This window comes from Camellia sinensis, chromosome 13 (genome assembly GCF_055761805.1).
Source record: "Camellia sinensis isolate YWXY chromosome 13, ASM5576180v1, whole genome shotgun sequence".
NCBI lineage: Eukaryota > Viridiplantae > Streptophyta > Magnoliopsida > Ericales > Theaceae > Camellia > Camellia sinensis.
Window position 1 is genome coordinate 33,187,157 of NC_138973.1, and position 51,907 is coordinate 33,239,063.

The 51,907-nt window shown below is 36.9% G+C and overlaps 4 protein-coding genes and 1 pseudogene across 8 annotated transcripts; 2 read left to right on the top strand and 3 right to left on the bottom strand.

The window, feature by feature from the left end:
• Positions 1-3,324: 3,324 nt before the first annotated feature.
• On the bottom strand, positions 3,325-6,102 carry LOC145805287 (disease resistance protein RPM1 pseudogene; annotated as a pseudogene).
• Positions 6,103-24,235: 18,133 nt separating this feature from the next.
• On the top strand, positions 24,236-24,592 carry LOC145805288 (uncharacterized). The gene has a single exon (XM_082900405.1). The coding sequence runs from the start codon at positions 24,236-24,238 to the stop codon at positions 24,590-24,592; it is 357 nt and encodes a 118-aa protein (XP_082756531.1).
• A 5-nt stretch (positions 24,593-24,597) lies between these two features.
• On the top strand, positions 24,598-25,290 carry LOC145805289 (uncharacterized). Its single transcript, XM_082900406.1, has one exon. The coding sequence runs from the start codon at positions 24,598-24,600 to the stop codon at positions 25,288-25,290; it is 693 nt and encodes a 230-aa protein (XP_082756532.1).
• Positions 25,291-25,431: 141 nt separating this feature from the next.
• Positions 25,432-27,014, bottom strand: LOC145806567 (uncharacterized). The gene is made up of 2 exons (XM_082903883.1): positions 26,378-27,014; positions 25,432-26,282 (listed from the first exon to the last, which is right to left on the bottom strand). The coding sequence occupies exons 1-2, from the start codon at positions 26,672-26,674 to the stop codon at positions 25,656-25,658; spliced, it is 924 nt and encodes a 307-aa protein (XP_082760009.1). The 5' UTR covers positions 26,675-27,014; the 3' UTR covers positions 25,432-25,655.
• An 8,187-nt stretch (positions 27,015-35,201) lies between these two features.
• LOC114318391 (growth-regulating factor 3) lies at positions 35,202-40,515 on the bottom strand. Of its 5 annotated transcripts, XM_028265286.2 has the most exons (6): positions 40,338-40,515; positions 39,944-40,223; positions 38,972-39,326; positions 35,931-36,060; positions 35,591-35,858; positions 35,202-35,477 (listed from the first exon to the last, which is right to left on the bottom strand). In XM_028265286.2, exons 2-6 carry the CDS (start codon positions 40,143-40,145, stop codon positions 35,470-35,472), a joined length of 963 nt encoding a protein of 320 aa, XP_028121087.2. In that variant the 5' UTR covers positions 40,146-40,223; positions 40,338-40,515; the 3' UTR covers positions 35,202-35,469. The 5 variants fall into 5 exon arrangements, with proteins under 5 accessions (XP_028121087.2, XP_028121085.2, XP_028121086.2 ...); XM_028265284.2 differs by having other exon boundaries at positions 35,591-36,060; XM_028265285.2 differs by having other exon boundaries at positions 35,591-36,060; positions 38,972-39,323; positions 40,338-40,481.
• Between the last annotated feature and the right edge of the window lie 11,392 nt (positions 40,516-51,907).

A 51,907-nucleotide genomic window follows, 5' to 3' on the forward strand; every position in this document is an offset into this window, starting at 1 on the left:
AGATTCTGTAACATGAAAATATGCTGGACATCCAAAGATACGTAACTGATCATAATCAGTAACTGGGACTCCTGACCATACCTCCATGGGAGTCTTCCCATCTAATGCTGCAGTAGGTAGTCTGTTGACAAGATGACGAGCATAGTTCAATGCCTCGCCCCAAAATGCCTTGCTCAATCCAGACTGTGACAGCATACACCGGACTTTCTCCACCAAAGTGCGGTTCATGCGTTCTGCAACTCTATTCTGCTGCGGTGTTCCAGGAACTGTGAAATGTCTCACTATCCCTGCATTCTGGCAAACCTCAAAGAAGGGATCTGATGTATATTCTCCACCATTGTTAGATCTGAGCTTCTTGATCCGTCTGCCTGTCTGGGTCTCAATCATCTTCTTCCAGGTAAGAAAGATGTCTAAGACTTCATCTTTGTGTTTCATTGTATAAATCCAAACTCTTCTAGAGAAATCATCAATGAACGACACAAAGTAGTGTTTACCTCCCAACGAAGCAGTCTTGGAAGGACCCCATACGTCGGTATCCATGGAGACCCAACCCAAATACATGGGTTTTCCCCTCTTTTTCTTATCCATTGGGTAGGGTAGGTGATATTCTTTAAATATCCACAGGGGATGGGTTGGGGATGGGTACCCACTAATTTCCCCATATGTTTTTTTTTTTTTTTTTTTTTTTTTTTTTTTTTTTTTTTAAGATTCACAACTAAAACTAAATATACATTCAATCTTTTTTCTTTTTTTTATTTATTTATTTTTTCAGGTTCACAACCAATTTTTTTTTTTTTTTTTTTTTTTAAGATCCACAACCAAAGCTAAATATACCTCCAATCTTTTTTTATTTTATTTTTAAGGTTCACAACCATTTTTTTTTTAATTTTTAAGATTCACAACAAAAGCTAAATATACATTTAATTTTTTTTCCTTTTTTTAATTTTTTTTAAGGTTCACAACCATTTTTTTTTTTTTTTAAGATTCATAACCAAAGCTAAATATATATATATTTTTTTTCTTTTTTTTTTAAGGTTCACAACCATTTTTTTTTTTTTTTTTAAGATTCACAACCAAAGCTATACATTCAATCTTATTTTATTTTATTTGGCTCAACAATAAAATGAAATACACATTAATTAACATTGTCACATTATTCTTGTCAAATTTTATGCATATCTAGAATTTTTTAAATTTATTTAAAAAAAATTAAGGACATTGTCTAGTGTAGGTTTCGGTTTGCTTTTCTATGTTATTTTATTTTGTTGTGTATTGTAATTTTCAGAATGGTTTGCTTGTTCTGAAATTTCAATTAACGAGTATGAATCTATTTGTTTTATGTTATCACACAATTTATACAATATATATATATATATATATATATATATATATGAATGTATTTGAAAATAAGGAAATTGTAGAGAATCAAAACAAGCATGAGTTGTGGTTGGTTAGAAATGATGGGTACATAGATTTATTTGCTAGAAAAACAAAAAGGGGATACAAAGTCATACTAAATAATTTTTTTTAAATTAAAAGAATTTTTCTTAGTTATGAACAGATTTAACTGAAATCAACTTGTTTCCCAATGTTATGCTTCATTTATTTAGATAGAAAATATTTTTTAATGAAAAATATTTTTTATAAAAAAAATTCAAAATATATTTTTTTTATATTTGGTGGTGGTGGTGATGGAACGAAGGTGAAAGTAGAAATTGTTACATAGTGGTGGGGTGATGGCGGCAGTGATGATGGTAGTGGCTATGGTGATGGTAGTGTGACAGTGAAAGTGAGAATAGTGGTGATGGTGTTGTGAAATTAGTAAAAATTTAATTGAAAAAATATTTTTTGTTTTTTAAAAGTAACAAACAACAAAATTCGTGGGGGACTAAAGGAAGAAGATGGAGGATGGATTGGGTGTGGTAATGCATAGATATCTTAAAATGAGTGGTTCAGATTTGTTAAAGGTATAATTAGATTTTGGATAAATTAAAATGAATTGTTTAAATTTGCTAAGAGAAAGATGGTTTAATGTCTAAATTGTCCGTGGCTAACAATTCCTTGTTTATGCCCTGATGCAATTTAATATGAGTCTTATAACACTTTCTTCAAACAAACTTTTTGATTTTCTCAAAATTATATATTTGATTATTATAAAACAAACTTTTTAATTAATTAATTAATTTGTATTTGATTTTGTTGTTGAATCAAATAAAATAAAATAAGATTGAATGTATATTTAGCTTTTGTTGTGAACCTTAAAAAAATAAAAAATAAAATAAAAAAATAAGTTGTTAACATTAAATATATTAAAAAAGAAAGAAAAAAGATTGAAGGTATATTTAGCTAAAACCTTTATAAAAAAAAAAAGACAAAAGAAAAACAAGAAGGTTGTTAACATTAAATATATTAAAAAAGAAAGAAAAAAGATTGAAGTTATATTTAACTTTTGTTGTGAACCTTAAAAAAATAAATAAATAAATAAATAAATAAATAAAAATTGTTAACATTAAATATATTAAAAAAGAAAGAAAAAAGATTGAAGGTATATTTAACTTTTGTTGTGAACCTTAAAAATAAATAAAAAATAAAAAATAAATAAAAAAAAAATTGTTAACATTAAATATATTTAAAAAGAAAGAAAAAAGATTGAAGGCATATTTAGTTTTTGTTGTGAACCTTAAAAAAAAAAAAAAAAAAAAAAAAAAAAAAAAAAAAAAAAGTGATTGTTAACATTAAATATAAAAAATAAAAATGGGGATTAAAGTGGGTTGGGGAAAATCCATACCCATTAAAAAATGGGGAGGGTGGTACCCATGGGGAATGGGGAATGGAGAATGGGGAAAATTTATTATAGGGGAATGGGGATGGGGAATTAATATCCACCCCATTGGCCCCCATTGCCATTCCTAACATTTATGTTACAACTCAGGTATGGATATCAGGTGCAGATATAGTATATGAGTATCTGATTCATCTGATTCTCATTTCCAAAGATACAAGGATACAACAAATTAATATTTCTTACTACAATTTTGTTTTCTAAGTAAAATAATGTTCACAAGGTGTGATAGAGCAGCTATTCATGCATAGTATGGGGGGTTTTATGCACAGTTTTATAGTTAACTCGAACTACTATATATGTTTGTTAGGTAAATGTCAAACTACACGTCTGACACAGGTACTTCATACATTTAGAATTATAAGAGTCTATGTAATATAGCACCATATTTCCAATACCTTGCACAAATGTAAAGACAAAACAGAAAAGGAAAACTATAGCAGTACCTGTGATGACTCATGATGATGGTCCCCCACAAAAACCTAAGATAGGCTTTCAAATTTGCAGAATGATGTTGTCTGCTGGTAGTGGTTGATCACTGGGATGTGGCGAACTCTTGGATGATCAAAGCCTTCTTCTCCTCGTATGCTATTGACAAGTTCATCTGAAACATCTTTCAGTTCCAGTTCTTGGAGGTTGGTGAGGTACTCAATGCCAAGGGGCACCTTCTTCAATTTGGTACATACACACAGACTTATGCGTGAGAGGCTTGGCATCGCACCCTTCTCAATTATTATTTCAACTAATTCAGGGGAAACAAGTACAGACAAGTGCTGAAGCTTAGGAAAGCCTTCATGGAAGCACAATTTCTTTATGCCATGATCATATGCATTGACAAAAGCAAGGCGCTCCAACTTGGGCAATGCATTTATGTACGGAATGGGATCCTCCGTCAGCCGGCTCCAATGCAAATGCAAATGGACAATACTGCTAAGTGAACTAAACCAAGGAGGCGCACTATTTAATCTCCCAATCAGAGTGAGCTTCCTAAGAAGTGGAGGAGGGGATGATAAAGCATCCATCCGAAGGGTTTCCTCTTCATTGGAAACCATTACCAGTAGATGGCGAAGGAGTTTAAGCTTTTGGAGTGAGGCACACAATGCTAATTGATCTTCTTCTTTCACCTTTGTAAGCCCTATCCTTTTGAGTTGAGTCATGTTCCCAATTCCCCTAATTATGTCGCCATTTGCTTCAACAGAGGTTAGGACTTGCAAGTTCTTTAACTTCAAGACGTCTGCTGGAACTTGCACCCCTATCATATAGGTAAATACTTCCTTTCCAGTATCACCATCATAAGCAAGTAAATGGCGCAAATTGTGCAACTTACCTAGCCCCTCTGGAAGTGCCTTCACCATTGTCCTCCGAAGATCCAGGGTTTGCAGATTCATAAGCCTTCCCAAGGATTTCGGGAGCTCCCTTATACGAGTTCCTTTTAGATTCAAGTACCTCAAATTGAATAATTTACCTATTGTTTTGGGTACACTGTCAATTGGCACACCTCTCAGCTCTAATACCCTTAACAGTCTAAAACCAGATAGAAATGGATCTAATGGAAAGGTATGGCACTTGTCAAAATGAAAAGCAAAGAAAGAACGAACCCGTGACATATCAGTACTGCACAGCTGAAGTATTGCATGATCAAACGTGTGAATGGAGAAGCGGCGAGCAATTCTTTCATCTTTTATTCCCTGTGGATCATATATAGAACAGAAATGATCTTGTTCAGATACAGAAAGTGCAAGCTCTCGCATTAGATCATGCAGTTTGCATAATTTGGGCCTCAAAAAAGTGTTGTTCTTCCTTGTAACTTGGAGCAGGCTTCGGGAGATGAGTTCTTTAAGATAGCCTTTTGCAACCTCCTCTGGTGTGAGACCTTTCCTTTCTTCTACAAACCCTTCAGCCATCCATAGTCTTACAAGTTTATGTGCTGAAATCCAATGATTGCTAGGAAAAAGACAGCAATACAGAAAGCAATTCTTAAGGTAGTATGGTAAGCCATTGAAGCTGAGCAACAAAATGGCTTTCACCACTTCGAGCTTGGAATCTTTGCACAGATGCCAATTGAAACTGTCATAGACTGCCCCCCATTTCAGTTCTGACTTGTCTTTTGAAGCCATGAGACCACCCATTGCCTCAACAGCAAGTGGTAGACCCTCACATTTTTTCACAAGGGCCCAAGCAAGGTTTTTTAAATATGGAGGACAGTGATTATTAGGTTCACTGGCAAAAGCCTTCTTGCAAAAAAGGATCCAAGCATCACAATCCTCAAGAGGATTACGCTGGATAACATGGTGTGCAACTCCATAAGGGTAAGATGCTATGTCTTTGTTTCGGGTTGTTAGAATGATTCGGCTTCCATTTCTACCATCTAGAAGTACAAGTTTAATTTGACTCCAAAAATTAACATCCCATACATCATCTAGAACAATGACATACCTTTTCTGTTGCAGGAACTCCACTAGAGTTTCCATCAACTGTTTGTAACCCATGGAGCTTAAGCTTGATGGTACTAATTCTTTCCTTCCGCAAAAAAGTTCTTTAATCATCTTTCTAAGCAGGTCCTCAATCACATAGTGCTGGGAGACAGTAACCCACGCGTAGCAGTCAAAACACCGCTTCACTGCTTCATTGTTGTAGGCTTTAGCAACCAGAGTTGTCTTACCAGAACCCCCCATGCCCCAAACTGAAATGACAGTTCGTTGCATTTCTCCTTCAATCAACAACTTCAATAATGAGTTTATTTCCTTCTGAATCCCCACAACATCGTCATCATTAATAAACAATGCAGACTCTGCAAGGTTCTGTACCGATGTTGGAGCAGCATGTGAGCTTTGACCTTCTTCTATTCTACCAAATTCATATCTTTTGCTCCTTTTTGCAATGGCCTTGATCTCGGCACTGATCTCCTGCAACTTGATGGCAGTTCGATGCTTCACCAGGAGTTCCTTGGGGAGGTGAACAACTCTTCCAAGGAAACTTCTGAAACCACCACCTCTGTTTAGTTGGCCACCCATATGATACATGAACTCATCAATTATGTTTTCAGCCTTGTATGCTATGTCCCTTACTTGTGTCACCCATAGTCTCAACCCTTCACTATCATCTTTGAACTCATCTGCATCCTTCAAGAATGATCTCGTGCTTTCTAGTTCAAGCTTAAGCTCATTGATTTCACCACGGACTGCTCCTAACGAGGCTGCTTCTTTCTGAAGAAGGGATCCAATGCTCCCAACCAAGAATTGTACAGCAGCGTCAGCCATATTTGTTATCTTAAAGGATCTCTCAGGAAAGAAGTTATACCTTCCTCCTCTCTCCTTTGTTCTCTCTGTATATAAGATTGTTGAAGAACTGTGCGATGTCTAAGTGACGTAAATTAATATAACCATGAAACCCACTAACCAAATAATTATGCCAAAAGCTTTTGTCATGTTGTGGACGAATAAATTCCATTCTTATCAGAGCATATTAGAAAGCTTTCCACCTAAATCTACAGGAAGATCTCCTAGTGTGCCTCAAGAAAAAAATGATTCCATGTCGTCTGTGCAAAACTTCAATGGCAAATAGGTACATAAAATTATCAAATATTTTCAGACGTCTTGATAGAATTAAAATATATATATATATATATATATATATGTAACGGTAGATGGGTCAATTAAAACAAATATATTTCTTCAACAATATAGATTGATCCAGCAACTTTTGAGTTCTCTATATTTGACTTAATGAATAACTTGAAACTACACCCAACAGACAAACATATAATGGAATGAATAAAATCATCTCACTGCACTAATCTTCTCGGTAAGTCACTGAGTCACCATATCAAATGAATCACATCTTAGCTTCCCATCTTTCAAGGAGAAATACTACACGACCAAAACTGGCCAATGGTATCTGCTTGCATGCCATCATAATAAGAGGAAATCAATCCCGAGTGAGGAGGGTTCCATTAGAAATAATTTCAACCAACATTAACGCCCCATTTGTTTCAGCTAAAAACATTTTCTAGAATATGTTTTCTGCATTATTTTATGTCTGGTACGACAGTAAATGTAAGTAAATGGAAAACATTTTTCATGATTAACCAAATATGAACTGATTCTGTTGGAAAACATTTTCTCCTTTTCAAAGGTGGAAAACATTTTTCGAACTATAGTCTTGCACTATGCTACTTGAATTGTGAATCGTTCCAATACGAGGAAGGAGAACGGGAACAGGAACATGGACGTGGTATGCCACATGCTCTATATGATAAGAGTAGGCTTGTATAGACCACACTATTGGGATTTAAGGATCTTTTAACTGCAAGAGCAATTTTCTTCCACTAATTAGACGTCTAATAAGATGTAGTTTATTATTCTTCAAATGATCATGTACAATAATATTTTAGGAGCATTTATGACCCATTGTTTTTGCTTTATTTCTTGCCAAAACTCCACTGTCTCTAGATTTTTAGTTCAAAACATAATTGAATTTTTCCTCTTAATACGTGGAAAAAATATTGGGATCCCATTAGATCACTAAATTCACCGTTTCGGAACAAAAATGTACACATATTTGAAAACATGTGTTCTAAAATGTAAATCACTCGGGTATTACTATTTTCTGGTAACACTACTACTATCACACTACCATTGTCATTGTCATCATCTGCCATTGCCACGGCCGCCACCACCACTACACAACAAACTAACACATCATGTTCAAGGTTGCAACCAAACACAAGAAAAAGTTTTCTGTGGAAGTCATTCTCTGAATTGGTTCCGGGAAAATATTTTTCACCGAAAGAAATGGAAATATCAAAAACATCTTTGGCTTTGTTTTCCTAAATGCGATTTCAGTTGTGTCCACTTGACCCAAAATCTTTCAAGGAATGAAGGCAGATTTTTATAGTGATATGGTATGTTTATTATCTTGTTGATAGAATAAGTTGAGTGCCCATTCTTAGGACTTAAGGTACACGTGCTTCAAGAGTAAAATACTTTCCTTTAATCCTTATAATGGAGTATTCCCTAAACTGACGTGAAATGAGGAATATGAAGAAGAAAAAGTAAAAAGTAAAACCAAAAAAAAAAGGGATCATCATCAAATATTTTCTAAATAGAATCAAATTCAAAGGTGATGGACTTGTCAAGAATCACAATGTAGTAAAGGAGGGTAGAATGTATTATTGAATTTGTGGGGGCTTACAGATTAAGGAGCATATTTAAGAGAATACATGAATAAATTTCTGTAACATCTCTTTCTGCAAAAGATTCCAAGTTCTGCAAAGATTACAAGCAATCTAAGGATGAGCATGGGAAATGGGTCCATCCATGGGAAAATGCCCATTCATGGGATGGATTCGGTGGTGGTGCACCGAATCCGGATCCTCCGTCGCACTTTCCTGTAGCCCTTCCCTGTCGCCCTCCAAAACGACGTCGTTTTGGAGGGTTTTTTTTTTTTTTTCCTTTTCTTTTCTTCTTCTTCTTTCTTTGTTTCTTTCTCTCTCTCTCTCTCTCTCTCTTTCTGCTGATGGGTTTCTTCTTCTTTCAACAGACAGACGCGAGACAAAGAGAGAGGCACCGATACATCACATACCCAACAACACCACAACTCACTACTCTTTCTCTCTCTCTCTCTCTTCACAAAACCCATTTTCTGGGTCTCTTTCAATTCTATTTAAATTCTTTCATTTCTTGATTATTTTTATTTTTTGGGAATTTTTGCCATCTCTGTTTTTGAAGTTTATTGTGAAGTTTGTGATTAAATTGATATTTTCAATACAGATCTGTGAGTAAATCTGTAAAAAAAAAATCAGATTTCAAATCTGAACCCAAAAAAAAAAAAAAACAAAAAACACAGCATCAAATCTGAACCAAAGCTTTTGGAGCTTCCTATTTTTTTTCTTCTTCTTCTTCTCACTGTGATGAAGCCGAAAGCATTTCATCTGAACCAAAAACTTCTTCTTCTTCTCACTGATAACTCTCTCTCTCTCTCTCTCTCTCTCTCTCTCTCCCTCAAAACACTTCATTCAAGCGGTGGAGGATCTTCCCATTTTATTTTTTTTTTTGCACAGCTTGGATTGCTCACAAAATTTTTGGAGTTTCAGACATGAGCTTAATGGATGACTTTGTTGAGATGAAGAAATTAGCGATAGTTACTGTTGATACGCCCATGGGAAATTCTTACTCTTCTTTAGATGCAAGTAATGTGTTAGCAATTTCCTCAGACGAGCCTGGTGGATATCATTTAGATCCAAGAGGTAAGGAACTTGTTCCAGTGGTACAAGGTCAGTCCAGTGACATCAAACAGGAAATCCAAACAAAAGACGAATCAACTCGAAAAGGGTATGATTGATGAAATTTGATTTTAGTTCTTGGGTTTGTGGGTAAAAAAAGATGAAGCAGAGAGGCAGATCTGGAGACCCAGAAACCAGAGGGGAAAATCAAAATAAGAAAGAAGAAGAAGAAGAGGGGTGGAGTCAGAAAGAATTAATAATGGTAATATAATTAATAATAGTAAATCAAAATAAGAAGAAGAAGAAGAAAGAGGGGTGGAGTCAGAAACAATTAATAATAGTAAATCAAAATAAGAAAGAAGAAGAAGAAGAGGGGTGGAGTCAGAGACAATGGGTATGTTGTGGGAGTCAGGAGCCTCTCCTTGCAAGCTTGTGCTTGCGTCCGTCCTTGCAGATCTTCGGGTCTACTTTTAGGCCCAATTTTGATAATCCGAACCGTTTATATTTTATGATTTATTCAGTATATCATACCTGTAAAAAATCAAGTTGATCGGATATCAGAAAGTATGTGTTTGAAAAATTGAACTAAACACTATTTTTTAAAGAATTTAATAAACAGTTTTCCGAACATATGCTTTCTGATATCCGATCAACTTGATTTTTTACAGGTATGATATACTGAATAAATTATAAAATATGAACGGTTCGGATTATCAAAATTGGGCCTAAAAGTAGACCCAAAGGCCTGCAAGGACGGGCGCAAGCACCGAAGCTGCAAGAAGAGGATCCTCACTCATGTTGTGGAGTCAGAAACAAAGAAAGAAGAAGAAGAAGAAAAAAAAAAAAAAACCCTCCAAAACAACGTCGTTTTGGAGGGCGACAGGGAAGCGCTACAGGGAAGTGCGACGGAGGATCCGGATTCGTGGTGCACCGGGCACTAGGTGTTAAATGGCCTGTTCTTGTATGATGCGCATGACTGATAGAAACCAAAGAGACACTGGCATAATAGCTGGTGTCTTGAAACAGCTAGGTATCATGAAAAGTTTTTTATGAAAATAATCATGAAAGATTTGTGGCTTTTAGATTACACTTAGAATAAAACACCACACACTAATCAAAATAATCTAAAGGTCATAAATCTTTCCTGATCATTTTCATGAAAAATTTTTCTTGATCGCTAACATTTCTCGTCTTGAAATACCAGCATGATAACATCATGTCCCGAAGAATATAAAGTCTATACTACTATTGTTGAGGATCGGGGGCACACCAGGGAACTCAAACAAGCAATAACACACAAGATTTAACGTAGTTCGGCAAGTCGCCTACGTCCACGGGCAGCGGATTCACTATATTGAACAAAATGGTAAGAATTACAACACTCTCTGTAATTCTCTCTCTCTTTGCTTTCTAAGCTCACACCCCTCAGCTGTACATCTCAACTCTCCTTAGCTTCTCTATATATAGATGTACGGGGAGCAAATATTCCGGCGTGCCCGTATTCCTTTCTTCCGAGCTCCGTCGATATCCGATCACCTGCGAGCAAATAACGGTGAGCTACCCGGCGGTGTGTGGCCGGAAACACCCTCCGACGGTCAAATTAGCACACACCTTAGAGGGAATAGAGAGAAGGGAGAGAGTGTTTGAGTGTAAGAAATTCCTTACAGAGTGTTCGTCTGTCGCGTATGGGGGGCGCAGACATGCCTATATACCTTCTGAGCCCCTTACCCACTCCCAGTCATCTCCTGACACGTGGCTCTGCTATTCCATCTGTCAGCATAGACCTTGCTGAACATCACCTAATCTCAACTGCCTGGCTTCACAGCTGGAGCTCGGCAGCCGAGCTGCTCTACCACGGCCATGCCATGCTTCATACCCATGCGCCTAACCGGACAAACACATGGAGGACCGGGCTAGGCGGCATCCCGGCAAAGCCTAGCCCGGGTACCTCCTTTGGTCGGCCTTCCTGCCGGTCAATCAACTACCTCGGCTGACCACGCCTTTCCGGGCGCCGGTCACTCGGTCTGTCTGGCATCGACCATCCTCGGACCGAGCATCCTGGTCCGACCGGTCACTTCCTGGCTGAGCAGTTTCTGTTCGGTCCGGGGTGGCACACACTCAGTCCAAACTCTGCCCGGCCCAAATCTGTCCGGCACAACTCTGTCCGGCCCAAATCTGTCCGGCACAACTCTGCCCGGCCCAAATCTGTCCGGCACAACTCTGTCCGGCCCAAATCTGTCTGGCACAACTCTGCCCGGCCCAAATCTGTCTGGCACAAAGTCCATATCATTAATCTCCCTCTCAATTGCCCCTTAATTCCGTCCGCTGAAGCGTGACTGGGATTACTTATCCCGATCGGGGTAATACTTCCTCGGTCCTCAATATGCAAGATGGTGACCGTACTAAGAAAGCGAGCAAGGTCCGCTCCACGACTTCCTTCTTGGCGAGCAACATCAGCTCGGTCAAGGAACTTCCAAGGTCAGCGAGCAAGGTCCGCTCCGCGACTTGCTTCTTGGCGAGCAACAACAGCTCGGCAAAGAACTTCCAAGGTCGGCGAGCAAGGTCCGCTCCGCGACGTGCTTCTTGGCGAGCAACATCAGCTCGGTCAAGGAACTTCCAAGGTCGGCGAGCAAGGTCCGCTCCGCGACTTGCTTCTTGGCGAGCAACAACAGCTCGGTCAAGGAACTTCCAAGTTCGGCGAGCAAGGTCCGCTCCGCGACTTCCTTCTTGGCGGACAAGATCAGCTCGGCCAAGGAACTCCAAAGAAGGGGAGCAAGGTCCGCTCCGCGACTTCCTTCTTGGCGGACAAGATCAGCTCGGCCAAGAAACTCCAAAGAAGGGGAGCAAGGTCCGCTCCGCCCCTTCTTTCTTGGCGGACAAGATCAGCTCGGCCAAGGAACTCCAAAGAAGGCGAGCAAGGTCCGCTCCGCCACTTCTTTCTTGGCGGACAAGATCAGCTCGGCCAAGGAACTCCAAAGAGGGGGAGCAAGGTCCGCTCCGCGACTTCTTTCCTGGCGGACAAGAACAGCTCGGCCAAGGAACTCCAAAGAAGGCGAGCAAGGTCCGCTCCGCCACTTCTTTCTTGGCAGACAAGAGCAGCTTGGCCAAGGAACTCCAAAGAAGGCGAGCAAGGTCCGCTCCGCCACTTCTTTCTTGGCAGACAAGAGCAGCTTGGCCAAGGAACTCCAAAGAAGGCGAGCAACATCCGCTCCGCGACTTTCTTCTTGGCGAGCAACATTAGCTCGGCTGAAACTTCGGAGTTAAACAAATCATCAACTTTTCAGCCGGAGTAAGACATCTCGGCTGGAGCCTCGCAGTTGAGCAAATCATCAACTCTTCAGCCGGAGTAAAACATCTCGGCTGGAACCTCGCAGTTGAGCAAATCATCAACTCTTCAGCCGGAGTAAAACATCTCGGCTGGAACCTCGCAGTTGAGCAAATCATCAACTCTTCAGCCGGAGTAAATCATCTCGGCTGGAACCTCGCAGTTGAGCAAGTCATCAACTCTTCAACCGGAGTAAATCATCTCGGCTGGAACCTCGCAGTTGAGCAAATCATCAACTCTTCAGTCGGAGTAAAACATCTCGGCTGGAACCTCGCAGTTGAGCAAATCATCAACTCTTCAGTCGGAGTAAAACATCTCGGCTAGAACCTCGCAGTTGAGCAAATCATCAACTCTTCAGCCGGAGTAAAACATCTCGGCTGGAACCTCGCAGTTGAACAAATTATCAACTCTTCAGCCGGAGTAAATCATCTCGGCTGGAACCTCGCAGTTGAGCAAATCATCAACTCTTCAGCCGGAGTAAAACATCTCGGCTGGAACCTCGCAGTTGAACAAATCATCAACTCTTCAGCCGGAGTAAATCATCTCGGCTGGAACCTCGCAGTTGAGCAAATCATCAACTCTTCAGCTGGAGTAAGACATCTCGGCTGGAACCTCGCAGTTGAGCAAATCATCAACTCTTCAGCCGGAGTAAATCATCTCGGCTGGAACCTCGCAGTTGAGCAAATCATCAACTCTTCAGCCGGAGTAAGACATCTCAGCTGGAACCTCGCAGTTGAGCAAATCATCAACTCTTCAGCCGGAGTAAAACATCTCGGCTGGAACCTCGCAGTTGAGCAAATCATCAACTCTTCAGTCGGAGTAAAACATCTCGGCTGGAACAGAAGAGTAGGCCCCTTATCCACTATTATTTCGGACACAACAAAGCTCTTTAGCAAAAGTAATTCACTTCTATTACATTGACAAAAAGAGTATTTGCATTCAGAAGTGTAGGGGAAACAAGTCCCTCAAAAAATTACATAAGGCCGCATTCCATGGCCGGGGTACGCCTTTGCCATCCAAATCTTCTAAGTTGTATGCCCCCTTGCCCGGTTATCTTGTAAGGCTCCTCCTAGTTTGCCCCTAGCTTGCCTTCACCCGGCACTAGTGCGTTACCCATGACCTTCCTTAAAACCCAGTCGCCCACTTGCTCGTTGCCATCGAGGTTGTCTCCGCGGTGGACGTCGCCGCATCATCCTCTACTCGGATGTGCTCATTGATGCGCTGCATTAGGTGCCACATGGATGTCTGCTGGTTCATTGTAAGCGAATCCCTCAGCCTATGTCCGAGCGGGAGACCGCGCTTGTATTGCGTGATCGCAAGGTTGACCGGGCAATCCAAGATCTCGTTGAAGGTTTCCCAATACCTCGAGTTGTATGCCTTCAGTGTGTCGCTTGGTTCCATCTTGACACTAAGTAAATGATCGACTTCCTTTGGTGTTTTTGTGTTGGTTTTGAAGCGCGTCACAAACGCTTCTGCCAACTGATGCCATCATTGTATGCTCCCTTCCGGCAACCTCTCGAACCACTTCAAGCCCAGCTCGCCTAAACTTGACGGGAAAATTAGGCACATAAGTCCGTCATTTCGCCTATGTCCGGCCATAACCTGTCGGAAGTGGCTCACATGCAGGTAAGGATCGGTTTTCCCGTCGTAAAGCGCGAACTTTGGTTGGTGGAAGCCTGCCGGAAGCGGTGTAGTTTCTATTTCCAGGGAGAAAGGGGTGGCACTCAACCTGGCCAAATCTGAATCCACTAGGAGTGGCGCTGCTTGGCGGGGTGGAGGTATTCCGACCTCCTTGCTGGCGTGAACCCCGTAGGATAGCCGCTGGAACGCCGGTATCCTCTGAGCTTCGCGCCGACGAACCCGCTCCTTTAAGACCGCCCGCAAATCCTCTGAATGAGCGGAGTAAGAGTACCTCGAAGTCGTCACCGGACGTGAGGGCCGGTAGGTGCTGTCTTGCGCGCTAGACTTCTCTGCATGCACGTCGGAATCACCAACCTGGTAACTTCTGGTAATAGAAATGGATGGAATGCGTCGCTGACTCTGACCGCCTGAACGGCGGGATGGGGTGCGCTCACTGTGGTCGCCCACTCTAGCTTCACCTTTCCCTTTGACATGCCGCTTCAGATCCTCCATCTCCGCCGCCATTCGCCGGATGACAGCGTCTTGGTCCCTCAACTTATTTTCCAGACGTCTGGCGTGTGAGTCTCTCCTCCGCCGGTGACCGTCTGGACTCCGTGAACGACCATAACTTCTTTCGCGCTTATCCCGCGCGTCTCCTGACTGTCCGCCAGTGGGCGTTCCCAAGTCAGCCATTTGGTGGACAGCAGGAGGTCCCTCTCTCCTTCGGGTATACTCCGGGGTGGCTCCGTCGATGGCGGACAACGGAAACTCGTCGTTGTTCGCCATGGACGGCGATCAGATGAACCTGGAAGACAAGGTTTTGTCTGTCAAGTTTCCCACAGACGGCGCCAATTGTACGGGGAGCAAATATTCCGGCGTGCCCGTATTCCTTTCTTCCGAGCTCCGTCGATATCCGATCACCTGCGAGCAAATAACGGTGAGCTACCCGGCGGTGTGTGGCCGGAAACACCCTCCGACGGTCAAATTAGCACACACCTTAGAGGAAATAGAGAGAAGGGAGAGAGTGTTTGAGTGTGAGAAATTCCTTACAGAGTGTTCGTCTGTCGCGTATGGGGGGCGCAGACATGCCTATATACCTTCTGAGCCCCTTACCCACTCCCAGTCATCTCCTGACACGTGGCTCTGCTATTCCATCTGTCAGCATAGACCTTGCTGAACATCACCTAATCTCAACTGCCTGACTTCACAGCTGGAGCTCGGCAGCCGAGCTGCTCTACCACGGCCATGCCATGCTTCATACCCATGCGCCTAACCGGACAAACACATGGAGGACCGGGCTAGGCGGCATCCCGGCAAAGCCTAGCCCGGGTACCTCCTTTGGTCGGCCTTCCTGCCGGTCAATCAACTACCTCGGCTGACCACGCCTTTCCGGGCGCCGGTCACTCGGTCTGTCTGGCATCGACCATCCTCGGACCGAGCATCCTGGTCCGACCGGTCACTTCCTGGCCGAGCAGTTTCTGTTCGGTCCGGGGTGGCACACACTCAGTCCAAACTCTGCCCGGCCCAAATCTGTCCGGCACAACTCTGTCCGGCCCAAATCTGTCCGGCACAACTCTGCCCGGCCCAAATCTGTCCGGCACAACTCTGTCCGGCCCAAATCTGTCTGGCACAACTCTGCCCGGCCCAAATCTGTCTGGCACAAAGTCCATATCATTAATCTAAAGGTCATAAATCTTTCCTGATCATTTTCATGAAAAATTTTTCTTGATCGCTAACATTTCTCGTCTTGAAATACCAGCATGATAACATCATGTCCCGAAGAATATAAAGTCTATACTACTATTGTTGAGGATCGGGGGCACACCAGGGAACTCAAACAAGCAATAACACACAAGATTTAACGTAGTTCGGCAAGTCGCCTACGTCCACGGGCAGCGGATTCACTATATTGAACAAAATGGTAAGAATTACAACACTCTCTGTAATTCTCTCTCTCTTTGCTTTCTAAGCTCACACCCCTCAGCTGTACATCTCAACTCTCCTTAGCTTCTCTATATATAGAGATTACAATGCAAGAGAAATTGAGCTAGCTGCCAGCCCATTTCGGTGGCTTTCCAGATTGAGGCTTCATGGCCTCATGGCCTCATGGCCAACTCACATGGCCTCATGGCTTCCCCACCATGTAGCTGGCTGCTACTTTCCTTCACATGGCCAGAATCTGTAGCCAACTCAACAAATCTCCACCTTGGCGAGGATTCTCTTATCCAACATAGTGATCGATCAACACTGCCATGCACCCGAAGGTGCTCAGTTCCGAGAGATGTTGACCAAGTCCAAACAATGTTGGAACTTGATCCCAGAAACTACCTTTGTGAGCATATCGGCCGGATTATCTGCAGTACCAATCTTTTGAAGCAGAATATCCCCTTCATTCACAATTTCTCGGATGAAATGGAAACGGACATCAATGTGCTTGGTGCGGGCATGATGAACCTAGTTCTTTGCCAAACAAATGGCACTCTGACTGTCACAAAACACCTCAACGTGCTTCTGAACAATTCCCAAGTCTTCAATCAACCCATGTAGCCAAATAGCTTCTTTAAAGGCTTCCGTCACTGCCATGTACTCTGCCTCTGTAGTAGACAAAGCCACCGTTGACTGAAGCGTTGACCTCTAACTTACCGGCCCTTTAGCAAGCGTAAATAAATACCCTGTTGTTGACCGGCGTTTGTCTAAGTCACCAGCATAATCTGAGTCCACATATCCTTCCAAATTCTGCCCGAGTCGGTTATCTCACTCGAACTTCAATCCCAGATTGACCGTGCCATGTATGTACCTTAGGATCCATTTCACTGCCTGCCAGTGATCTTTTCCTGGATCATGCATATACCTGCTTACCATACTCACAGCATGCGAGATGTCAGGCCGTGTACAAACCATAGCATACATTAATGCACCAACTGCATTTGCATATGGAACTTGTGCCATATGCTTCCGTTCTTCTTCTGTGCGTGGAGACAACGAAGCACTAAGCTTGAAATGAGGGGCCAATGGTGTACTTACAGCTTTGGTTTTCTCATTGATGCCAAATCTGTCTAACACCTTTTTCAGATACTGGGTTTGTGTCAGACAAACCGTGCCCTTCTTCCTGTCTCTCTTGATCTCCATGCCAAGAACTTTCTTTGCTTCTCCCAAATCCTTCATTTCAAACTCCTTTGCTAACTGTGCCTTGAGTTTGTCAATCTCCACCTTGCTCGTAGATGCAATCAGCATATCATCTACATATAAGAGCAAATAGATGAAGGAACTGTCGGGAAGCTTACGGAAATATACACAATGATCAAATTGACTTCTTGTGTATTCTGTCTCCATCATGAACCGATCAAATCGCTTGTACCATTGTCTCAGGGATTGCTTCAATCCGTACAACGATTTGTTCAGCTTACAGGCCCAATTCTCTTTTCCAGCAATTTTGAAACCATCTAGTAGGGACATGTATATCTCCTCTTCAAGATCTCCATGTAAGAAGGCAGTTTTGACATCGAGTTGGGCGAGCTCGAGATCAAACTGTGCAACCAAAGCTAACAAGATGCGAATAGACGTGTGCTTCATAACAGGTGAGAATACCTCATTGTAGTCTATTCCTTCCTTCTGAGCATAGCCTTTAGCTACCAATCTAGCTTTGAATCTGATGTTGTCTCTGCCTGGAATGCCTTCCTTCTTGGTGTAAACCCACTTACACCCAATTGCTTTCTTGCCTTTTGGAAGTTGCACCAACTCCCAAGTCTGGTTCTTGTGAAGTGACCCGATCTCTTCATCCATAGCCTCCTTCCATTTGACACTTTCTGCATTATGCACAGCTTCTTTGAAAGTGCACGGAACATTGTCTTCAATGATTGGAAGTGCATAGGCTACCATATCGGTCATCCAACTGGGTTGCTTAGTAACCCTTTTTCCTTTCCTGATTGCAATGGGTTCTGATTGTTGCGGAGCCTCTGGATCTTCATTTTTATCTGAACTCTCTTCAGAGCTATCCTCTGAGACTTCTTCAGGATGGTTGATTGGCTGACTAGTCTTTGCTGGAGTCTCAAACTCCACCTGCACTGACTTCTTCAATGCTTCCTCATTCTGTTGAGGATCTGGTTGCTTCAGCATTGCAGACTCATCAAAGGTAACGTCTCTTCTGATGAGAACTTTCTTTAATTCAGGGCACCACAGTCTATATCCCTTGACACCGTCACCGAAGCCCAAGAAGATGGCTTTCTTGGCTCTTGGATCCAACTTAGATTCTGTAACATGAAAATATGCTGGACATCCAAAGATACGTAACTGATCATAATCAGTAACTGGGACTCCTGACCATACCTCCATGGGAGTCTTCCCATCTAATGCTGCAGTAGGTAGTCTGTTGACAAGATGACGAGCATAGTTCAATGCCTCGCCCCAAAATGCCTTGCTCAATCCAGACTGTGACAGCATACACCGGACTTTCTCCACCAAAGTGCGGTTCATGCGTTCTGCAACTCTATTCTGCTGCGGTGTTCCAGGAACTGTGAAATGTCTCACTATCCCTGCATTCTGGCAAACCTCAAAGAAGGGATCTGATGTATATTCTCCACCATTGTTAGATCTGAGCTTCTTGATCCGTCTGCCTGTCTGGGTCTCAATCATCTTCTTCCAGGTAAGAAAGATGTCTAAGACTTCATCTTTGTGTTTCATTGTATAAATCCAAACTCTTCTAGAGAAATCATCAATGAACGACACAAAGTAGTGTTTACCTCCCAACGAAGCAGTCTTGGAAGGACCCCATACGTCGGTGTGGACGTAGGCTAGAATCCCTTTGGTACGGTGAATTGCAGTACCAAACTTGATTCTTGTTTGCTTGCCCAATACACAATGCTCGCAGAACTCAAGCTTCCCCGTCTTGGCGCCTTTCAACAGGCCTTGCTTTACCAACCCTTGTAAAGCCTTCTCACCGACATGCCCTAGACGCATGTGCCAAAGTTTGGAAGTGTCTGATGCATCATCTTCTGAGCTGGAACTGGTGGAGACAGCCACTTTCCCTGTGACTGTAGAGCCATCTAGGAAATATAAATTTCCCTGTCGAGTACCCTTCATTGCAACCAATGCTCCTCGAACAACTTTAAGGACTCCACCTTCCATGGTTACTCTGTAACCTTTGGAGTCTAAAACTCCCACTGAGATGAGATTCTTGGTTAGATCTGGTACATACCGTACATCTTCAAGAATTCTGATTGTTCCATCATGGATCTTCAGTTTAATTGTTCCAATCCCCTTTGTCTGGCAAGCTTGGTCGTTGCCCATCAGCACAACTCCTCCATCGAACTCTCGTAAGCTCGAGAACCACTGCTTGTTAGGACACATATGGAATGAACATCCGGAATCTATTATCCATTCATCCGACTGGCCATATGATGAAACTGTGAAGGCTCCTCCTTCATCATTATCTCCATCTCGTGCAATATTCACCTTCTCTTCTGTCTTGTCTTTATTTGGACAATCTTTTGCCCAATGTCCCTTCTCGTGACAAGCTGCACACTCGTCTTTTGCAAGACGTCTTTTGTCTGAAGGTTTTCCCCTGGATTTTGAGCGAGACTTTCCTCGCCTTGTATTTCTTCTGTTATTTGTTCTGCCTCTAACTGTTAATGCCTTGGATGTTGAGTCCCTGTTTGCAAACTTATCTTTCCTTCTGAACTCATTGTTCACCAAGGCGTTTGCAACATCAATATACTTGATCTTTTCTTTACCGTACAGTAAAGTAGTAGTGAGATGATCATACGAGTCAGGCAAGGAATTTAACAATAACAGTGCTTTGTCTTCATCACCAACGTGATCATCCAAATTCTTCAAATCCGTAATAATTTTGTTGAAGTTATTTAGGTGTTCGTTCATCGAAATACCTTTAATGTAGTCGAAACGAAACAACCTCTTCCTCAAGTAGAGCCGGTTCTCAATGCTCTTTGTCATGAACTTATCTTCCAGCGCCTTCCAAAGCTTCTTCGCAATATCATATTCTGTAAAGGCATACTTCTCCTCTTTTGCAAGGCAAAGTCGGATGGAACTGCAGGCCAGGAGATTCACCCTCTCCCATTCTATCTCGTCCAGGTCATCTGGTTTGTCTCCCAGAGTGAAGTGCAGGTTCATTTGGACAAGCATATCCTTAACTTCGCATCTCCACATGCCGAAGTTGCTGCTTCCATCGAACTTCTCTACCTCGAACTTGGCATGGGACACCGGGGTCCAATGCCTAGAAGTGCTTGTACTGGCTGAATTACTTATGGACTCGGTTGATCTAGATTCTGCCATTTTTTAGAAACTTCAATTCAAAAAACTGACCATACAGATGTGTCCGGAATACTCCAAATAGTTGGGAAGCACTATTAGCTCGTCAAAAACGGACTCCGAATGGCTCCGATCTGGCAAAAACACTTTAGACGGGTCAGATCTGCAGAATCTGGTGCGCTGAGATGCACCAGATAATTTCTCCGGTCAATGGCTGGTCAACGGCTCGGTCAACGGCGTAGGCGGCGCGGTCAACGGCGGCTTGACGGCTGGTCAACACGGCGTGGTCAGCGGCTCAGGCTGACTGGGCTGACACGTGTCTGACACGTGGCCTGTCAGTCGGACACGGAGCGCTGACGTGGCGGGATGACGTGGCGCTGACGCGGTGCTGGCGTGGCGCTGACGTGGTGCCACGTGGCTCGTTTTCTACCTGGAGACGCGCGTGTGGCGCGTGGGTGCGATTGGGATCACGCGCCGGTGACTGCACGGCGCGTGTGGGCGCGTGCCGAGACTGTGGCTGACGCGCTTTGTTCAGAGAGCGCGTGAGGGCGCGTGTGGAGGCTTCTGGGCTCTGTTTTTGCTGTTCTGGACTCCTCTCGGGGAGTTCTTCCTCCTGGTATGGTCAAAAGTGGATTTTGAGCACTTTGAAATCTGGGCACTTTCGGGAAAAATTCGATTTTTCGCAACCCGAGCTCTGATACCAATTGTTGAGGATCGGGGGCACACCAGGGAACTCAAACAAGCAATAACACACAAGATTTAACGTGGTTCGGCAAGTCGCCTACGTCCACGGGCAGCGGATTCACTATATTGAACAAAATGGTAAGAATTACAACACTCTCTGTAATTCTCTCTCTTTTTGCTCTCAAAGCTCACACCCCTCAGCTGTACATCTCAACTCTCCTTAGCTTCTCTATATATAGAGATTATAATGCAAGAGAAATTGAGCTGGCTGCCAGCCCATTTCGGTGGCTTTCCAGATTGAGGCTTCATGGCCTCATGGCCTCATGGCCAACTCACATGGCCTCATGGCTTCCCCACCATGTAGCTGGCTGCTACTTTCCTTCACATGGATAGAATCTGTAGCCAACTCAACAACTATCACTCACAATATACCTCAATACAGAACCACCAGCCGTATATCAAGCCTCTATTTTCTGGCAAGCTGGCATTTTATTGCATAATAAATAAATAAATAAATAAAATGTCTAACGGGATGTGATTCTCACCAGGGAAATTTTTTTTCCCGAACATCATTAATAATTGTTTAACCTATTTCTTTCACAATCACTAGTCGCCTCGAATATCAAGCCTCTACTTTCCGGTAAGCTGCAATTTTTATGCATCAAAAAATACTTTCTTACTGGACATTATTCTCACCAAGAGGTGCAAAAAAGAAAAGAAAAGAAAAGAAATAAAGACCTGATTCCTGATCATCATTGACAATTTTTTAACCTTTTTTTTTCGGGAGATTTGGTCAAATTTTCTTTGTAATAAAATTTTTATGCACCAAGAATAAGTACAAAAAAAATTCTTAAAAAATCTACTTACCAATATTATCAAAATATTAAATTTTAAAATAATATAATTTTTAATTCCGTCGGATTTTGGATGAATGCGTAATGATGAGCGGATAGTTACAGATGATTTTTTCCAATCCATCTAGTTTTGGACGAATGGCGGATTTGAGATTTTTTTAGCCGCAATCGAACCGTCAAACCTTGAGTATCCCTAGTAATTTGTAAGATTTTGTGTTTTTAATTTGTTTAGATATTCTGTTTGTGTTTTCAATTTGAAAATCCTTTTATCAAATGGTAAGTGTTGATATTTGATATTTTTGTGTGGAAAATATAAAGCTTAATTTTGCCATTTTTTTAAAAATCAAATTAAATAGTTATTGAATAAAAAAAAGTAATGAAATAGCCTTGGTAATGCATATTTTTCTTATATGTATTTATTATTGATATTTGATAATTTACTTGATAATCTTTTGGTTATGTTGAGTTGGATTGTTATCCAAAAAAATATGTTGATAAGTTGTTGTATTATATTCAAAATTTATAAAAATTTAAACCGTTAAACCAATTCACATCCGCCAATCTACCAATCCACTTAATTTGTATCCGTCAATCCGACAGACGGATGTAGATTGATTTTTTTCAATCTGCCAATCTGACGGATAGATGACGGATTAGAGCTTCTTCGGTCACAACCGACCCGCGAACACCCCTACTGTCGAAATTGATATAAACAGTAATATGTTATTCTTTCTCACATAACATATTACTCTGATTCACGGTAATATGTTACTCTAGTAATATTATCTAAGAAAAAAAAAAATTTACTTTGTCCTTATACTCAATTATACGCGTTCTCCTTAAGAAATTTATGAAACAAAATAAATTGAATTATTATTTTTACCAAATAAGAATCTAATGAAAAGATTTTGACTACATTTTTCTTCTTTTCTTTTCTTTTTTTCACGACATAAAACTTTAAAATTTAGGTGTTCTAAAAAAGTTAACCACAGCAGAGACATCATATTCATATATGTCTATTAGCACTTCTACTCAAAATTGTCATCCAAGGTCAACACATTTTTCTACTGCCTATTCACAATGGTGGTGAACCACCATCATTCTAAGGAGCGAAATTTGCTATGATTTAAAGTATCTGAGTGATCTACTATTAAGGGAAATCTCATGATTCCTTGGGTTGGTTTGGGAAAAAAAGAAATTTAGCTTGGCTTTTTTATTTTATTTTATTTTTGACTAATTTAACATACTTAAATTAGCTTCGTTTAAAGATTTTTTTGAATTTTTTTTTAACTTTATAATTTTTTTTGGGAGAAAAAGTAAAATGATTATACTTTAAATGTGACGTTTTAACTTATTGACTTAAAACATCTCCAATGGTTATTGCTATATTGGGGTTGCTATTGCTATAATTTGGCAATGAATAGTGTTATTTTGTCAAATTATAGCAATGGTACTCCAATGGTCATTTGCTATTTTTGGCAAATCTCAACCAACTTTTCTTTCAAGTTTGTAGGTTTTGTTTGGATATAGGTTTTTTGCAATTTTATTTTTATTTATTTTTTGTCTTTTGTGACGTTTTTTTACCTGTTTGTTAAAAAAATTATATATTTATATTATTCTCATCTAGACAAATATAAAAATTTTAAAAAAAATTAAAAATTGGAAAAATATATATATATATATATATATATATTATTAATTCACCCCACCAAAAAATATATCACTACACATTTAAGAAATTTTTTTAACTACACATAAAAATAATTTTTCACCAATTACCCACCAACAACCATCCATTATTAACCCAGTATTCATTCACTCACATCCACCCACCCAACAACTATCAATTATTCATTCACCCACCCAACAACCACCCATTATTCATCCACCTACCCAACAACCATCCATTATTCATCTACCCACTCAACAACCATCCATTATTCATTCACCCACCCAACAACCACCCATTATTCATCCACCCACCCAACAACCATCCATCATTCACCCACCCACAATTTTTTCTATAAATATAACATAAGATTTTCTACAATTTTCATATTCACCTACCTATCATTTTCATATCTTCAAAACTCTCTGTACCCACCAAGAAGATTTTCTACAATTTTCATATTCACCTACTCACCCATCCACCTACAATGAACAATTTGAGTAAAGCCATATTAAATGGAGATTTTGATGAATCTTCATCATCTGATGATGATATCATCATGATGCAACTATTCACAGCGCAACAACAAAGATTACAGATGTTAAGCCTAAACCAACAAACCAGACGTGTTGGTTCCACAAGTGGTTGTCGATACATTAATCGTGAGAGGGTCAAAGGCGACGAACAAATTTATAGAGATTATTTTGCAGATAATCTTGTCTATCCAGAAGAATACTTCTGAAGACGTTTTCGAATGAGGCAGTCATTGTTTGTTAGTATCTTACACGATATTCAACAAGTGAATGAATACTTCATCCAAACCCGTGATGCCACTGGTGCTCCTGGATTATCCGGTGTACAGGAGATGACTGCAGCACTTCGGATCCTCCAATACGGCGTGCCTGCTGATGCTGTAGACGAGTACATTAGAATCAGCGAAAGTACTGCAATTGCCGCCTTAAATTTTTTTACCAGATCAATTGTTGCTACCTATGAAGCCGTTTACTTAAGATCTCCAAATGAAGCAGATGTCGTCAGATTATTGCAAGAGGGAGAGCAACGCGGGTTTCCTGGAATGTTAGGAAGTTTGGATTGTATGCACTGGCGTTAGGATAAATGTCCAAATGTCCAAATGCCCAAGCCGGTGCTTACACTGGACACTATCACAAACTAACAGTTGTACTCGAGGCAGTTGTCTCCTACGACTTGTGGATTTGGCATGCTTTCTTTGTCATGCCTGGCTCTCTGAATGATATTACTGTTCTTGATAGGTCGCCTTTATTTGATAAATTAACTAGAGAACGTGCCCCTGTTGCCAACTACACCATCAATAATCACGCATACACCATGGGGTATTATCTTACTGATGGTATCTATCCTCGTTGGGCAACGATTGTGAAAACAATATCTCAACCTCAAGGCGCAAAGAGACAACTATTGGCGAGGATGCAGGAGGCATGTCGGAAAGATGTCGAAAGGGCATTTGGAGTGCTCCAAGCACGATTTAATATTGTCAGCGTGCCAGCTAGAGGTTGGAGTGATGAGGATCTGTACTACATCATGAAGACGTGCATTATTTTGCACAACATGATCATTGAAGACGAGCGTGATATTCCAGAAAATGAACGCAGTGTAGCACAACTTGAGACTGATACCAGTAATTTGGGCTGTCAAATGTCACGCGATCTGAATGAGGAATATGCTCAATTTATGTTGAATCGACAAAGGATTAGATCTGTTGAAGCCCATAATGTAATTCGTAATGATCTAATTGAACACTTGTGGTCCCGAGCTGGAGAGTTAGATTAAGTTTGCATTTTATCTTTTTAATGACAGTTAATGTCATTTCATGTCAGTTAATGTCTTTTTGTTCTAATAAAATGTTCTTCATTTAATGTCTTTTCATTTTACAATGTCTTTTAATGTCAGTTAATGTCTTTTCATAAAATGTCTTACAAAATAAAATAAAATAAAATAAAATAACATTGCAAATAAAAATAAAAATAACATTACAAAATAAAATAAAAATAAAAATACATTGCAAATAAAACAAAAATAAAATAAAAAAACAACATGAAATTTCATTAAAAAATAAAAATTACATTGCAAATAAAGACTAACAATTACATCAAAAAAAATGATATTGCAAATTTCAAAAATACATTATCCCATAATTATTCATCAGGAGGTAGGGGGAAATAAAAATTTGGGTTGCTCACATTTGAGGACCACTTGGCGAAAATCTCATTTTTTCGCATTGTGTAATACGCTTTCATTTGAGGGTCCAAATGAGAAATGTCCGTAGTCATTATTTGGTGTTCTTCCTTTTTCATCACAAACTCATGCTTTTTCATCTCAAGTTCTTTCATCTCCTGCAGTGCTTGAATCCTTTTTTCTTCTCTTTCCTCTTTTTTCTTTTCTTTCTCAGCAAGGTGTTGGTTAAATGTGTCTAATTGTATGCTCATTTTTTGGACTTCAGTTTCAATGACTTGATTTCTCCAGAATAATTCTTTTGCAGATTTCCTACCCATCGGCCTTTTACCCTTTCCAGCGACACTGCCCTCACCAACAATTGGATTGTTACCAACACTTGGACTGTTGTCGTCTTCAAGAGAAATGCAGTTTTTCATAGGGGAATCAGGGGCTGAATTAGGGGTAAACAGTGTATGCATCCTTGACTTTACCGTATTCGTGGGAGCTACATCTTGCCACCTGATATTGTCTTGCAATATTGGCCAACAATGTTCAAAAGCGAAATGTTTGTTTTCATCTTGATGGTATAACAGTTTTGCTTGAAGCATCTGTTTCAAAAAAATTGAAACATTATTTAATTACGTAATTTTTATATGATACCGGAATAAGAAACTAAACATAATAATTGAAAATAAAAACTTACTATATCAACTTGAGAAATCCCACTTGGGTGAAGATTTTCGACTTGAGCTAAACATCCCCGAAATTTGTTAGAACATTTCATGATTATACCCCATCGAGATTGAATAGACACTTGTGTTTTGGACTGATCATTCTGAAGCAGGCAAAAATTTTCATAAATTCTCCCCCAAAAGTGAGCATACGATTGCGAATTGCCAACAATTGGGTCTTCCGAAATGTGACACCAAGATTTACAAATTGCCATATCTTCTTCAATGGTGAATGATTTTCCTCTCTTTGTTTTTGATGAACCTTCCATAGTGATTGGATGAAAAAACTAAAAAGAAAATAATTTGAGAGGTTTGTTGTGAAATCAGATTCAAAGAAGAGAAGAGAAAAGAAAAATTAAATGTAAATATTTGTGTGAAATAAAAGTGGCATGGAATGTTTCAATTTATAGAAATAAAATATATTACCGTTGGGCAAATAGCCGTTTAAAGAGCCGTTGTAAAAAATAATTTCAATTTTTTTTTTTTTTTTTGAACAAACCAAACAGAGCTGAACGACTCTTTATTTACACTGAGGCATCACTATTTTGCCATACATCTATCTACAATTTCTCACTCTCCTCACTCTCATCTCCTCCACGGCTCTTCCACTCCCTCTCATTCTTACTCTTTCTCCTCCTCCATGGCCGAAATCAAACAGAGCACAAACCAAATAGAGCACAAGATCGGAACCCGATCTCCCCTTCTCCTCCGAGATCAGAACCTCCTCCTCCATGATGTCCTCCGAGATCGGAACCCTTCTCCTCCATGATCTCCTCCATGATCGGACCCGATCTCCCTCTTCTCCTCCAAGATCGGAACCCTCTCTCTCTAGTTTGACTCTGTCTCCCTCCGATCTGTGTACTCTCCGTCTCTGGTACGATCTTCATCTATATACATATATGTTTTGATCTGTGTTGATCACTATCAAAAAAATCTGTGTTCATGTCTTTTGATCTCCATCAAAAATCTGTGCATGTGTTTTGGGTTGGATTTTGATCATATATATATATATATATATACGGTCTGCTATGGCTTCATGGGTTTGATCATATATATATATATATATATATATGTTTTGGGTTTGATTTTGATCATATATATATACGATCTGTCTTCATGGGTTTGATCATATATATATACGATTTGTTTTCATGGGTTTGATCATATATATATATATATATATATACACGATCTGTCTTCATGTGTTTTGTCAATTTCGTTCTGAAATTTGCTTGATTGTGAAAATTTGGTTTGATTTTGGTAAATAGCTTCCTTACTGGATTAATTCTGTTATTTTCTCAACCGAATTTGGTGCCAAATTCCTATTGATTTTGCTGATCTGGCAAGGTTGGCATCTGCCATTTCACTTGCCAAATTTGAGAACACATATGGCATCTGCCATCTTTGGCAAGTGAAATAGCAGACCGTTGGAGATTCATTTTTGTCATTCCTGTCATTTTTTTGCTTTGGCAACTGATATAGCAGCTCCATTGGAGATGCTCTTTGGTGTTGTTTGATAAAGTTAAAAACTAAAAACTGAAAATTGAAAATTAAGTATTAAAAACTGAATGCTGAATTTTTTAAGTTAAAAAGTTGTTTGATAAAAATTTAAGTGCTAAACTAAAAATAAGTCGTTTGATATGTATAAGATTAAATTTAAAATTTATTATTTTTGAATTGTATATTTCAATTTTTATATTGTGATGGTGGTGATAGTGGTGGTGATGGTGGTAATAGCGATGGTAATGGTAGTAAAATGATGATGGTGTTTATAGTAACAATAACAATGGTGATGAAGGTGGTGGTGGTGGCGGTAGCGGCGGCGACATGATAGTGATAGTGGTGGTGGTAGCAGTAATAGTTATAGTGATAGTGGTGGTGATGGTGTGGTGGTGGTGGTGATGGTGATAGTAGCGATGGTGGTAGTGACAGTAGCGATAATGGTAGTGATGGCGGCGGCATGATGGTGGTGGTGATTGCAATAGTGATAGTGATAGCAGTGGCGGTGGCATGATAATGGTGGTTGTGATGGTGGTGATGAGTTTGTAATAGTGTATATTGATGCTTATATTTAATATTTGTAAATTCAGTCAGAATTAAGTAAGTTTTAGTATATGATTTCAAATTTTCTTAAATTTTAGCCTACATTTTAAGAGACACTTAAATTTTTGAATGATATTAATTGTGATTATCAAACGAGCTTAATTGATTATTACTTAATGTATTCAGTTGTAAGTGTTGAATCTAATTATCAAATACCCTCTTATCTAATCTATTTTATCTTTTTATACTTTTTTTTAATTCAACCTAAACTCAACTCACTTGCCAAACAGAGACTTTGGCCTTGTTTGGTTTGATTTTGAGAGAATTTTTTTGAAAATATACTCTACAGACACTATTTTAAGAGTAAATAAACCAAAAAGATTTTTTCAAAAAACCTCTGAGAAATATGTTTGGTTATCCAATTTCCATGATTACTTTTGAAACATGTTTGCAAAAAAGGCAAACCAAACAAGTTTTTATACTTTTATCTCAAAAACTATTCTACAAAAAGATAAACCAAACAAGTTTTTGTACTTTTTATAAAAAAAACCAAAATTATTTTAGAGAGAATATTTAGAAAAAGACAAACTAAACAAGTTTTTATATTTTTTATCTCAAAAAATTACTCTACAAAACAAACCAAAATTATTTTAGAAAGAATATTTAAAAAAATACAAATCAAACAAATTTTTATACTTTTTTATCTCAAAAATTACTCTATAAACACAAATCAAACGTACCCTTTGTCACTAGATCATCTTTTGACCGGTTCGTCTGTGGCATGAAATGTCCAACACGGGCTACACTATCATCTTCCTCTTTTTAAGATGCTTCAATTGTTAACACATAAATTTTTTTATTTAAAAAAAAAAAAAAAAAAAAAAACCTGATTGTGCTCTAAACTCGAAGTGTTAGGTTTGTGCTGTTGATGGCTCGCGAATCCACTGAAAATCAAAGCAAAGCCAATACAATATTTACCAGAAAAGCGTGAATCTCTCTCTCTCTCTCTCTCTCTCTCTCTCCCCCTCTCTCTCGCGGAGACTCATAGACAATGTGGGTGCTTAAAAGTCAGCTTTCTTCCTGCTGTAATCGATGTTTTAAAAAAATAAATAAAAATAAAATAGTTTATTGAAATTTAGGAATTCATGTCAAATTAGGTTTTGATAGTGGTTCTTCAATTGTAAATATTAGACTATCTCCAATCCAAAATTTAAATTTTTTATTAAATTTAAATATGATAAAAATTTTGTAAAAACAATACTCTAATCATTTTACTAAATTTGTATCAATTGAAGGGAGTCTTACTTTTTTCATCAATTTAAGGGAATGACCGATTAGTGGACAACCAGATTGAGAAAAACTTGAATATCCTCTCGATCAACCAGTTGTTTAATAAAAAATTAAAATTTATAGCGTTGAAACGTTTGGTATCAAATGAAATTTTTAATTTAGATCTTTACTCAAATTTAATAAATAAAAAAAAAAAAGAACAAGCATTACAGATACCCTAGTACAATGTCAAAATATACTTGGAGAACAGAGCAAAGTTGTGTGTTTTGCTATTTTAATTTGTGGTTTGTGGATGATTTTTATACAATTTGGACAAGTCATTAAAAATTGTGGTTCATTTGTCAATAAGATATTTTAGTTTAAAAAAATTATTATAAATTATTAAATATCTTTTATATTTTATACATTTTTTTATAAAAAAAAATTTAAAAATTATTTAAATAGTTCATTCCCAAATAAAAAGTAAAAGCATAAATAGCATAAATTCTTGAAATCAACACAGGAGGTGTGTATGTAGTTTTGGTCAGGTTTTGGTTAGATCATCGAGTAATACCCCTTCCTTTTGGGATCCTGCTGTGACTACAGCAGCGATCTGTGGGTGGGGCCTTTTTCAAAAAATTTTGATAATTCGAATTTGTTCATATTTTAAAATTTGTCGAGTATAGCATTCATATAAAAATTAAATTAATTGAAAATCAAAAACTCCATGATCATATTCAAACTGTTTTAAAAAAATTATCAAGATAATGTTAGTCGTTTATTTTTAAAAAACAAATGTACTCTTGTTATAGAGATATAGATTTCCAATCAATTTAATTTTTTATATAAATGATTCATTCAATGAATGCAAATGGGGTGTGGCTGGAGTCTGATGAGGAGATTGACCACCATTTGCAATCTTACTATCTTGATTTATTCACTTCGGTCGGTAGTCGGGATATGGAAGAGGCCTTAGCTGGAGTGGATTCTGTTATCACTATTGAGATGAACTCTCGGTTAACCAGGGATGTAACAGACGAAGAAATTAAATCAGCGGTGTTCCAACTGGGCTCTCTCAAAGCCCCTGGACCAGATGGGTATCTGGGGTTCTTCTACCAACGGTTTTGGGCTGAAATTGGGAATGAGGTCTGTAATGCTATCCGAAATTTCTTTGTGGGTGGATTTCTGCTGAAAGAGTGGAACCAAACTAATTTGGTTTTGATTCCGAAGGTCATAGCTCCTGAATCCCTTTCACAATTTAGACCTATCAACTTATGCAACTTTAATCTTAAAATCATCACCAAGATTCTGGCTAATCGCTTGAAAGAAATCTTAGGAAAGATTGTTTCCCCTTATCAATCGGCGTTTGTTCCTGGTCGTATGATCCAAGACAATGTACTGGTCGCCCATGAAGCCTTTCACTACCTTAAATTGCTTAAGCGGGGCCGCCAATCGGCCATGGCTGCAAAGCTCGACTTTAACAAAGCTTATGATCGGGTTCAATGGGATTTTCTTGAAGCGGTTCTGCGTAAGATGGGCTTTCATGATATTTGGGTTAACTGGGTGATGCAATGTATTACAACAGTTACCTTCGCTGTGGTTGTAAATGGGGCTTGCGAACGACTTTTACACCTTCTAGGGGCATTCGCCAAGGGGACCCTCTCTCTCCTTACCTTTTCTTACTGGTGATTGAGGTGCTATCCAAACTACTTCAAAAAAGTTTGGCAGCAAGTAGGTTTTCAGGCATTAAGATCAGTCGAGGGTGCCCAGTACTTTCACATCTCTTCTTTGCCGATGATGCTCTTTTATTTCTTAAAGCGGATGTGGCTCACTGTCATGAAATCCTCCGAATTTTGGCTATTTACGGCCAAGCTTCGGGCCAACAACTTAACTTCGATAAGTCAGGCCTTCAGTTTTCTGCTAACACCAGTGAAGGATGTAAACGGCAAATTTCTGATCTTCTGCGCATTGCCCCTGCTAATCTGGGATCCAGATATTTGGGTTTGCCATCTTTCTGGGGGAGATCCAAATGGGCAACATATAATTTCATTGTGGAAAGGGTGCGCGATAAACTACAAGGTTGGAAGCTTAAACTTTTGTCCCAAGCGGGACGGGAAATTCTTCTTAAATCAGTCGCCCAAGCCATTCCCTCCTATGCAATGTCTTGCTTTTTACTCCCCAAGAATTTGTGCTCTGAATTGAATGCACTTTTGAGCAATTATTGGTGGAAAGGTGACTCCGACAACAAAGGTATTCATTGGGCAGCGTGGGACACTCTAACAATGCCTAAACCCCAAGGCGGAATGGGTTTCCGGGATTTCTGTTCTTTTAATAGAGCTCTGTTAGCTCGTCAAGGGTGAAGGCTCAGTCGGTTTCCTAATTCCTTCTGTGCCCAAATCTTCAAGGGTCGGCATTACCCTCAGTCAACTTTTTGGTCTGCCAGAAAAGGACCGTGGGCATCATGGGCGTGGACCAGTCTTCTAGCGGGTCGAGAGGTGTTACAGAAAGGGGTTCGGTGGCAAGTTTTTAATGGAAAATCCATCAATTTCTGGAATGATAAATGGGTAGCTTTCTCTCCAAACTTCAGTGTCAATTCTCAGAAACCTTTGGGTTGTCAGCTCACGAAAGTGAGTGAGGCAATCAACCACAATACCAACTGCTGGAATGTTAATGTGCTGCAGAGTGTGATCTCAAAGGATGAGGTGGATAAGATTTGTTCGATTCCAATTGCGATTGAGCCTCAAGATGACCGTCTCATTTGGCATCATGATCCGAAAGGACTCTACTCAGTTAAGTCAGGATATCGGGTGGCAGTCACGGACTCAGTACACCACTCCCACACTCGACCGTCATCCTCATTTCAGATGCCCGAGCAAGTCTGGAAATTCTTGTGGGCCCTCCCAATACCTCCAAAGCTCTGGAACTTCTGGTGGCGGGCGTGTAAAAATCTATTGGCTTCCAAAGTTAACCTTTTCCGACGTCATTGTGCTCGGGATGCGTTCTGTCCAGTCTGCAATCGGGAAACTGAAACAGTAGAGCATTTGATTTGCGGTTGCGATTGGACGCGGGCGATGTGGTTTGGGAGTAGCTTGAACATTGCGACAAATCTAAGGCCTATTGTTTCGATTCAAAGATGGACCTGTGAAGTGTATCAGAATATCTCAAATCAGTCTGAGAGGGTGGATTATTTTTGTCGGGTAATTTGGTTAGCTTGGCATATATGGAAGTGTCGGAATGACATGGTTTTCAACCAGCAGCCCATCGACCCTCACTCTATCATATTTCGAGCAGCCAAGGACTCCTGTGATCATGCTTTGGCACTACAGGCTTCTTGTCCTACTCCCTCTCGGCTGAATTCCCGTCGCACTCCGGATCGAGTGTGGATACCCCCTCGACAGGGCAGATACAAAGCCAACTGTGATGTTGCTCTCAGGCCGAGAACCTCCAGAGCTTCAGTGGCGGTGATTTTTCGTAACAGCAGTGGCTCAGTGGTGGAAGGAGCAGCTCGCTTTGAGGAGGTGGGCTCAACCTTGCAGGGTGAAGCGTTGGCAATTCGCTGGGCATGCCTTATGGCTAGGTCGCAGAATCTCTCTCAGGTGGAAATTGCTGGGGATAATAAATCTGTGATTTGTTTGTGTGTGTCTGAAGATGATCCTCCATGGGAGTGTGCTCCTATTATCAGGGATATTAGAATCATAGCTAAACAATGTAATCTCTCCTTTGTTTGGACTCCTCGTGAGGCTAATAGTGCTGGGGGATAATAAATCTGTGATTTGTTTGTGTGTGTCTGAAGATGATCCTCCATGGGAGTGTGCTCCTATTATCAGGGATATTAGAATCATAGCTAAACAATGTAATCTCTCCTTTGTTTGGACTCCTCGTGAGGCTAATAGTGCTGCTCATTGGACAGCGAGGGCCTTTTTAAATGGAGTTCTCCCCTCCAATTGGGTGAGCAATCCCCCAGTTGGCTTATGTAAGGCTTTAGCCTTGAGCTAGTAATGATATTTTCGTTCTTCCTCTCAAAAAAAAAGAATTCTATAATATAAACTGTACCACAGATCGCTGTAGCATCCCTGGTTCCTTCCTCGGTGCATGTTAAGAAGTTTATTTATAAAGTTATTTTAAAAATTAAAAAAAAAAAATTGTGGGAGTTATATGTAACTTTTACTTATAATTTATTAAGTAAAAATAATTTAAATAAATGCAAAAATTGTAATTATCTAAAAATTGGATAAATCATGCTTAAATTTCTTTTCTATTTTCTAATGATCAGCGTTTCAAATTGATACCAAATAGGCCTAGTGAAGTGGATGGAGTTTGATTACAAATATGACTTAATTCACCCAAAAGAAAGAAAGGAGTTTGACATTGTCTTTTTTAAATTCTTAAAAAACTAATGTGCTTGAGAAATATTTTTTTTTTTTTGTTTGGTGCAAAAATTGACCTTCTTTAGTTTTATTTTTATTTTTTTAAACTCTTCCCAATCAATATATATATATATATATATTGTTAAGTGGATTTCAAACTAGCTAATCCCAAACAGGGCCTTAGTTAAGTGGATTTCAAAACATATTTTTTTGCGATTGGGTTCTTTCAGCAAGCTTCTGTTTGATTGGCTTTAATTTTGCTTGTGTGATTAATGTTTACTAATCAAATCAAATCAAACAACAGCACAACATTACCCAAAGAGAAAATAAAAGGAAAATGCCTCGGCATTGTAAAAAATAAATCATTTTTGGTTACCCCATAGTGAAGGTAATATATAGGTAATTTAATTTCCCTTGACAAATCCAAGATCCAAATATAGCATAAATCACCCAATTTTCAACATAATTGAAGATCCCATTTTTACCAAAACTCATGCCCCCTTGAACAAACCTCACCATAGTCATCATTTTTTTTCTTCTTTTCTCCTCTTTTCAACCTTACAACTTTCAGCCAAAATATACCCATTCTTATCAAAATCTTACATTTGCTACAATGGCATAATTTTTACTAGAGTAGTCAAATTTTAGCCTCTGTAACTTTCTAACAATGAAAATTAAAATTTCTACTGTTATATACATTGTTTGAAAGGCATGACTAGAATCTAAAACAATCTTCATTCTGCTGCAAAAGTTGTTGCAGTGTCCTAGGGTTGGCATGACATGAATTAATGTTGTAATTGAACCTGTGATAACATGATCATCTGTAGAGTTTAAACAAGTTGCATTGTTTACATCCTTGAGGGATCACGATGATGGCTGCAAAGTTGGGGTTTGGCTAGTTCTAGGATTGTATAAGAGAAGTGATCATATGTGCTAATCTAAAACAAGTAAATCACTGTACTAAAGTTAGGGCATAAAAACAATCATGTGTCAGTATGGTACCCCACAAGGACCTAAAAGCACCAGTAGGGAAACTAGGACTTCCTTGATCATAAAGGACTCACACATGGAGATATGTTAAATCACAATTTCCCTATAAAAACCAAAATCGAGATTCCAGAAGCAAAACATGACTTATTATTTTGGATGCCTTCAAATATACTGCCTCTATCCTAGATAGAAGAATAAAAGCATGCATATGTTTTGAACACAAACAGTTCCAGCAAATATTACAGACCAACCACCGTAACTATGCTAGTCAACCCAAAGTTTAACACAAAGGATATGTAAGTTCCGAAAGAAGGCAGCAAAGTACCTTCTCAAAAGTACACAAGTAAATTCATAAGACATCCCACATCCCAGAGGGATTACTGTTGTCGGCTTCTTTAAGCATCTGCACCCAACATACAAAAAGAGAGTGATTTAGAAATTCATTCTATTTTTAGATTTTTTTTCCCCCGACTCCAAGGGGGTTGGCAAAAGCAATATGGTTGAGAGTTGACTCACCATTTGGGGAATGAGGACTCCTGTCAGAGATTTCAGACAGAGGTATTGGAACAGAGATTGATAGCTGAGTGGTGGAGAATGTACTCTTGTCATATCTCTGATCATCAGGATCGGTCCATGAATCTCTTGCTTTGGGCCAATCATCCAAGAAAGGTCTTACAGCATGGCTCTCCTGTTTCACAGGACCAGGTGAACCAAACTCGCTGCCAAAGAAGCAATATTGTTGCCGCTGTCTTGACATTGCAGCATTGCTCATCGATTCAAAATCCTGCAGCATGTGTGGTTGACAGGAGTTGCTTTGCAAATAAGCACCATAACTTGGATTTGGAGAGGGGTCTACCTGAACACATGATGGCATGGGATGCCATGTGTTGTCTACATTACGGTCTATGCCAAGGACCTGGACACTTCGTGAACCTTCTGGATGAAAATTTAGTTGATCTACTTCAGGATTCACTTCGTGGGGATACCTGCATTTTTTGAGTTTGCAGAGGGAACCCAAGTTTTAATTTCAATTTCAATTTCCATCAGCTAGACGATATGATCAGATTGTATGTCAATTCCGCTATATACACCAATGGAACATAAGCAAGAATGCTAGCCAGAAGAGATATATCTACCAAAATATGAATTTCATCCACTCCCAACACCAACCCGAGTTCCAACAATTCATGGATGGGGCAGTAGAACAATTTAACTGCTTTGAGCTGAAACGAGTCCTTTAATTCTTATTTTGTACTCGAAACAAAACTAAAAAGTGACAACCAGAGAGGAAGAAAGGGGGAATCACATCATTGAATTTAAAATCTTCAAAGCTTCACGCCAAGTAGGATTGTTTCAAGGGATGTGACGTAGACCAAGTGCCCAGAACACTCACCTACTAGTATTGAGCCCAACTTGGATGTATGCCATCAGAAAGGAGCCTTTTGTTGCTGAGTAGGATTATCTAGGTTAGATATTAATCTTAGGGCCTATTTGAGGCTGTTTTGAGTGTTGTGAACAGTAACTACATACAAAGTGCTTAAGGAAGGTATGGGAAACAAAGCAGATTAATATCTAACCTAAATAACCATAATACATGATTACACATTATTCCAATTGGTCCCAAAAGGATTCAACTTGAAACCACACAATTTCTAATTTTGTTTTTACTATTTCCTAATCTTCTTATGGACTGCAGCAGGGTATTATTTTAAATGTCATATGCAATTTCCTCCAAAACCGACCGAAACGGCATAAACTATGGAGAATTAGGGCATCGCGTGTATCAACCATAATTTTGTTTCTATAATCAAAATTTCATCGAAGTGAAGATATTTTATGGGGACAATTTATGGAAAGTGATGCAATTCACCATTCTGATTAAAAGGGGTTTCTCAAAACTAAGATGGTTCTTAGGGTAAGCCATGGCCTCCATCTCTTGTTCATTTTGCCAGTCTGGTTTATTATGCTGAATCTCCCAACGAACAAAGGATTGAACTCCCCACCTAGATTTGTAGTACCACAATCCTTTCAAATTTCTTCTTATCAACCCCTCCACTAGTGGGGTCCTGTTTATAAGGGGTCAGGCCAACACTTCGCACCTGTGCTCTACAAGGATTACACACCACTAACTCATACTTGAAACCCTACATAAGCTGGCATCTTTATCCTAAGAATTTGAATTGATCTATAGTATCAAATAGTTAGTAACAGACAACCTCATCATCTTTATCAAGAGAAAATAATCTATTCTTTTTTCCCTTAGTCAAGACTTAATTCATACTCTTGACGCTACCTATATCACCACCTCTCATGCCTTTGACAGCCACATTATTATCTTCCAATTGTTTTCTAGAACATTCATTTGACCAGATGATTGATGGTCTAAATATCTTAGTAGTGTTAGGAGGAAAAGCAACCAACTTAATATATCCTCATTCTTGTTTAGTACATGATCCTTATTCAGTTTACAACAAAGATCTTTCCCAGCCGGTCCAGTTTTGGTACTTGGAAGTGTTTACGGCCATGATTTTAGCAAAATGCAGCCCTTGCAATATTGACCATACTGATTTTTGGCTACATTTACTTTGCCCCTTTCTATGAAAAATTATACTATATGTTCCAAGGACAAGCTATTAAGTCAAGACAGTGCTTAACCATCTTTGAATCAGTAAAACTTTTAATAAGCAATTCATCCTTGTTTTTTCTATCAACTAGAGTACATACATGATTCTAATTTATTCATATTGAAAAACAATCCAGCATATTAGTCACAGATTGAGATATAAACCACAAAACAGAGTACAATAGAGAACTCAATTCAGTGGCCTTCTGAAGTTGTCTAGTCAAATAATGAGGTAAGGAAGCAGGAGTACAATTGGGAAGCAACTAGTAGTAGGCCCAGAGATTTAAAAAAATAAGCAATGAATTCATTAAAGACTTTGGAGCATGAAGCTCAATGTACAATGGGGTTCAGGAGAAGTATGCATTATTCAACATGGCATGACATAGAAGGAGCAAGAATTGTAGTGCAATGCTTTGCGACGGTAACCAAGGATGGATTCTTTGTAGCGCTGTTGTTCAGGTGAACTAAAAAAACTAGGGTAGATTTAAACTGTTAGTATCATACTAAATATATATATATAATAATCATTATTGTTTTTATTTTTTTACTTTTCGATATTTTTATATCATTTTGATGTAGTTTCAGTCTTGATGTGGGATCACCATATCCACTTAAGTTATCACATGCTAGACACTTGACAGCCTAAGTGATGAAAGTAACTTTAGGCCCTTAGATTACATGAAATGATGAGCATAAACTCAAAAGGAACGACAGCAATCGGCTTAAGATCTTTAGAGATTTTTTCTTCATGCACTTTGTCTTGCCTTTATTAATTTTGTTCATTCAAATCGAAGAAACCCTATGATTGATGCCCATCTTGTCTTCTGTTTTCCCTTTGTTGTGGTTGTTTGAACACTACGAAGTATTCTTCAAACAATTTGCTTTCCCTTGGCTAACTAAATTCCGCACTGCAACAAAGGTGAAACATATTGATTATATTTATCTATATCACGAGCTCTCTGTCTTCAAATTATTGCCTAACATTCTTCCTTGTTCAAAATTTTGGTTTCCTTATGCTTAGGGTATTTGTCCTTATTTTGTTTGCAATAAAGGTGAAATATACTGATATTTATCTATATCATAAGTTCTCCCTCTTCAAATCATTTGCTAGCATTCTTTCTCAATCAAGTCTTTGGTTTCCTTCTGCTTAGTGTGTTTGTCCTTATTTTGTTTACGCACATATATCATTTATCACATACTAAGAATGAATGAAAGGGAAGCAAATCTGAGGATGCCCATTTAACATAATCTCACAAGGGAAAGAGCAGTGGTACCTGTACTCTTTGTCATTAATCCCATAGGAGACAGGCTCCCTCTGCAACTTTGATGTATTGCTTGCAAGCAACGAGCTCTCATTATTAACAATGGAGTGCAAAGGCAGGTTTTGGAAGCTACCACGCCCACTACTACTCCCAGTAGCACTGTGTGATACCACAGTTGACAACGACTGAGAGGTAGATTGAGATTCCACAGGCTTTCTTGAACGGTTGCGGCCTCGGTTCATGTGCCGCTCACAGTATTTGGAGTCCACATATGCATCTTTAGAGCACCTCCACTTCTTTCCATCCGTCCTCCGGCACCTACCTGGCTCCGGGTCTATTTTCTTCCCATAATAGGAACAATAGCCTACTGCAAATGAAGAGCGAAGTTTAGCCCCCAGAGTTAAGCCACAACATAGAATGAATCAATCCATCAAAGAGATTCACCACTAAAATAAAATTAAAAATGAAGTAGTTGATCAGTTCCAATAATGAAACTATATTTCCAATAATAAAAGACCCTTCACATGTTAAACATACAAAATAAAGGGTTCATCATACGATTGCTAAACAGAAGGCAAAAATTGTTATTCATAATAGATGCAAGCAACAGATTACCCACCTAATGGAAAAGTAAAATTCTTGAATATTTTCATGTTCAGATTACAAAATTGATTATGTCATGGAAATGAAATCAGCATTGAACAGTCACGCATGTCAAATACCACAAATGCTGTTCAGAATTCTAAAAGATAAAGCAAGCATACCAAGAAACTTAATTTAAGAGAGAGAGAGAGAGTCAAAGCAAAAAAGCACAACCTAAAACCAAAATAAAGAGAGAATTAAAGAAGAGCACTGAGTTGTCATCTAATGAGATAACAACAAAGTAACCAAACTCACCACGATCAATGAGATTGCACATCAATTCTAAACTATGATAAATAAATATAATAGAGCGAGAAAAAGAGAGGTGTTTTGATTTCTTACAGCTGGAGTGGTGAAGGAACCTAGCAGAAATAGATTCGAGGCTACGACGAATGGGGATGAGGAGGTCTGGAGGAACAGGTAGTCCGGCGAGTAGGTATTTGTAAATCAGAGCTTGATGCTCCAGCTCCTGCCACTGCGCCGCCGTGAACGGAGGCCGTATCCCCACCCCTGCCGCCGCCACGGACGATGACGCACCACTCATTTCACAGCACTCACTCAATCTTCCTCTTCTTCTCCCAACTAAAGCCTCTAAAAAGGTTGATTCACTTCCAGTAAAAAGCTGCAATAAAGACTATAACATGAGCTCTCCCTCAGACACAGACACAATACAATCCAATATGTGAGAGAGAGAGAGAGAGAGAGAGAGAGGGAGAGAGAGAGAGAGAGAGGTTACCTTGGGGAGGACAGGTGTAGGGTTTGGCCATGGTTGTGTGCGCAGAGCAGAAGCTGCGAAAAAGTTGAAGTACAGTGGAACTGAGAGGGTTTCTGTAATCTTTAGTTATAGCATTTTGCTTATTATGTGTTTAACATTAGCAGAGAAATGGTTTTTTTTTTTTTTTTTTTTTTGAACTAGTAGAAATGGTTTGATCTGATGCCTTTGTTTTGATTACGACTTTCAAAACAGTTATTGGCAGAGTCGTTTCCACTTTTTCCACGAAATTGTGCTCTCTTTTCCACTCAAAATTTATATATCTGTGTTTTGAGGAGTTGATAAAAATTAATTTTTTTAATTTATTTTATTTTTTATGAGTAAAAAATATAAAAGGTGTTATGATTCAAAATGGATAAAAAGTTAAAAGTTGAACTCTTCAAAAGATCCCATAATTCTCTTTGTTAAGATTAAAAATACTAAATTTTCTATTAAATAAATAATTAAATATCTCGTATGACACTTTTTTGAGAGCCCAACATGATTTGTCTAAAATCTTTAATCTTAAGATTATTGTTATTATTATTTTCAAACTATAATCCAAATGCCAACGTCTATTACAATTTAGGAACAATTTTGGTATTGTAAAAAAAAGTATTCTCATTTTACCATGACTAGTTATATGCCTCCAATTTATTCTTTGGATTTTGATACACGAAAAATTTCTTATCTCCCTTTCTTCTTTATAACAATTACTAGTGGTAATTCGTGCGTAGTTAAATTAATAATACATTTTTATATTAATAAAAAAATTAATAATATATTTTTATACAATATAATATAAATAGTTAAATTTTTGTATGTAAATTATGAAATCAAAAAAGATTGAAATTTACAATTTAAGTCCCATAATTTTATCACAATTTATTTATTATTTTTAATTTGTCACAAATTTAATCATGTAACCTTTAGTCTCCCTTGCTAGAATTACAAACTTAGGTAAGTTCAACCCAAACAAGTTTAGTCGAGCTTAAAATTTTTTAAAAATTGAACAATATAGTTTTTAATTGAGGACCTATGCAGAAATTTAAAAATTCAAATTAAATTTGAGTGGACTTGAGTAGAAACACCAAATAACTTGAATAACCAAAACAAAATTATATATATAAATATATAAATTATTTGCAAATTTATTTTTTAAAATAATAAATAAAATTAATTAAAAATTTAATATTAATAAACAAAAGAAAAAACAATATACTTAAGATTTCTAATAGAATTTTTCTTTAAAATATTTAATTTATACACTTTGTAGAAAGAGATCATCGAATTAGGGTTGTTTGAGAAGTGTCGTATTAGTTTGCTTTTTTATCCTTTTATCTTTTTTGGATCATGCACATTTCTACTTTTCTACACATCTTTTCATAAAAAGTAAAAAAGTAAAAAAGTATACTTAGCCTCTGTTTGGGAAGTGGGTTGGCTTTTTGGCTTTTTGGCTTTTTTGGCTATTTTAGCATGGGCTAAAAAGTTTGGTTTTGGAAGGGCTTTTTGGCTTTTTGGCTTTTTTGATTTTTTTTGTGAGAGAAGAGTGTAATGATTATGGGTTGGATGTGATGTTTTGTTTGTTGTGGCTAAAATAGTCTGTTTTGTCTTTTGTGATTATTTTAGCCCCAACCCAACTTGCCAAACACCACCTTAATTATCTTTTTTAGGTCACATCATATTTCTATTTTTCTATACATACGTTCGTAAAAAGTAAAAAAATATACTTATTTAGCACTTTCCAAACTACCACTAAATTGATATTAAAAAAATTTACTTTTTATAATGCCATAAATAATTTAACTATGATTTTTTAAAAATTCTTTTTAATTTAAAAATTACAATAAAATATTAAATAGAATAAAAATAAATTTCTTACAAAATAAAAGTACTTGAATAAAAATAGGTAAGAAGAAAATTTTCATATGGTATTTTCATTTAATTTGAAAATAATTCTAGATGAACAATAAATTATCACCTATAACTCTTTTTTTTTTTAATAAAAAAGTTTAACAAACTATCACTTTTAATAATTAAAAAAAATAAATATTTCTTTCCAATTTATTTTAGCAAAAGTATCTTTTTAACAATTTGAGCCAAAAATATCTTTATTCTTTATTTTAATTTCTTTAATTGACAATTGAAATAAATAAATAAAAAATCTAACAAAATCCACTATGTTTGGTAAGTACTAAAAAAAGTTATGTTTTGTTCTTTTGTTAAAAAAAATATATATATTAAAAAATATTTTTATTCAAGTCCTTATAGTTTAGAAGGATATAATTTTTTTTATTAAAAAAAATAAAAAAATAATACGATTAATAATTTGAACACATGTATTCAAAACAAATTATATTTAGACCAATAATATTATTACACATCATTATGACACATGTGAATATTGATCTCCTTCTAATTGTAGTAATATAACCTGAAGAAGAATTTAAATTTGAATTTTTTTTTTATAATTTAATAAATGATGCACAATTTAAGGAATGAATATTGACCTCATTCCAATTATAGTAACATAATTTAAGTAAGAATCTAAATTTGAAATTTTATTTTAAGAATATAAAATTAATTTATAAACCAATCATATTGTAACACGTATTAACAAAAAATTAAACAAAATAAAAAAAATGAGAAAAAAGAATTACAACTTTCAACCTTAATGAAATGATAATATTTTACAATTATAATAGTATATAGATATATAGATAAATCATGGAATAGATCATTATTTAAAATTTATATATTATGGGAAAAATCATTATAATTTTAAACTTAAGTTAATGGAATGCTTTTGATATTTAGTGCCCCTCAAATTTGAATTTTGAAATGGATTAATATATGTAACGCCTTCAAAATAATACATATAAACCAATCATTCATGACATCCATAGACATAGGAGAAATAAACATGTATCCATTTATCAGAGTATCCATTACAAAAAAAATATTACATGTTGACAACAAAAGTAAATGCCCTACGGGCTTACAACTTTCCAAGTCAACACTTGGCTTCAACAAAAGAGAGTTCTAACTCTTAACATATTAAGCCCTTGGCTCGAATTACATGTAATATAAAAGATAACTACAAAAATAAGCCTTCAGCTTCTAAACCTCCCAAGGTACATCCTTGGAGGCGGCATATCACCTGTACCTGAAAATGATGTCTCATATAGGGTGAGCTAAAACTCAGTAGAGATACGCTAAACATAATATGAGAATGAACTAAAACATTAGCATTTGATAGATGTTTAACTCATATAACCCAACGTACATCTCTTCTATAACCAATCCATATTCACAACCATATTTCAATTCCTTTCCGTTTCATTATCCAAATCAATTCATAGATATGGTTCATTGTTTATCCGAATAGTTCAAAATGAGATTATAACTCAAACTATCAACACTTCAATCATAATCAATTTAAAATGAGACTACAACTCATATCATTAACTCTTCCATGCTTCAATTCAAAATGAGATTACAACTCATATTAAGAATACTTTAATACTTCAATTCATCTACATTATGCAAACGTAAGCAAGATTTCGAGACTTTCACCCTGGACACTCTGGCCAATTTAGTTGTCAATGGAGTCCATCCCCTATCTCCTCCCAAACAGGTTTGAGAGTACATCCCCTATCTCCTCCCAAACTATGGAGTACATCCCCTTTCTTCTTCCAGACAAAATACATATGCCATGTATTTAAACAACTTGTCATAGACAATGATCAATTAAAGCATATATTCAACGTGTAAATCCAACCGTCATATTCAATGACATAAACCAATCGATTAGTTTCAATTTGCCTAATCATCATGTAATTTCTACAATAATCATGGTTATCCTCCACCAATAGCCCAAAGCAGATATTTCTAAACAGATAAATAAATATAACAATAGATAATTTATCAACTTTTCCAAAGGCGAGTAACTCATAATTCCAACCATAACATTTAATCACATGTTCCTTCAATTCCAAAATTTCCGAACCCATCTCGTTATTTATACAAAATAACTTATTTAATCAAATTAGGGCAAATCTCCCCCTTTATCAAATATTATACCAAAGACCAAATTTCATCAATTTCTCTCAAGCCTTAACATATTCAAGACTCCTCATGCCCATAAAGGACTCAAATAGGAAACCCCTCTTTTATATACATAGGAACTAACCAAAAATTTACCAAAAACCTTCTCAAGTCACACTATCTATACAAGATGACAATATCTATGTTAAAACCCATATAAGAGAGTAGAATATCCCTACCTCAAGTTTAGAAGGGGAAGAAGGAAGAAAAACCCAAAAGTCGACGGAGGAGAAACCAAGCTTTGCTCCGATCAAAATGAAGCCCTCAACAAGCTCTACACTTTATCTCAAAGGAGCAAGGTGAGTAGAGGTCTTCAAGCAAGTAGATCTAAGAATCTATGCATGAAAAGTGCCTTTTTGAGAGAGAGAGAAGGTGTTTCACGGTTTAGAGGGAGGAAAGGGAAGAAAAGTGAGAGAAAAGGTCAAGTGAGGGCCTTTATACAGTACTAGGTCAAAAATAGATATAAGCCCCAAAGTCAATTCAAAATATCTAGCCAAAATATCCCCAAAAAAGTAGGTCCAAACCGTGAGAAAAATCTGGGAAAAAGTCGCAAGTGTCGACCCTTCACAACACAAGTGTTGACACCCAAGAAGAAATCTGGAACACTAAGTGTGACTGCACTGCAGGTGTCGCCCCTTCCCTAGGCTGGTGTTGACACCAAAATGCAGTGGGTAATTTCAGAACAAGGGTCGGCCTTTCCTCATATTGGTGTTGACCCTTGCGGCCAATAAAAAGAGAAGGTGTCGACACCACTAAGACCGGTGTCGACACCAAAATGCAGTGAACAAATTCAGAACAAGGGTCGACCCTTCCCAGCTTTGGTGTCGACCCTTGTGGCAAACAAAAGAGAAGGTGTCGACACCACCAAGACCGGTGTCGACCCCAGAACATGATTTTCATGTTTCCAAACAACTTTTCAATGCGAACGAGCGTGAACGAGAAATCCCAACAAGTTTAAATCAATTTGTACACCTCCAAAACTAAGGTACAACAACACCAAAGATTCCCAAAATAAAATAAAGGGTTCAAATACATTTACTAAAAGCTTTAAAGGGCTCAAGTGCTACAATATACATTATATTTTTTATTTGATATATTTAATATACTTTCCATTTGAAAGTCATAAATCAAGAGATATTATTATTATTATTATTATTATTATTATTTGCTTGAATGAGAGCTATGATGGATTTTGAAAAAATTTTATAATAAAAAATGTAACGCCCCCAAAATATAATACCATAGATATGATCCACAACAACATAAATAACAATTACATAAATCAGAGTGTAAGTAATCCTTTCATTACATGAAGTAATAATACAAAAGAGTTTAATATAAGCGAATGCCCTTCGGGCTTACATCTTTCCAAGACATTACTTGGTTACAACAAAAGAAAGAGTCATAAGCTCAATACGTGTAAAGCCCTTAGCTTGAATAAACATTTAAACATCTAAACGACAAATAACATAATAGAGTTTCCAACTCCTAAGTCCTCCCAAGCTACGTCTTCGAAGGGAGCATGACACTCGTACCTGAAAATGGTTTCCCAAGTAGGGTGAGCCAAAACCCAGTAGAGATAGACTAACATAGTATATGAGGTTTAACTAAGATATAAGTGCTAGATAAATATTCCACATTCATAACCAACTTACTTTCTTCCCATGACCTTTCAATACTAATACCCATAACTTGATCTATTTCCAAAAATTCGTTTCATATTAATTCAATTAATTCCAAGTCAATTCATGAAACAAGCTCATTGTTATCTAAACAATCTAAAATGAGGCTAAAACTCAGTGATTCACAACTCAATACTACTATTATTTAAACACTTCAATTTTGCCATTTAACGGAATTTTCATCCGAGGGAACCGACACCCATATATGCACAAGATATGAAGTATTGCCATTTTACGGAATTTTCATCCGAAGGAACCGACACCCATATATGAACAAGATTTCGGAATTTTTACCCTGGACACTCTGGCCAACTTAATTATGAATGGAGTCCATCCCCTATCTCCTCCAAAACAATGATACATATACAATGTATTTAAAAACATTATTATATGCAATGACTATTCACAACACATATTCAATGTTTTACTTACACCGTTATATTCAATGACATAATTCAATTGATTAGTTTCAATTCACCTAATCCACATACAATTTCTACAACAATCATGACTATCCTCCACCGATAGCCCCAAACAAATATTTATAAACAAATATATTATTTATCAACAGATAAATTATCAAATTTTCCATAGGTGAGTGATTAAACAAATCTAAATACACCATTCATTCACACAACTTCCCAATTTCATATTTCTCACACCAATTCCATTAATTATACCAAATAATTATTTAGCTCATACTAGGGCAAATTTCCCCCTTTCTCCAATACTAACCCAAAGGTCAAATTTACCTATTTTAACACAAAACCACCTCTTATCCCAACCCCACGGTCAAATATACAACAACACATAGAAACCCCTCTTTCATAAATTTGAATCTAAACCTTAGGTTTTCTCCAAACATTCCAAATCTCACCATGTTTTCATAACAATGAATAACTAAGTTAAAATTCATAACAAAGTGTAGAACATCCCTACCTCAAGTGTAAAAGCTCAAAAGAGAAGAAGGAGATCCTCAAAGATGACCAAACTCGATTTTGCTTGGATGAAATAGAAGCCCACACAATGCTTTATCTTTTTAATAAAGGGACTAGGGTTGAGAGAACCCCAAATCAATGTGTATTTGTAGAGAAAGGGAGTGTTTTAGAGAGAGAGTGTGTCGGATTAGGGTTTTGGGATGAAAAGAAATCAAAAAGTGAAGTAAAAATATCTCTGCTGTGAACTAATATACGCGGTTTTCGCTTAAGCGAAGAAGTTGTCGCTCGAGCGACCAGACACAACAAATGACCTCGCTTGAGCGCAAGAAGCGTCGCTCGAGTGCAGAACACAAAGCTTCAGGTCTGCCATAGACGGACACGCACGCTTGAGCGCAACAAGCCTCGCTCGAGCGAAGGAACAAATAACACAAGCTCGCTCGAGCGCAAGAAACCTCGCTCGAGCGAAGAACTCCACCATCCTTAGAAAAGCTGCGTCTGGAAAGAAACCTGAGAACTCCTAATTCTCGCTTGAGCATAAGAAATCTCGCTCGAGCGAAGAAGCAAATTACAAAAAGCTTGCTCGAGCGTAAGAAGCCTCGCTCGAGCGAAGATGCCAAAATCTGGGCAACAACAATCTAAACCAATTAACAACCAACCTGTTCTAAACTCGCCCAACAAGTTCCAAAACTCGAATACAAAGAGTCAAAGGGGAAAAACAAGACATAGATATAATATTCAATCACAAAACCCGAGTCTAGAATACCTCAAAGGTCGGGTCAAAACCCAGAATCGCTATAAAAAAATTAGAAATTTCAGTTTGAGATACTGGAGCTCCCACAATATTTGTGGTTAGAAACCCCATTTTATTTATATAATAGATAGATAGATAGATTTAATAAGAATTTATATTTGTTTTACATATTTTTTAATATACAAAATTATTTTTTTTAGATTTTTTATAAAAATAATTTAACAATCTCATCATTAATCATAATGTATGGGAAAAGTGTAGCAGTAGGTATGGAAAAAGTTAAAAAGGCTTACAGGTTGGGAGAAGTCAATAAATGCTGAGGTTTTCTTTTTTTTTTAAAATCAAAAAATTACAAATTAAGATTGGGATATTGGAACTCCCACAACTCTTGTGGGTTAAAAAAATGAAAAAAAAAGAATTACAACTTTCAACCTTAATGAAACTAGTGTTTCTCCCATGTTTATAATTATTTGTATATATGTGAATTGCGATTTTTAAATGTCTCTTTTTTTTCACACAGAAAAATAAATATAACAAATGCAGCATATTTTCAATCAATTATTTTATGTTTGCTTTTATTCAAAATTTAAAAATAATGTATGGGCAAAATTTATAACTAACTTGAGGAAAAATGTATTCTTAACGACATTTTTTTTACTTCTATATAAATACTTAATAAAATAAATCTGAAAAAGGTAGTCAATATAATGTTATACATTAAGTAAAAAATGTGATTAGCAATTATACTTACATAAATTTACTATAGTTTTAATTTCAAATTAAAAAAAAAAAACTATTTTAAAAGCATTTTATTTAGCTAGTACCAAATAGAATTTTCTTAACAAAAAGAAAAGTCATAAAATTTTATTGTAAATTTTCAAATGTCTATTGTTAAACATTCTATTCTACTTGCTTGCTTTGAGAGTTTTGATCTTTCACCTTTGCTCCACATATATCGTATTGTTTTATTTATTTTTCTTCTTCTTACTTGATTTTTGCATGATACTTGTTTCACAGTGCATCTCCGAGTGTATTAGTAAAAACATCATACACTTAAAATGCACAAAATTACAATATATAGAAAAAGAAAAAAGAAAAAAGAAAAAAGTAAGTAATTGCCTAAAACTAAAACTACTTTAAGAAAAAATAAAAAATAAAATAAAAATTGTTTGAAATAGAAAATGATTTACTTATTTATTTATTAATTTTTAAAAGTAAACTTTTAAAGAAAACAAAGAAAACTATATAAAAAAATATAGAAACCAAACATAAAATATAATACAAAAAATAAATGAATTATAGGATTTTCAAGAAGTGAGATTCACAAATAAATTTTGTAAAATCTTGTCTATTCATATACTTTTTGTGTTTATTTTTTGTATTTCTAATCTCGAAAATCACATTGAAATAGTCTACATTTCTTGCATTAGGTCCATTTAATAGCTTTAGCAAACATAAATGTAATAAATTTCATAACACAAAACACAAACAATTGTGAGACAAAGTATTTAAGAAAATAAAAGCAATGTTCAATGATGATGTAGAAACACACCCGGCATTTTAATTGAAAATATAACTAGATAAATTGCCATAGAAAAGGAAGATAACTTTTATTTTTCATCACAACAATTACTTATCTCATTATATAATTTTAATGTTGCTTACTCTTCCACACGTCCAATTCTCTATCAATATTAAAATGAATGCATGAACCAAAAAAATGAAACATTTGAGAAAACAAAGAGATGTGGTTTGAGACTTTTCAATTGCTAAATTCTATTAATTAATAGTTATTAGGCTTTAATGGTGGAGCTTCTAATATTTGTTAGTCATTAAAGTTGAGTTATTTGATTTTATCTATATTCACTTGATAATTTGAGAGCGGACACGTGTTAAGTTTTTACACAAACATTTGGCACATTTTTTGAGCATTAAATAACAACCGAATTTATTTTGCTTCATAAACCCCCTAAAGAGAAAAGACATAATTGAGTAAAAACAAAGTAGAATCTATATATATATATATATATATTTTCTTGGATAGTATTGCCAGAGTAGCATAATACTGTGAATCAGACTAACATATTATTATTAGACAAAGTAACATGTTACTGTGAGACAAAATAACATGTTACTGTTATTGTTTATATCAATTTCAACGGTAATAATTTTTTTTTTTTTTTAAGAATTTCACAGTCAACATAGATCTTATTTGATAGATCTTGATGAGAGAATTCTAAAAATACTAATTTTATTACAAACTGACATCTACATCAAAAGTTATATTATATTAAAGTTTAATATTTTAATAATAATCATATGTTGAACTTTTCAAAGAATTTTTTTTTTATACTTGTCCTTAATGTATTAAAGTTTTATTATGAGGAGGTTTTGACCAAATCTCCCAAAAAAGCTTGGGGATTTGGAGAAGTTAATAAATGCTAAGTTTTTTTTTTAAATTAAAAAATTAAAAAATTAAGATTGAGATATTTGAGTTCTCACATGATTTGTGGGTTAGAAATCTATTTTTCTTGTATAGTATATAGATAGATAGATAGATAGATAGATAGGTAGATATGATATGATTCCTTAAACTAACAGATATTTAACGCACAAAATAAGTCATATTTTTATTACTTTTTATTAATTAACAAACACTTTAAGAAATAAATTTAAAGGAAAATTACCTATTAGATGGAATATGAAAAAATTATTACATGTGTGTGAAAAAAATTATAATTTTAATTAATTTTTTTTGGGAAATAATTTTAATTATTAATAAATAAATAAATCAGTCAATAGATTTTTTTAATCTATTTTATGAATTGGAAAATCAATAATTTTAGGATGGTCATGTTAGCTATTTTAGCTAAGAATAATGCTATATGTACTAATTAATGTACACACTAGTGTACTAACAGATGATGTGACATAATTTTAGAAATTTTAAGTATTTATAATATGTATAATAAATAAGATCATTAATAATATCATAAAATACATCTATACTATATATTAAGCAAAATGGGGTTTTTAACCCCAAGGCCTGTGGGAGCTCCAATCTCCTAATCCTAATTTTTTAATTTTTTGATTTAAAAAAAAAAAACCTCAGCATTTATTAACTTCTCCCAACCCAACCTCAGCATTTATTGACTTCTCCCAACCCACAATCCCTTTTGACTTCTCTCGTAATTACTGCAACACCCTTTTCAATTTCTCCCATATACTATGGTTACACACAAAAATAAAAAATAAAAAAAATAAGAATTTAGCTATAGATCTCAAAAAGATATATCATCTAAATTTGAATTATGATTTAATAATATAATTATGTATTTTTTTTTATGTATATCTATCAAAATTTTAAATCACTTAATAGGACAAATTAATCAATTTTCTAAAATTATTGATTTTTAATTTACAAAATAGATTAAAAAAACTATTGACTGATTTATTTATTTAACAACAAAAATATTTCATAATCTCTCCCTCCTAATCTCTCTCACAAATTTTCAAAAAACAATATTAAAACTTGCATTCATTTTCTCTTCTCCAAAAAATCAGATAATATTTTTTATTAAAGTTGTAGATATCTACCTATATTTTATATATTATATTATAACATAACAAAAAAAACTAAAAAACTAAAAAAAAAATCTTTAATGTTTATCTAAATAAACTTTAAATTAATAAAACTCACATGTCTATCACATATCTAACTCACATCATAATTTACCTAAATAATAATAAAAAAAAACAAACGGAAATTACAGATAAATTAAATTTTAAAAAAAAGATACACACAACTCCATCTTAAATAAATTGAAAAAAAAAATACCCGAATAGAAACCACACAAAAATAAAAATAAAAATAAAAAGATATATCTATCTATCTATCTATTTATTATCTATACTATATATTAAGCAAAAGGGGATTTTTAACCCCAAACTTTGTGGGAGTTTCAATCTCCCAATCTAAATTTCCTGATTTAAAAAAAAAATCTTAGCATTTATTAATTTCTCCCAACCCCCAAGTCTTACCCTCATAATAACACTTTAATGCATTAAGAACAAGCA

Bases quoted from the DNA above. Each gene is read 5' to 3' on its own strand.
- LOC145805288 (XM_082900405.1), top strand. From the start codon at position 24,236: ATGAGGCAGTCATTGTTTGTTAGTATCTTACACGATATTCAACAAGTG.
- LOC145805289 (XM_082900406.1), top strand. From the start codon at position 24,598: ATGTCCAAATGTCCAAATGCCCAAGCCGGTGCTTACACTGGACACTAT.
- LOC145806567 (XM_082903883.1), bottom strand. From the start codon at position 26,674: ATGGAAGGTTCATCAAAAACAAAGAGAGGAAAATCATTCACCATTGAA. The intron at 26,283-26,377 runs GTAAGTTTTTAT...TTTTTGAAACAG, and splicing joins GGATTTCTCAAGTTGATATA to ATGCTTCAAGCAAAACTGTT.
- LOC114318391 (XM_028265284.2), bottom strand. From the start codon at position 40,145: ATGAGTGGTGCGTCATCGTCCGTGGCGGCGGCAGGGGTGGGGATACGG. The intron at 39,327-39,943 runs GTAAGAAATCAA...CTTCATTTGCAG, and splicing joins GTTCCTTCACCACTCCAGCT to TAGGCTATTGTTCCTATTAT. The intron at 36,061-38,971 runs GTACCACTGCTC...CAAAAAATGCAG, and splicing joins ATTAATGACAAAGAGTACAG to GTATCCCCACGAAGTGAATC.